The sequence below is a fragment of the Oncorhynchus kisutch genome, linkage group LG25 (assembly GCF_002021735.2).
Source record: "Oncorhynchus kisutch isolate 150728-3 linkage group LG25, Okis_V2, whole genome shotgun sequence".
Lineage (NCBI taxonomy): Eukaryota > Metazoa > Chordata > Actinopteri > Salmoniformes > Salmonidae > Oncorhynchus > Oncorhynchus kisutch.
The window spans coordinates 42,558,019-42,626,942 of record NC_034198.2 but is presented as its reverse complement, the minus strand read 5'-3'; the positions used below and the strand labels follow the sequence as shown (position 1 = coordinate 42,626,942).

At 44.8% G+C, this 68,924-nt stretch overlaps 1 protein-coding gene across 5 annotated transcripts; it reads left to right on the top strand.

Moving 5' to 3' along the window:
- The first annotated feature begins 9,836 nt into the window (after positions 1-9,836).
- LOC109893818 (nucleolar protein dao-5) lies at positions 9,837-44,529 on the top strand. Of its 5 annotated transcripts, XM_031804925.1 has the most exons (16): positions 9,838-9,992; positions 12,128-12,186; positions 12,428-12,582; positions 14,800-14,858; positions 15,047-15,275; positions 19,679-19,797; positions 20,479-20,611; positions 23,393-23,509; positions 24,144-24,233; positions 29,143-29,490; positions 29,861-30,094; positions 30,203-31,012; positions 33,859-34,053; positions 37,395-37,516; positions 38,411-38,491; positions 43,019-44,529. In XM_031804925.1, the coding sequence occupies exons 1-16, from the start codon at positions 9,882-9,884 to the stop codon at positions 43,175-43,177; spliced, it is 3,021 nt and encodes a 1,006-aa protein (XP_031660785.1). In that variant the 5' UTR covers positions 9,838-9,881; the 3' UTR covers positions 43,178-44,529. The 5 variants fall into 5 exon arrangements, with proteins under 5 accessions (XP_031660783.1, XP_031660785.1, XP_031660787.1 ...); XM_031804923.1 differs by having other exon boundaries at positions 9,837-9,992; positions 29,861-31,012; XM_031804927.1 differs by having other exon boundaries at positions 24,147-24,233; positions 29,861-31,012; positions 38,431-38,491.
- The last annotated feature ends 24,395 nt before the right edge of the window (positions 44,530-68,924 follow it).

Here is a 68,924-nt window from a genome sequence, read left to right as displayed (position 1 = left end):
GCTGCCTCCTTGCCACCAAACTAAACCTCACAGCCTGGTTACTGCTGCCTCCCGGCCACCAAACTAAACCTCACAGCCTCACAGCCTGGTTACTGCTGCCTCCTGGCCACCAAACTAAACCTCACAGCCTGGTTACTGCTGCCTCCCGGCTACCAAACTAAACCTCACAGCCTGGTTACTGCTGCCTCCTGGCCACCAAACTAAACCTCACAGCCTGGTTACTGCTGCCTCCTGGCCACCAAACTAAACCTCACAGCCTGGTTACTGCTGCCTCCCGACCACCAAACTAAACCTCACAGCCTGGTTACTGCTGCCTCCTGGCCACCAAACTAAACCTCACAGCCTGGTTACTGCTGCCTCCTGGCCACCAAACTAAACCTCACCAAACTAAACCTCACAGCCTGGTTACTGCTGCCTCCCGGCCACCAAACTAAACCTCACAGCCTGGTTACTGCTGCCTCCCGACCACCAAACTAAACCTCACAGCCTGGTTACTGCTGCCTCCCGACCACCAAACTAAACCTCACAGCCTGGTTACTGCTGCCTCCCGGCCACCAAACTAAACTTCACAGCCTGGTTACTGCTGCCTCCTGGCCACCAAACTAAACCTCCCAGCCTCACAGCCTGGTTACTGCTGCCTCCTTGCCACCAAACTAAACCTCACAGCCTGGTTACTGCTGCCTCCTGGCCACCAAACTAAACCTCCCAGCCTCACAGCCTGGTTACTGCTGCCTCCCGGCCACCAAACTAAACCTCACAGCCTGGTTACTGCTGCCTCCTGGCCACCAAACTAAACCTCACAGCCTGGTTACTGCTGCCTCCCGGCCACCAAACTAAACCTCACAGCCTGGTTACTGCTGCCTCCTGGCCACCAAACTAAACCTCCCAGCCTGGTTACTGCTGCCTCCCGGCCACCAAACTAAACCTCCCAGCCTGGTTACTGCTGCCTCCCGGCCACCAAACTAAACCTCACAGCCTGGTTACTGCTGCCTCCTGGCCACCAAACTAAACCTCCCAGCCTCACAGCCTGGTTACTGCTGCCTCCCGGCCACCAAACTAAACCTCCCAGCCTGGTTACTGCTGCCTCCCGGCCACCAAACTAAACCTCCCAGCCTGGTTACTGCTGCCTCCCGACCACCAAACTAAACCTCCCAGCCTGGTTACTGCTGCCTCCCGGCCACCAAACTAAACCTCACAGCCTGGTTACTGCTGCCTCCCGGCCACCAAACTAAACCTCACAGCCTGGTTACTGCTGCCTCCTGGCCACCAAACTAAACCTCACAGCCTGGTTACTGCTGCCTCCCGGCCACCAAACTAAACCTCACAGCCTCACAGCCTGGTTACTGCTGCCTCCCGGCCACCAAACTAAACCTCACAGCCTGGTTACTGCTGCCTCCCGGCCACCAAACTAAACCTCACAGCCTGGTTACTGCTGCCTCCCGGCCACCAAACTAAACCTCACAGCCTCACAGCCTGGTTACTGCTGCCTCCCGGCCACCAAACTAAACTTCACAGCCTGGTTACTGCTGCCTCCTGGCCACCAAACTAAACCTCCCAGCCTGGTTACTGCTGCCTCCTGGCCACCAAACTAAACCTCACAGCCTGGTTACTGCTGCCTCCCGGCCACCAAACTAAACCTCACAGCCTCACAGCCTGGTTACTGCTGCCTCCCGGCCACCAAACTAAACCTCACAGCCTCACAGCCTGGTTACTGCTGCCTCCTGGCCACCAAACTAAACCTCACAGCCTGGTTACTGCTGCCTCCTGGCCACCAAACTAAACCTCACAGCCTCACAGCCTGGTTACTGCTGCCTCCCGGCCACCAAACTAAACCTCACAGCCTCACAGCCTGGTTACTGCTGCCTCCCGACCACCAAACTAAACCTCACAGCCTGGTTACTGCTGCCTCCCAGCCACCAAACTAAACCTCACAGCCTGGTTACTGCTGCCTCCTGGCCACCAAACTACACCTCCCAGCCTGGTTACTGCTGCCTCCTGGCCACCAAACTAAACCTCCCAGCCTGGTTACTGCTGCCTCCTGGCCACCAAACTAAACCTCACAGCCTCACAGCCTGGTTACTGCTGCCTCCTTGCCACCAAACTAAACCTCACAGCCTGGTTACTGCTGCCTCCTGGCCACCAAACTAAACCTCCCAGCCTCACAGCCTGGTTACTGCTGCCTCCTGGCCACCAAACTAAACCTCCCAGCCTCACAGCCTGGTTACTGCTGCCTCCTGGCCACCAAACTAAACCTCCCAGCCTCACAGCCTGGTTACTGCTGCCTCCCGGCCACCAAACTAAACCTCACAGCCTCACAGCCTGGTTACTGCTGCCTCCTGGCCACCAAACTAAACCTCACCAAACTAAACCTCACAGCCTGGTTACTGCTGCCTCCTGGCCACCAAACTAAACCTCACAGCCTGGTTACTGCTGCCTCCTGGCCACCAAACTACACCTCACAGCCTGGTTACTGCTGCCTCCCGGCCACCAAACTAAACCTCACAGCCCGGTTACTGCTGCCTCCCGGCCACCAAACTAAACCTCCCAGCCTCACAGCCCGGTTACTGCTGCCTCCTGGCCACCAAACTAAACCTCACAGCCTCACAGCCTGGTTACTGCTGCCTCCTGGCCACCAAACTAAACCTCACAGCCTGGTTACTGCTGCCTCCCGGCCACCAAACTAAACCTCACAGCCTCACAGCCTGGTTACTGCTGCCTCCCGGCCACCAAACTAAACCTCACAGCCTGGTTACTGCTGCCTCCCGGCCACCAAACTAAACCTCACAGCCTGGTTACTGCTGCCTCCTGGCCACCAAACTAAACCTCACAGCCTGGTTACTGCTGCCTCCTGGCCACCAAACTAAACCTCACAGCCTGGTTACTGCTGCCTCCCGGCCACCAAACTAAACCTCACAGCCTGGTTACTGCTGCCTCCTGGCCACCAAACTAAACCTCACAGCCTCACAGCCTGGTTACTGCTGCCTCCCGACCACCAAACTAAACCTCACAGCCTCACAGCCTGGTTACTGCTGCCTCCTGGCCACCAAACTAAACCTCACAGCCTGGTTACTGCTGCCTCCCGGCCACCAAACTAAACGTCACAGCCTCACAGCCTGGTTACTGCTGCCTCCTGGCCACCAAACTAAACCTCACAGCCTGGTTACTGCTGCCTCCCGGCTACCAAACTAAACCTCACAGCCTGGTTACTGCTGCCTCCCGACCACCAAACTAAACCTCACAGCCTCACAGCCTGGTTACTGCTGCCTCCCGACCACCAAACTAAACCTCACAGACTCACAGCCTGGTTACTGCTGCCTCCTGGCCACCAAACTAAACCTCACAGCCTGGTTACTGCTGCCTCCTGGCCACCAAACTAAACCTCACAGCCTGGTTATTGCTGCCTCCCGGCCACCAAACTAAACCTCACAGCCTGGTTACTGCTGCCTTCCGACCACCAAACTAAACCTCACAGCCTCACAGCCTGGTTACTGCTGCCTCCCGGCCACCAAACTAAACCTCACAGCCTGGTTACTGCTGCCTCCTGGCCACCAAACTAAACCTCACCAAACTAAACCTCACAGCCTGGTTACTGCTGCCTCCCGGCCACCAAACTAAACCTCACAGCCTGGTTACTGCTGCCTCCCGGCCACCAAACTAAACCTCACAGCCTGGTTACTGCTGCCTCCTGGCCACCAAACTACACCTCACAGCCTGGTTACTGCTGCCTCCTGGCCACCAAACTAAACCTCACAGCCTGGTTACTGCTGCCTCCCGGCCACCAAACTAAACTTCACAGCCTGGTTACTGCTGCCTCCCGACCACCAAACTAAACCTCACAGCCTCACAGCCTGGTTACTGCTGCCTCCCGACCACCAAACTAAACCTCCCAGCCTCACAGCCTGGTTACTGCTGCCTCCTGGCCACCAAACTAAACCTCACAGCCTGGTTACTGCTGCCTCCCGGCCACCAAACTAAACCTCACAGACTCACAGCCTGGTTACTGCTGCCTCCCGGCCACCAAACTAAACCTCACAGACTCACAGCCTGGTTACTGCTGCCTCCTGGCCACCAAACTAAACCTCACAGCCTGGTTACTGCTGCCTCCTGGCCACCAAACTAAACCTCACAGCCTCACAGCCTGGTTACTGCTGCCTCCCGGCCACCAAACTAAACCTCACAGCCCGGTTACTGCTGCCTCCTGGCCACCAAACTAAACCTCACAGCCTCACAGCCCCACAGCTCTCCAAGCTGTCTGACTATCACCTTAATAAGATGAGTATTTATCAAGGTTTAGCCCCCCCCCATATCATAACAGTATGTCACCGTTCATATAATAAGACTACACTACCTGTTCCATTTTTGTATAGCTTGCTAACTCTCAAAATGCCTTCACCATCACACCTGTTCAAGCATGACGTCTTTGTTCATTGCCATCATGGGGGGGACGGACACTCTGACCTTTGCCCTTTCGTGCACTTTTTTTTTGTTTTCTTACTAGCACTGACTTTGCCCATAGCTGCTTTATTTATGAAAACTTGTCTTTTTAATTCTATGACTGTGATATGTGGTTTTTCTGGATAAGAACATCTGCTAAGTCAGAGTTTAATAAACTTGGTCCAAGGTACGTGTTTAGTTAGTTTAGTTGTTTTCTTTGGCCCTATCACGACACAGCTGATTCAATAATCAAAGCTTATTGGTTAGTTGAATCAGCTGTGTCGTGATTGGGCAAGAACCAAAAAGGGGAGGGGGGGGGGGGGCAGGACCAAGTTTGGGGAACCATTTTGTAAATGACTAAAACGTTAAGTGAGATGTGGAGGAACAGGAAAGTAGTATGACTTAAATGCAGACTAGGTGAACATGTAAGAGCCGTGGCAAAAACTGCACGAAGCACTTTATGAAGAAAAAAAATGAAACTATATATTTTTTCAAGTTTGTAATTTGGGAAAAAGTTATTTCATCAACATTTTTAAAGCAGATGGCACTGAAATAGTATTTAAGTTTAATGTATGGTACGAACGCTCTAGGGAATTGTACACCACCGTTCAAAAGTTTGGGGTCACTTAGAAATGTCCTTGTTTTTTAAAAGAAAAAACACTTTTTTGTCAACAGTTTCATTTATTTTATTATGAATTCGTCGTATCTCAAAATCATTGTCATGTGGTTAGTAAAAATGTATATCTTAATGAAAATTATGCAAATATATAAGTAACTTCTATTGCGATGCCAAGTCAAAATAGCCTGCAAAATAGCCTGCAAAATAGCCTGCAAAATAGCCTACAAAATAGCCTGCAAAATAGCCTGCAAAATAGCCTGCAAAATAGCCTGCAAAATAGCCTGCAAAATAGCCTGCAAAATAGCCTGCAAAATAGCCCGCAAAATAGCCTGCAAAATAGCCTGCAAAATAGCCTGCAAAATAGCCTACAAAATAGCCTGCAAAATAGCCTGCAAAATAGCCTACAAAATAGCCTGCAAAATAGCCTGCAAAATAGCCTGCAAAATAGCCCGCAAAATAGCCTGCAAAATAGCCTGCAAAATAGCCTGCAAAATAGCCTGCAAAATAGCCTGCAAAATAGCCTACAAAATAGCCTGCAAAATAGCCTGCAAATAGCCTGCAAAATAGCCTGCAAAATAGCCTACAAAATAGCCTGCAAAATAGCCTGCAAAATAGCCTGCAAAATAGCCTGCAAAATAGCCTGCAAAATAGCCTGCAAATAGCCTGCAAAATAGCCTGCAAATAGCCTACAAAATAGCCTGCAAAATAGCCTGCAAAATAGCCTGCAAAATAGCCTGCAAAATAGCCTACAAAATAGCCTGCAAAATAGCCTGCAAAATAGCCTGCAAAATAGCCTGCAAAATAGCCTGCAAAATAGCCTACAAAATAGCCTGCAAAATAGCCTGCAAAATAGCCTGCAAAATAGCCTGCAAAATAGCCTGCAAAATAGCCTGCAAAATAGCCTGCAAAATAGCCTACAAAATAGCCTGCAAAATAGCCTACAAAATAGCCTGCAAAATAGCCTGCAAAATAGCCTGCAAAATAGCCTGCAAAATAGCCTGCAAAATAGCCTGCAAAATAGCCTGCAAAATAGCCTACAAAATAGCCTGCAAAATAGCCTACAAAATAGCCTGCAAAATAGCCTACAAAATAGCCTGCAAAATAGCCTGCAAAATAGCCTGCAAAATAGCCTGCAAAATAGCCTGCAAAATAGCCTGCAAAATAGCCTGCAAAATAGCCTACAAAATAGCCTACAAAATAGCCTGCAAAATAGCCTGCAAAATAGCCTACAAAATAGCCTACAAAATAGCCTGCAAAATAGCCTGCAAAATAGCCTACAAAATAGCCTGCAAAATAGCCTGCAAAATAGCCTGCAAAATAGCCTGCAAAATAGCCTACAAAACAGCCTACAAAATAGCCTGCAAAATAGCCTACAAAATAGCCCTACAAAATAGCCTGCAAAATAGCCGGCAAAATAGCCTACAAAATAGCCTACAAAATAGCCTACAAAATAGCCTGCAAAATAGCCTACAAAATAGCCTACAAAATAGCCTACAAAATAGCCTACAAAATAGCCTGCAAAATAGCCTACAAAATAGCCTACAAAATAGCCTGCAAAATAGCCTACAAAATAGCCTGCAAAATAGCCTACAAAATAGTCTGCAAAATAGCCTACAAAATAGCCTACAAAATAGCCTGCAAAATAGCCTGCAAAATAGCCTGCAAAATAGCCTGCAAAATAGCCTACAAAATAGCCTGCAAAATAGCCTACAAAATAGCCTGCAAAATAGCCTGCAAAATAGCCTACAAAATAGCCTACAAAATAGCCTGCAAAATAGCCTGCAAAATAGCCTACAAAATAGCCTACAAAATAGCCTACAAAATAGCCTACAAAATAGCCTACAAAATAGCCTACAAAATAGCCTACAAAATAGCCTGCAAAATAGCCTACATAAAGCCAACACATAAAAACATTGTAGCCTGCAGGTGAAAGATATCCTGAATAACAATAAAGCACATTGGCTACACATGGCTTGTCTGCAAGGAACTTGAAACATTGTATCAACTGTCACCTTGGTCTATCCTGAAGCTTGCACTGACAAACTAATATCCTGGACCCTCAGAGTTTCCGGAGCCAGTGAGCTTCGGGCTGTAGGCTATTTGCACAAGGGACAAGAAGTAATCAGGTAGGACCTATTTTATGACGTTTCGACCGGTTCAGAGCATGACATTCCCCCCCCCCTTTCACACCTGAATGGTTATGGAAAGGGAGAGAGCTGGAAATATTTTTCTAATAGGATACGTTGGAGGAACTATTGTCATTCTCAATGGATGTAAAAACAGACTTTGTTTACTTGCTGTTTGAGGTGAAGACAAAGTTACTTTGAGAAGCTTTACAGCTCATTACTGGCGATGAGGTAAGACAATCAGAAATGCAATCACATCCTCAAATGGGCACATTTATAAGCCTACATCTGCGTGCAGACTGGGTAGTGTAAGCCTACATCTGCGTGCAGACTGGGTAGTGTAAGCCTACATCTGGGTGCAGACCGGGTAGTGTAAGCCTACATCTGCGTGCAGACTGGGTAGTGTAAGCCTACATCTGGGTGCAGACCGGGTAGTGTAAGCCTACATCTGGGTGCAGACCGGGTAGTGTAAGCCTACATCTGCGTGCAGACTGGGTAGTGTAAGCCTACATCTGGGTGCAGACCGGGTAGTGTAAGCCTACATCTGCGTGCAGACTGGGTAGTGTAAGCCTACATCTGCGTGCAGACTGGGTAGGGTAAGCCTACATCTGCGTGCAGACCGGGTAGTGTAAGCCTACATCTGGGTGCAGACTGGGTAGGGTAAGCCTACATCTGCGTGCAGACCGGGTAGTGTAAGCCTACATCTGGGTGCAGACTGGGTAGGGTAAGCCTACATCTGCGTGCAGACTGGGTAGTGTAAGCCTACATTTGCTGCAGACTGGGTAGTGTAAGCCTACATCTGCGTGCAGACTGGGTAGTGTGAGCCTACATCTGCGTGCAGACTGGGTAGGGTAAGCCTACATCTGGGTGCAGACCAGGTAGTGTAAGCCTACATCTGCGTGCAGACCGGGTAATCAGGTGCACGTCCTTACTCAACATTGACAGGAGCGCTCCAAACAAAACGCAATTAATATTGACCAGGAATGGTCTTGTTTTGATTCATTGTATTTCTGAAGAACAGAGGAAAAGAGAGCCTCAAAAGAACAGAAGTTTTCTGTTTTGAACTTTGGAGTAGAGCACCAGTCAAAGGGGTAGAGCACCAGTCAAAGGAGTAGAGCACCAGTCAAAGGAGTAGAGCACCAGTCAAAGGAGTAGAGCACCAGTCAAAGGAGTAGAGCACCAGTCAAAGGAGTAGAGCACCAGTCAAAGGGGTAGAGCACCAGTCAAAGGAGTAGAGCACCAGTCAAAGGAGTAGAGCACCAGTCAAAGGAGTAGAGCACCAGTCAAAGGAGTAGAGCACCAGTCAAAGGAGTAGAGCACCAGTCAAAGGAGTAGAGCACCAGTCAAAGGAGTAGAGCACCAGTCAAAGGAGTAGAGCACCAGTCAAAGGAGTAGAGCACCAGTCAAAGGGGTAGAGCACCAGTCAAAGGAGTAGAGCACCAGTCAAAGGAGTAGAGCACCAGTCAAAGGGGTAGAGCACCAGTCAAAGGAGTAGAGCACCAGTCAAAGGAGTAGAGCACCAGTCAAAGGGGTAGAGCACCAGTCAAAGGAGTAGAGCACCAGTCAAAGGAGTAGAGCACCAGTCAAAGGAGTAGAGCACCAGTCAAAGGAGTAGAGCACCAGTCAAAGGGGTAGAGCACCAGTCAAAGGAGTAGAGCACCAGTCAAAGGAGTAGAGCACCAGTCAAAGGAGTAGAGCACCAGTCAAAGGAGTAGAGCACCAGTCAAAGGAGTAGAGCACCAGTCAAAGGAGTAGAGCACCAGTCAAAGGAGTAGAGCACCAGTCAAAGGAGTAGAGCACCAGACGACAGATGTTCAGGTTGAATCCCTGACGAGAATTCCTGGTGTGATTAGTGCCCGGCGTCTGACCCGCTTGGTAAATGGAGAAAAAAGATAAATAGCAAATACCTACATATGTGAAGCTTGGTTGTGTAAGATACGCTGTAAGAGATTTCGTCCCCAAACTATTACAGTGTAAGGATTGTAAAGGATTTGGCCATGTAACAAGTGTGTGCAGACAGATGGAGTATATTGAAGAATGGTGTGTAGAAGGACGACAGTGTTGCAATTTTGGTGTGGATCATGATCCCGAGTTCCTGGAGTGCCCTGTAACAGTAAAGGAGATTGAGGTGGCAGAAGTTAGAGCGATGAATCAACTCTCCTATGTGGAGGCAATTAAAATAAATGAGAAAACAAGTGATGCTAGTGATGATATGGCAGTGGGCGCACAACAGCCTGTAGTAAATGTTTGCTGCCAGGCAAAAGATACCCTGTTGTGTTAAAAAGGTGGATTTTGTGGTGTTCATTTCCACAGTTATAAACTGTACGACACAAGTCTCTAGGGGATCGAAGAAACCGGACATTATTGTGGCCGTGGCAGAAAAGTTTTTGGGACTGAAGGATTTTACATCTGATGACTTGCAAGGGGTACTGGTGCCGGAAGACCCGCCCTCCCGGGTTCCCCTTGAGCTTGTTTACGGATCCGATCTGTTTTTATTTAATTTAATTTTTTTACATTATTCAAAAAAGTTTATTTTATTTATTTTTGGTAGATGTTTTTGGTATTTTGTTCGTTTTTTGGGGAATCCTGTTTCCATCCCGAACAGTAGGTGGCAGTACGCACATTAAATTGTGCGCTCGCTAACATACCATAGAAGAAGAAGACTTCCGCGTTTCTGTTCAGCACACAGGCGTGGTAAAAAAATGGCAGAACAAAATTCAGTGCCGAGTGATCTTTACAAGCATGTATATTCATTTCTACTAGAGAACAAGTTTACCAAGGCTGCTCAGCACTTCATCAAGCAAGCTAAAGTGGTAGGCGCCATATTCTGTATCTCTATTTAACAGTTGTTTTATTTACCGTTTAAGCTAGCTAGGTGAGCTAACGAGCCACGCAGGAGGAGGTGCACACCGTGGCGCTAACACGTGTGATACCAACCCACCAAGTTTGAATGAGAATGGACTTTTTTATATATTTGTAATGTTAGACGAGTGACGGGCGCATTTTTTTCTTTAAATGTTTGCTTTTTATCAATTGCCCTCGTTGAATTATTGGACCAACTACATAGTTAGTTAACGAACGTTGACACATTGAAATAAAATGTCTCTGGCTAGCCCGCAGGCTAAGAAATGCATTGATTCCTGCCCCGAAGAGCCTTGGTTTACAGACGAATTCTATAGCCTGGCGTCCTTGATCAACCAAATCTAAACTAGTCGTCTGTAAACTATGGCTCGTTGCAGGATGAAGCAAAGAAATGGTTTGTAGTGATGTGCAGGTTAACTCATAACCTGCGTGGGTTTAGGGTCATGACATCGTGTGTGGATTATGGGTGGGCATGCTATACACTACATTTTGAATTAGTCTTGCCTTATTTTTAGCCTGTATGGTATTAGTGCTGTAAACTTACATGCCTACACGCCAATCACTAAATACTTTGAGGAATTTGCAGAACAATTTAAGAACAATGTCCGAGTTTAATTCTATAACGGAAAAGCTGCGAAATGGAGAGTTGAAGAGAGACAGCAAAGTAATGTTTGGGAAAGATTTAGTTAAATGCTAAATGAGGACAATAGCCGTGAATGTTATGTGGTTCGACGGTCACGAGAGGGACTTCAAATCGGCTTATGTTCAGATGTTTTAAATGGAAATCTGGACACTGACTGTAGGTTTTTAATCTCTCTCCTTAATATTAACACCTGTAGAATTAAACATTTCTTGCAGTAAAATGATAAACCAAATGTAGGCAACATTTCAAATCAAATCCATTTAGACTCAGGAACAGGAGTGGAAAAAGTGATTTATTTAATCTTAAGAGAATGCACAGTTAGGGACCGTCTGTAAACGTGCTTTCTTTATCAGCATCATAAAAGCTGATAGTATTTAAATGTCATAAAATATGCATCCAAGCCAAACTGAAATCTTATCAGAAACATGTCTGGTCGTTTTTACAGCTTTCTATTTCCTAACAACTGTTCACACTGATGTTGTTTGGACATTTTGCACAGAACATCTTTACTGTTTTTAGTTATTGCATTTTCTCCCTAGTCCCTGAATGTCTTTGCTCCTTGAAAGAAGCAGAGATGACAGAACTTTACCGATGTCAAATAGATTGAAGCATTTGTTTCGTTCTATTCGATTTTTTACATTATTGTGAGGAAAAGAGGTTGATTTAGTCTTCTGGGACAACATATGACAGCATGTATCCAGTTTTTGACAAGTTGACTATCCAATAGCCTTCCAAAATGTCTGAAATTATAAGCAGAAAAATATCTAAATTGGCTCTCTCAAAAATCCTGCAACCCCTGTCATAAAATCCTTTTTCTACATCAAATCCAAATTTATTGGTCACACACATGGTTAGCAGATGTTAATGCGAGTGTAGTGAAATGTTTGTGCTTCTAGTTCCGACAAACAAGTAATCTAACAATTCTCCAACAACTACCTAATACACAGGAAACCTAAAGGGGAGAATGAGAATATGTACATGTAAATATATAGATGAGCGATGGCCGAGCGGCAAGATGCAATAGATGGTATGAAATACAGCATATGATATGTAAACATTATTAAAGTGGTGTTGTTAGCGGGTAATAGGATCGGATGGGTGCTTGAGATTTTCACCATCACATATAGCCAGGCGGTTGGGTTATTGGTAACTGGGTGAATAAACAATTAGTTTGTTGCTATCCAGATGAACTGAACGTGTCAGCCCTGGCATTGCTTGTTTTATGGGTAGATTTGGATTGTAGTTGGAACATTGATAACATTACTTAATGGAAAACTTGACTAGTTGCGTTATGCCGGTCAATATGTCTTCCATGCACGAGAAACTTGTTTGTAGCTAAAACATTGTTCAGCGTTTCTTCCCGTATCATGCAACACGATGGCTAGAAACCCGCAAAGAGAATAAACTGGCTGATTTTGTTAACGATTCTTCCTTTTACAACAGCCACCCCAGAATGAAAAACAAGATGCCGGTCTGCTTGACATATTCAACTTCTGGGTGAAGTAAGTAGTTAGTACACTCAATCTGATTTCATTTCTTTAATGTATTGTCCCCCACTTGGCGGGAATGACAACCTGTATATTACAATCCTCCATTTTCCCAGAGTTCCTGGGGGCTAAACCATGAACCTCACGTACCTTTGTGTAATTTAGTGTAAATGGATCAGAAGGTTTTCTTTGCAATCCTTTGTGGCTAGTTTTGAATGCCACTCACTGCTCTTGTTTGTGCCGTTCTCATTTTCAGGTCTCCTGAAGCTAAGAAACGGAAGGCGCTGCCCAACGATCCTGGAATAAGTGACAGGCCGTCTGCTAAGAAGGCGAAGACTGCGGAGAGCTCCAGTGAGGAGTCGAGCAGTGAGGAGGAGGAAGCTGCAGCACCTGCCAAGGCCACACCCACAGGTTTGCGCTCGTCCTTTAAGTATATCCCATTTAGCAGACACTTTTATCCAAAGCAACTTAGGGTAGTGCGTGTGTAAAGTGCATACGGTTTTTGGTATTATTGTCCGTAGCGACGTTTGCTAGTTAGGAAGCCAGCCCATTGAGAGAACATTGCATTGTGGGTTTTGTAGTCTTGAGCTGCACAAAGATAATCCATGTTGCTAACCAACCTTATTATAATAGCAAAATGAAACATTTCTTCACAAAAAAAACATTGTTCTCACATATTAGTGTTATTTAACACTGTAGATTAAAGGAATGAGTGGTTTTGTTAGTTCGATTTGCTTAACGGAAACAATCTGGCCAGGTTATGTTTTGAATAGGGTAACATGGCACAGGTTTGTCGTGATAATCGTAACACTATTGCACATGCAAATTATGTGACTTGTTAATAAGCACATTTGTACTCTACTTCTTTAGTCATAACAAAGGGGTTGAATACTTATTGACACAAGATATTTCATCTTTTCATTTAATTTTTTTAAAATTTATAATAATTTCTAGAAACATAATTCCATTTTGACATTATGGGGTGTTGTGTGTGTGTGTGGGCCAGTGACACAAAATCTACATTGAATCGATTTTAAATTCCGACTGTAACAAGAAAATGTTTTCGAAAAAACCAAAGGGGTGTGAATAGACCAGTGTTTCTCTAAATCATGTCCAAACAATTGAATTAGCCACAGGTGGATTCCAAGTTGGTGTTACATCTCAAGGATGATCAAAGAACTTGAATTATACCTGAGCTCAAGGTGGGGTGTTATAGCGAAGGGGTGTGGATATGGAAATGAGATATTTCTGTATATATTTGCAAGCATGTTCTAAAAAAACATGTGTTTTCACTTTTGTCGTTCGGGGTTATTGTGTGTAAGAGGAGAGGAGGAAAAATCATTTACTACATTTTGAGTTCAGGCTGTAACACAATGTGGAATAAGTAAAAAAAATTCTGAAGGCATATTTTTCAAATAAAGGCTTTAAAAAAAAAGGTTTTATTGGCCCACAAGTTGATTTAGCCACTTAGCAGATCACCATCTAGCAGGATTTTGGCAATGGGGCTCTTTTATCTACTTCCCCAGAGTCAGATGCACTCGTGGGTACCATTGTCATGTCTCGGTGGTCAGGATAAAGGAAGTTAGCGGTACTAGCGTTAGCACAATGACTGGAAGTCTATGGGTGTCTGCTAGCCTGCGTTAGCGCAGTGACTGGAAGTCTATGGGTGTCTGCTAGCCTGCGTTAGCGCAGTGACTGGAAGTCTATGGGTGCCTGCTAGCCTGCGTTAGCGCAGTGACTTGAAGTCTATGGGTGTCTGCTAGCCTGCGTTAGCGCAATGACTGGAAGTCTATGGGTGTCTGCTAGCCTGCGTTAGCGCAATGACTGGAAGTCTATGGGTGTCTGCTAGCCTGCGTTAGCGCAATGACTGGAAGTCTATGGGTGTCTGCTAGCCTGCGTTAGCGCAGTGACTGGAAGTCTATGGGTGTCTGCTAGCCTGCGTTAGCGCAGTGACTGGAAGTCTATGGGTGTCTGCTAGCCTGCGTTAGCGCAGTGACTGGAAGTCTATGGGTGTCTGCTAGCCTGCGTTAGCGCAGTGACTGGAAGTCTATGGGTGTCTGCTAGCCTGCGTTAGCGCAGTGACTGGAAGTCTATGGGTGTCTGCTAGCCTGCGTTAGCGCAGTGACTGGAAGTCTATGGGTGTCTGCTAGCCTGCGTTAGCGCAGTGACTGGAAGTCTATGGGTGTCTGCTAGCCTGCGTTAGCGCAGTGACTGGAAGTCTATGGGTGTCTGCTAGCCTGCGTTAGCGCAGTGACTGGAAGTCTATGGGTGTCTGCTAGCCTGCGTTAGCGCAGTGACTGGAAGTCTATGGGTGTCTGCTAGCCTGCGTTAGCGCAGTGACTGGAAGTCTATGGGTGTCTGCTAGCCTGCGTTAGCGCAGTGACTGGAAGTCTATGGGTGTCTGCTAGCCTGCGTTAGCGCAGTGACTGGAAGTCTATGGGTGTCTGCTATCTGAAAGTATATAAAAAGACCTCAAATCCTGAAGTAACTGGTTTACATTGACCTTTAAACCAATATCCTACCTTTTCTTGATTTTTCTATGTTGTCATGAACGCAGTGTGTCAGTGATGGGGGACAGAGTTGGCCTTTTTTGTTCTGTTCCATGATGAGGTTTTGTATCGTTACCAGCTACAGCGGCCGAGTCCAGCAGCAGCGACGATTCCAGCGACGAGGAGGCCGCAGCGAAGGTACAGGAGCGCTGTGATGTCTTACGACAACGTCACGTTTACATTTTTATTTTATTTTATCGTTAAAGGCCGTTGCTGTTTACAGAGCTGTAGGAGGACGAATGAACAAAATATTTGTGTGCCCCCTGATGAAGGCAGCTTGTTGGTGAAACATTAGTTTGAAATCTGCTCCTCTTCTCTGCTAACAGAAGCCTGCAGCAGCCAAAGCCTCAGTGAAGACCCCTGTCGCGGCAGCAGCCAAAGTCCCAGTGAAGACCCCTGTCGCGGCAGCAGCCAAAGCCTCAGTGAAGACCCCTGTCGCGGCAGCAGCCAAAGTCCCAGTGAAGACCCCTGTCGCTGCAGCAGTCAGGAAAAAGGACTCCAGCTCGAGCAGTGAGTCATCTGAAGATGAGGCTCCAGCTAAATCCCCTGTGGCTAGTGAGTACATTTAACCTAGCTAGCTAGTGAGTACATTTAACCTAGCTAGCTAGTGAGTACATTTAACCTAGCTAGCTAGTGAGTACATTTAACCTAGCTAGCTAGTGAGTACATTTAACCTAGCTAGCTAGTGAGTACATTTAACCTAGCTAGCTAGTGAGTACATTTAACCTAGCTAGCTAGTGAGTACATTTAACCTAGCTAGCTAGTGAGTACATTTAACCTAGCTAGCTAGTGAGTACATTTAACCTAGCTAGCTAGTGAGTACATTTAACCTAGCTAGCTAGTGAGTACATTTAACCTAGCTAGCTAGGGAGTACATTTAACCTAGCTAGCTAGGGAGTACATTTAACCTAGCTAGCTAGGGAGTACATCTAACCTAGCTAGCTAGGGAGTACATTTAACCTTTGTTTAACCATGAAGTCCACTTTTTTTGCCTTTTTATTTAACTAGGCATGTTGGTTAAAATTCAAATTCTTATTTACATTGACGGCCTACCCCGGCCAAACCCTAACCCTGATGAACCTGGGCCAATTGTGTGCCAACCTATGGGACTTTGGCCGGTTGTGCCTGGAATTGAACCAGGGTCTGTAGTGACTCCTCTAGCACTGAGATGCAGTGCCTTACACCACTGGGCCGCTCGGGAGCCTTACCAAGACCATATCTTTACGACAGGGTTTCTTAAACTTCTTCGGCCTGGGAGCCAAATGAGAAATTCAGTGTTTTCCTGGGACCCAAGCTCATGAAAACATAACCCCCTTTAGTGGGACATTAGTGAGACCACCTCTTGACGGAGGAGAGAATTTTTTTGTGTTTTATTAAAGTTAATTTCCTGAAAAGATAAACAACATGCTCGACTCCACCTAACAAACTTAAATTGGGTGCTGGTGTATATAATCCAAAAGAACAGAAGTAGCACAGCACTCCGGTAAATAAACTTAAATTGACATATTTTTATTGCCTCACGAACGTTTGGGGTGTGAGCCCTTCTTCAGCTAGGCCGTGGCAGTCAGTGTCACAACAACACACAGGTAGGCTTCATGATACATTCCCATTTAGTATTGGCACAATCAAGAGATCCCAGCAGTTTAATTTCCTACAATTCTACCCATTTTGCCACTGAGCGGAGAGAAAATGCTGCATTTTTTTTATACAGATAACTTCCTGCAAATTTTAAATATTTTGCCATGACTTAATGATATCTGAGTGAGAGTGATGAACAAAATAAATGGGGGTCCCAAGAGGATCAGGGCCCCTGGGCACAACCAAATTTCGAAATTGCAGCTTGTCTATTCTACTTTTCTAAAGCAACAGTAAATTGAGGCCATTTTCCCACTAGGAGAGGCGGAGTCTGAGGAGCAGCGTGGCGCAAGATTTCTACTTTTCAATTGACATTACAACTTGGATGGAAAATTACTATAGGATAGAGGATAACTAGAGGATAATAGTGGATTGTATTGCTGCTCCTATTTGGCATGTTTTCAATTTAAGCCCACTAGAAAGTGTTTGCCTTCAGGCTTGGAGGGAAGCAAATGTCATTCCGCTACCCAAGAATAGTTATAATAATAGCTCCCTTGACTGGCTCCAATATGCGATCAATCAGCCTGTTACCAACCCGTAGTAAACTTTTGAAAGAAATTGTTTGACCAGATACAATGTTATTCTACTGTTAGCAAAATGACAACAGACTTTCAGCATGCTTATAGGGAAGGACATTCAACAAGCACAGCACTTACACAAATGACTGATGATTGGCTGAGAGAAATAGTGTGGTTTGTTAGACTTTTGACATTATCAATCATAGTCTGATGCTGGAAAAATGGTTTTATACCCGCTGCGATATTGTGGATATACAGAGGGTTTTCTTTAATTTTCTTTAATGGAAGCCTCTCCAACATAATCCAGGTAGAATCTGGAATTCCCCAGGGCAGCTGTCTAGGTCCCTTACTATTTTCAATCTTTACTAATGACATGCCACTGGCCTTGAGTAAAGCCAGTGTCGCTATGTAAAGTTGAAGTCGGAAGTTTACATGCACTTAGGTTAAAACTCATTTTTCAACCACTCCACAAATTTCTTGTTAACTTCTTGGATATAGGGGGCGCTCTTTTAATTTATGGATAAAAAAACGTTCCCGTTTTAAGCGCAATATTTTGTCACGAAAAGATGCTCGACTATGTATATAATTGGCAGCTTTGGAAAGAAAACACTAAGGTTTCCAAAACTGCAAAGATATTATCTGTGAGTGCCACAGAACTCATGCTACAGGCGAAACCAAGATGAAACTTCAAACAGGAAATGAGCAGAATTTGAGGCTCTGTTTTCCATTGTCTCCTTATATGGCTGTGATTGCGCCAGGAATGAGCCTGCCCTTCCTATCGTTTCTCCAAGGTGTCTGCAGCATTGTGACGTATTTGTAGGCATATCATTGGAAGATTGGCCATAAGAGACTACATTTACCAGGGGTCCACCCGGTGTCCTTTGTCTAAATTGGTGCGTAATCTTCAACTGGAGGCATTTTCCCATGAGATTCAGAGGAGAACGCACACTTCCACGAACGATATCATCGAAGAGATATGTGAAAAACAACTTGAGGATTGATTCTAAACAACGTTTACCATGTTTCAGTCGATATTATGGAGTTAATTTGGAAAAAGTACAGCGTTTTGATGACTGAATTTTCGGGTTTTTTGGTAGCCAAACGTGACGCACCAAACGGAGCAATTTCTCCTAAACAAATAATATTTCAGGAAAAACTGAACATTTGCTATCTAACTGAGAGTCTCCTCATTGAAAACATCCGAAGTTCTTCAACGGTAAATGATTTATTTGAATGATTTTCTGGTTTTTGTGAAAATGTTGCCAGCTGAATGCTAGGCTTAATGCTATGCTAGCTATCAATACTGTTACACAAATGCTTGTTTTGCTATGGTTGAAAATCTGAGATGACAGTGTTGTTAACAAAAGGCTAAGCTTGAGAGCTAGCATATTTATTTCATTTCATTTGCGATTTTCATGAATAGTTAACGTTACGTTATGGTAATGAGCTTGAGGCTGTATTCACGATCCCGGATGGCTAGAATCAAGAGGTTAAGAAACTATATTTTTGGCAAGTCAGTTAGAACATCTACTCTGTGCATGACGCGTAATTTTTCCAACAATTGTTTACAGACAGATTATTTCACTATCCTAATTCCAGTGGGTCAGAAGTGTACATACACTACATACACTATGTTGACTCTGGCTTTAATAAACAGCTTGGAAAATTCTAGAAAATTATGACATGGCTTTAGAAGCTTCTGATGGGCTAATTGACATAATTTGAGTCAATTGGAGGTGTACCTGTGGATGTATTTCAAGGCCTACCTTCAAACTCAGTGCCCCTTTGCTTGACATCATGGGAAAATCAAAAGAAATCAGCCAAGACCTCAGAAAAAAAATTGTATAACCCCACAAGTCTGGTTCATCCTTGGGAGCAATTTCCAAATGCCTGAAGGTACCACGTTCATCTGTACAAACAATATAGTACGTAAGTATAAACACCATGGGACCACGCAGCTGTCATACCGCTCGGGAAGGAGACACGTTCTGTCTCCTAGAGATTAACGTACTTTGGTGCGAAAAGTGCAAATCAATCCCAGAACAAGAGCAAAGGACCTTGTGAAGATGCTGGAGGAAATGGGTACAAAAGTATCTATATCCACAGTAGAACGAGTCCTATATCGACAAACTGAAAGGCCGCTCAGTAAGGAAGAAGCCACTTCTCCAAAACCATCGTAAAAAAGCCAGACTACAATTTGCAACTGCATTTGGGGACAAAGATTGTACCTTTTGGAGAAATGTCCTCTGGTCTGATGAAACAAAAATAGAACTGTTTGGCCATAATGAGCATCGTTATGTTTGGAGGAGAAAGGGGGAGGCTTGCAAGCTCAAGATCACCATCCCAACCGCGAAGCACGGGGGTGGCATCGTCACGGTGCTTTGCTGCAAGAGGGACTGGTGCACGTCACAAAATAGATGGCATCACGAGGAAGGAAAATTCTGTGGATATATTGAAGCAACATCTCAAGACATCAGTCAGGAAGTTAAAGCTTGGTCGCAAATGGGGCTTCCACATGGACAATGACCCCAAGCATACTTCCAAAGTTGTGGCAAAATGGTGTCATCCAGAGTCCCATTTATTGTCTGTAGCACGCTATTTGACTTACAGCAGGTTTTTAAAGGACTGAAGAATTTGGTCTGCTTTGTTTTCATTTTTGCAATGGCAGAAAAAATGATATGACCTTACTTGGGTCCGTGACCCGTACTTTTTAAGAAATGCTGCTTTACGACAGGATCACATTTTTATAAGCATCTTTTCAATCAGCTTCTTACTGTCTTACTGACTGTTCTTCCTGCTCTGTAGAAGGAAAAGCTGCAGCCGCGACCCCTAAGGCAGGGACGACCGCCAAAGCAGTAGCTCAGAATAAGGCTGAGACCAGCAGCAGTGAGGACAGCTCCAGTGAAGACGAAGCGCCCGCTAAGGTACTGAAACTGATCCACAACACACCACCACCTCACCTGAGGTGTATTCATTAGTTACACACAGGAGTCTCTATTGGAGAAATTGATGTAGTCCCTGTTTCATTTAGTCTTCTGTTTGCTTCCTAGTGGATACACCCCAGCACGGCTTTCTGTTTGGTTGCGTATGCGTCCTAGTGTATACACCCCAGCACAGCTTTCTGTTTGGTTGTGTTTGCATCCTAGTGGATACACCCCAGGACAGGTGTTCAAGTTACCATGGGAGCTGTGTTGCCAGTTTCCATCCCTACTTGTGGCTCAGTATCTCCTTGATCTGTCAAACCAGCCTTGTGTGCCGTGGTCATACGATGCAGAAAGGGACTATATATATTGTGGAGTGAATGTTGAATATTTTGGGGGGAAGAAGGAAAACAACAACAACAACAACTAGAACTGACTTTAACGGTGAAACTCATAAAATTATGTACGTTGTAGATTTTATATGAAGATGTGTAATTACAATTTAAAAAAAACTTGCATATAACATCTTCATATTTGGTTTGAGTTAAAATTATTATTTTGGCATGTCCACAACGGCAATTAAAACCACACATTTACGCCTGTCGGCTGCTTTCCTCAGTGTCTTCAAAGTCACCAGATAAGGGAATGCTTTGCTTCCACTACTGACCCAGTCTCTCCTAACAGACCCCTCCTTCTAAGACCCCTGGTCCTGTCAAGACCCCTCCAGCTAAGACCCCTGCTAAGGCAGCCGAGTCTAGCAGCGATGACTCTTCTTCAGATGAAGAGGAGACTCCTCCCAGCAAGAAGGCCAAACCAGGTGTGTTTTCATGTCTAGTAGTATCAAACTGTGTTAATTATCTATCCGTATCTCTATATGCCTGATCACAGGTTATTAGGAGAGTGATTAGACTGAGGCTTATGACCAATAAGTAGGCTTGGGCGGTATACCGGGGTATTTTGACATACCGACAGTGATTTTGCGTTTTTTCCGCCACAAAAATGTAATTGAGACGTTCACATGTTTGTTTACTAAGAGTACGGCGCAAACAGAACTGACGTCCACAGTTGAACTTGAAATTCGCTATAATGTTAGCCAGCGATAGCACTCAAGTGATTTGCAGAGTTTGCGAAACAAATGCAAACTACAATCATCAATAAAATTCTGCCAGATCGGCATATGCTACTTTGTAGTTAACATTATAGTTGAGTAGGTTTTTTGGGGGAGCCTTTTCTCTCTGCCAGAGAACATCGCTAACGGCTACACAAAGGGAAGATTAAGGTACGCGCCCAACGCAGACAAATTAAATCACTGATGCGTTTTGTTCGTCTTTATGATTGATTTAACTTGGTGCAAATGTGGATAAGTTTAATACATTGAGTCGATTTTCTACAAATTTCTTTCTTAATGTCTGTATTCCGTGATTCCTTCTGCGTTAATCTTCATTGTAGATTTTATAGGGCCCTATATGTAATTATGAGCTTGGGTTGTCTTTCCTTGCATTTAGTTTGTTTGCTTACTTGCACCTGTTAGCATTTAGCTAGGGTCCGCTATGGACGTTTACTTGTACTTTTTTTTAGCGTTTGTTAGCATAGTTTGTGTGCCCCCTTGTGTGCAATTCCGGTGGTACCGTATACTCAAGGTATGGAGATCTGTATAACGCCCTGCCTTAATGACCAGTGATGTAGTGGAAGGTCAATTCCAACTCAATTTACCCACCTGGTTCTGCTGTGAAGCTGTGTGCCCGCCTGGTTCAGCTGTGTGCCCGCCTGGTTCAGCTGTGTGCCCGCCTGGTTCTGCTGTGTGCCCGCCTGGTTCTGCCGTGTGCCCGCCTGGTTCTGCCGTGTGCCCGCCTGGTTCTGCCGTGTGCCCGCCTGGTTCTGCCGTGTGCCCGCCTGGTTCTGCCGTGTGCCCGCCTGGTTCTGCCGTGTGCCCGCCTGGTTCTGCCGTGTGCCCGCCTGGTTCTGCCGTGTGCCCGCCTATAACACGGTGTTTTTTACAGTTGAACCACATTCAGAAAGTATTCAGACCCATCAGCTTTATTCTAAAATGGATTGAGAATGATTTATTTAATCTACATTTGCAAAAATGTTTGCAAATGTATTAATGAATAGAAATACCTTATTTACATAAGTATTCAGACCCTTTGCTATGAGACTCGAAATTGAGCTCAGGTGCATCCTGTTTCCATTGATCATCCTTGAGATGTTTCTACAACTTGATTGGAGTCCACCTGTGGTAAATTCAATTGATTGGACATGATCTGGAAAGAGACACCTGTCTATATAAGGTCCCACAGTTGACAGTGCAGGTCAGAGCGAAAACCAAGCCATGAGATCGAAGGAATTGTCCATAGAGCTCAGAGACAGGATTGAGCCGAGGCACCGATCTGGGGAGGCTACCAAACCATTCCTGCAGCATTGAAGGTCCCCAAGAACACAGGGGCCTCCATCATTCTTAAATGGAAGAAGTTTGGAACCACCAAGACTCTTCCTAGAGCTGGCCGCCTGGACTGAGCAATCTGGGGAGAAGGGCCTTGGTCAGGGAAGTGACCAAGAACCTGATGGTCACTCTGACAGAGTTCCTTTGTAGAGATTGGAGAAACTTCCAGAAGGACAACCATCTCTGCAGCACTCCACCAATCAGGCCTTTATGGTAGAGTGGCCAGACGGAAGCCACTCCTCAGTAAAATGCACATGACAGCCCGCTTGGAGTTTGCCAAAAAGGCACCGAAAGACCATAAACACGATTCTCTGGTCTGATGATACCAAGGTTGACAAGCATCACATCTGGAGGAAACCTGGCACCATCCCTACGTTGAGGCGTGGTGGCAGCATCACGCTGTGGGGATGTTTTTCAGAGGCAGGGACTGGGAGACTAGTCAGGATAGAGGGGAAAGATGAATGGAGCAAAGAACCTTGATGAAAACCTGCTCCAGAGCGCTCAGGACCTCAGACTGTGGTGAAGGTTCACCTTCCAACAGGACAACGACCCTAAAGCACACAGCCATGACAATGTAGCAGTAGCCCAGCCAGAGTGGCCCAGCCAGAGCCTGGACTTGAACCTGATCAAACATCTCTGAAGAGACCTGAAAATAGCTGAAAATAGCTGTGCAGCAACGCTCCCCATCCAACCTGACAGAGCTTGAGAGGATCTGCAGAGAAGCATGGGAGAAACTCCCCAAATACAGGTGTGCCAAGCTTGTAGCGTCATACCCAAGAAGACTCGAAGCTGTAATTACTATTTTTTTTATTTTTGTATATTTCCTAAAATTTCTAAACCTGTTTTTGCTTTGTCATTATGGGTTATTGTGATGTCATTATGGGTTATTGTGATGTCATTATGAGGTATTGTGATGTCATTATGTGTTATTGTGTGTAGATTGATGAGGGGGGAGACGATTTAATTCATTTTAGAACAAGGCTGCAATGTAACAAGGTGGATTAAGTCATGTGGTCTTCATACTTAAGGTACTGTATTTGTATAACACCAGTATTAACAGTATTTCCTGCATTCGAGTTGAACCACATGATTTACCAACAGCACACACACTATTTGTTTTTAGCGCTCTGTTCATGCTGATGCCTCGTGTGTTTGTAGGTGAATACAGTGCAGTTCCACCCCCTGGAGCTGCCGTAAAGAAGGCCTTGGCTCCTACAGTGGCCAGAAAGGCCAAAAAGGACCGCTCCTCAGACAGCAGGGAGGAGGAAGTGTCAGGTAACAACTACTGAACCCCTGGGACGTGTCAGAATACCCATACTTGCTTTTTGGGTATATACGAAAATAGTTTTTATAGTTTTGAAAATTATTTTTGACTTTTCATCGAGTAGAGTTCCTGGCGTACTGTTGAGGAAGAGAATTGTCTTTTCTCCCTTATGACAACAGCTGATAATCAGAATAAGGGAAGCTATACTTCCATACCGAGAAGGTGTCATCTACAGATGGATAGTATGCTGATATTTGTTGCTTATGCTTTTAGTAAACAGTGCATTCTATGTAGTACTATTAGTAGTAGTAGGTTTAGTAAGTGGTGGTGGTGGTTGTAGTGAGTTCCGGCTGTTTTAGTAGCAGGAGTCAAGACAGATTTTGGACAGTTCCCTCGTCTCCTTTTCTAAGTGGTGAACCCGTCTGAACATTTAGTTTTGTCTTTACTAATGCAAAGCGTAACATTAGACGGTTTTACATGTGATACATGACTGTCTACCTACTTTCCTTTAGTTGAAAGCACCGAATGCTAGTCTCTCTGGATTAGTGTCTTCTAAATGACTAGTGTCTTCTTTAATCATCAATAGCTAAAGCATCCCGTGTTTACAATGAGAGATCTCTGACACATTATTCTCCTCTGTTAAAGCAGTCCCTGTGAAGTCTACCCCAGCAAAGACTGTGACCCCTAAACCTGCTGCTGCTGCTAAGAAGGCCGAGTCCAGCACTGAGAGCTCAGGTAGGTTCTGGACGTAGATTCTAAAGGTACTAGACCTTGTTTTTAAAGGCTATAGATTCTAAAGGTTCTAGACCTAGGTTCTAAAGGCTATAGATTCTAAAGGTTCTAGACCTAGGTTCTAAAGGCTATAGATTCTAAAGGTTCTAGACCTTGGTTCTAAAGACTGTAGATTGGAATTGTTTGAGACCTTGGTTCTCTCTACGTGACACGTGTTCTTCGCATACACTTGACCAAAGACCTACTCACACGGGACCGGTATCGCTAGAGAACGTTGGTTATGTAATTTACTCCAGAATGTCCGTTATTCCGAAGGACGATTCCCGGCGGGATTACTTTTTCCCCTAGCTGCCCCCTGTAGTTATTAACCCCAGTACATGTACAGTTTTAAAGGAAGCCTGGAGGTTTTTACTCTTGGTGTGAAGATGCAGTACTTCCACATGTCCAGGTGATGGGGCCACACTGATAACTCCAGCTTGGTTCTCAAGTTTCTAAACCATACTAAACCATAATTCCTTCAGTGTCTCCATAATATTTGAATTGATGAAGTGTGGTCATAATCATTAGGATATTTTGGCGATCCGCAATAGATCCTAAATGCCATCAGATGGGAGCTCAACAGTAGATCTTAAATGCCATCAGGTGGGAGCTCAACAGTAGATCCTAAATGCCATCAGATGGGAGCTCAACAGTAGATCCTAAATGCCATCAGATGGGAGCTCAACAGTAGATCCTAAATGCCATCAGGTGGGAGCTCAACGGTAGATCCTAAATGCCATCAGGTGGGAGCTCAACGGTAGATCCTAAATGCCATCCGATGGGAGCTCAAACTCCCAAATTCAATGTCCCAAGAAGGAAGTCACTCTACCTTTCTAAAATAAGTCAAAAGTTACATGTTTATTTCATTCCTGAGAGACACCTTGCAACCGCAGTGCAATAGGAAGGGAACAGCGCCTGTTAAATATACCTCCCTTATGTCTGGCACAGCAACAGACGGAGAAACCTATACTAATCTGAGTAATTCATTTAAACAATAGTCTTCATATTAATTTGACTTTACAAACAAACAAGGGCTTAATTGAAGTCTATTTCTTCAGAGTCTTAAGGCCTATATAAAATAACAACTGGCTGAGGTAGGCGATGAAGATTAACAGCATATTTCACTATACAAATATATGGCCTAAATAGAAGTGATTTGTTTTTATTAGACCTACTTACAATTAACTGGCTAAAAATGTAGCATCCAACATAAAACAATAATTTAAAGGGGGAAAAAAGGCGATGTCTGAATATCTATTGCTGTTATCAACAGAATAAACAGAACATACTGTCTCCTTGAGACCTAAATATCCCTGGATAAACACTCACAATTATGTTAGTAAATACTAACTACAGTCGTATAGGAATATTAATGATTTCCCTGACCTATTCCTGACTACATCTCTGAGCACGAGCACTTAGAGGGACGTCTGTCCTATATGTTGTGATGAGGTCTGTTTAGATACTGGTTCTCATGTAACTTAGGGAGAATTTCTATGTTATGTATAGGCCACTAAGTGACTTACTCAATGGGGGAAGTTTAATTTCCCCTCAGACACGATCTTGTGGATGAGATTGGTTTGATTTCGATGCGCAGGCAGTCTGACTTACGTGAAAGCCAGTTGCTGTCGTGAGTTTATATTGCCTTCAGATGAAAATGAGGACTTGCAAAACATTGTTAGGACATAAGTCTATTTTCTTCATTGTACTGTATCCCTCTGGACATGTCACCCGAAACGCACACAGGAACTCGGCACTCCTGAGCGCATTCCTGATTTGTCTCAATGTCTGGAATTCAATCAACTCAGTTTGAATTGCGGCCTCGTCCAGCGAGGTTATCGTTTTCTTAGCAAAGGAGGAGTATTCTCCACCTGGGTCGGACTGTGAGAGGATCACGTACAAACGCAATGAAATCCTTGGGCTTGGTGTAAATCTTCAAATCTGGTGGAGAAGTTGAAATCTTCCATCGCCTCTGTGACAATGCTGCGGGCCTGATCCCTGTCTGCCTGTCATTTCTTCATTGTGCTGAAGGGGCAGTAGCCTTCCAGAGGTCAAGTCCAAATCGAACTACTCAAGCTTCCTAGTATAAAGGCCTCAAGTTTTTATTCCACAATGTCCACGACTGTTCCCCCCTTCCTTGTAACTGGAGATTTAACATGTTTTTAAGTGACTATCACCCCAAAAAGCTGTGGTTAACGCTCCAATGTTTCTGTGTCGGCCTTCTGTCTCTGGGCTGGAAGCCATTTTGAAAGTTCCATGGTTTATAATGACGTCTGACATGGAATTATTTCTAAACTGTTACATTTTCCTTGCAAATAAGACAAAGGCTTGGGAAAAGATGGTACATCTCTCTTCTTCCCTGACACTTTTATTTCCTTTGGTCAATTTTTTTTGAGAGCGACAGTTTTCTGTTGCTAAACGTTCTGAACGAATGTTGCCGTTGAAAAAGTAGTCTAGCCTACGTAGACCTGTTTCCCCCCTCCACCAATCAACGCGCAGAGAAATAGACCAAATTTGTAAACACGATTCAATGTCGATTCAAACAGGACTCTTATTATCAGAGGGGAAAAAACATGTAGGTTATTATGGCTGGAATTGTTACTGTCCTGCCATGTAAAAAATTTGTGCCATGGCAGATTCGAACGGGACTAAAATTACCGATGTGGTGTTTGGTGCTCGTGAGCATAATTACATTACCCGACCAAACAAATCCAGTTCGAATAGGGATCAGTAGGGCCTGACCGATAGCGTAACACAATCACATACCATTATAAAAAAAAAACTAACACATGCGACAGCAAAATAGATGCAGAGGACCTGACAAACTAACTTCAAACGGGGAATATTTACAGGTTGCTCAGGAGGTAAAGGGAATGTTTGTGTGGAAAGTAAAATAAGAAGTGCTGAGTGCATATAATGTGCTGTAGAGATTACAATATAATCTTTCTGACCATATGAAACAATGTAAACAACACCAAAATAAATGATAAGCATACCAGAAAATCTGTAATGTGACTAAAAACAATTCACATTAATTCGTGACGACCTGATTCACTGATTGAACATCTCTCATCAGAGACAACTTCTACATTGAAGAGAAACACATTGATTCAGAAGAACATAAAACATGTTTACTATAGTTACCAACGTGTCTGTATTACTTTCTAGCACGTCAAGCTAACTGGCAGAGTAGCTAGCGAGGTCTGTAGCCATTGTTTAGCTACATAGCTAGCTAGCTGATGAATGTTTTCCTTTTGAAACCAGGCCAGAGGAAAGGAAACATTCCACAAATGCTATTTACAGTGATATTCATACTAAATGAAGTACTTAACTACTTGCTTCGAGCCATCCCGGATCCGGGATCGTGAATACAGCCTCAAGCTCATTACCATAACGCAACGTTAACTATTCATGAAAAATCGCAAATGAAATGAAATGAATATGCTAGCTCTCAAGCTTAGCCTTTTTATTAACAACACTGTCATCTTAGATTTTCTAAATATGCTTCTCAACCATAGCAAAACAAGCATTTGTGTAACAGCTAGCGCAGCTAGCGTAGCATTTAGCATTAGCATCAGCAGGCAACATTTTCACAAAAACCAGAAAATCATTCAAATAAAATCATTACCTTTTGAATAACTTCAGATGTTTTCAATGAGGAGACTCTGTTAGATAGCAAATGCTCAGGTTTTCCTGAAAGATTATTTGTTTAGGAGAAATTGCTCCGTTTGGTGCGTCACGTTTGGCTACCAAAAAAACCTGAAAATTCAGTCTTCAAAACGCCAAACTTTTTTCCAAATTAACTCCATAATATCGACTGAAACATGGTAAACGTTGTTTAGAATCAATCCTCAAGGTGTTTTTCACATATCTCATGATATATCGTTCGTTGAAAGCCTCCTCTCATTACGCACCAATTTAGACAAAGGACACCGTGCGTACCCCTGGTAAATGCAGTCTCTTATGGCCAATCTTCCAATGATATGCCTACAAATACGTCACAATGCTGCAGACACCTTGGAGAAACGATAGAAAGGGCAGGCTCATTCCCGGCGCATTCACAGCCATATAAGGAGACAATGGAAAACAGAGCCTCAAATTCTGCTCATTTCCTGTTTGAAGTTTCATCTTGGTTTCGCCTGTAGCATGAGTTCTGTGGCACTCACAGATAATATCTTTGCAGTTTTGGAAACCTTAGTGTTTTCTTTCCAAAGCTGCCAATTATATGCATAGTCGAGCATCTTTTCGTAACAAAATATTGCGCTTAAAAGGGCACGTTTTTTTATCCATAAATTAAAAGAGCGCCCCCTATATCCAAGAAGATAAGGGACCTAATGGGCCTTAACTGTTTCACTTAATTGGGGGAAATTCACCATAAAATGTTTCATGCAACTGACCCAGTACCTCCGAGAGCCACCTCGGTACCCTCAATAGCACACATTTGTTGTCGTCCCGGACAAACGCACCTGATGCAACTCCATTGAGGGCTTCATGATTATTTGTTGAGTCAGGTGTGCATGTCTGCTGGTCTGCTGTTGGGGTTACACGGGTCGGGAAACTTTTAGAGAGCAACGGTAAACACTTAAATCGTCAGCCAGTTTTCCACATCTGGTTTGAATAACTAGACACAATCGTCAAGTTCGTTATACCTGGGGCGTATTCATTACACAGATTTATTTTTTGCTTCCATTTAAGAAAAGTTTTGCAAAAGGAATGAAACGGCAGGAACCTAGTTGAATTTGTCCAATATACATATACAAAAATATACAGTTCTGTTTGGACTATTACATCCCTGAGTTTGCATAACATTGGAGTTTTAATTTAAAGTTGAAGTTAACATCAGTCTAAATTCTTCTCTTGTTCCTCTCTTAAGACTCTAGCTCTGAAGATGAAGAAGCAAAAAAGGCTGCCCCGGCTAAGGCTGCCCCGGCTAAGGCTGCCCCGGCTAAGGCTGCCCCGGCTAAGGCTGCCCCGGCTAAGGCTGCCCCGGCTAAGGCTGCCCCGTCAGAAGATTCTTCCTCGGACTCGAGCTCAGAGGATGAAGAAGAGGTGACAGTGAAAGTGGCACCAGCTAAGGCGACTCCTACGGGGACCCCAGGCAAGGCTGCAGAATCCTCCTCTGACTCAAGCTCGGAAGATGAGAAAGAAGCTAAGAAGCCTGTTGCCAAGGCCACTCCTGCCAAGGCCGCCCCTGCTAAGAAAGCCGACTCGTCAAGCTCAGGTAAAATAGACTAAATAGGACTGAATCCTTTTTTTAGAACTGACCACTAGAGGAGACTGAGTTCCAGACTCTAACTCCTGTGTCATTGTCACGCCAATGAGTTGTGGCAAGACAACACAGAAAGATCTGGAACTCAAGCTGGGGAAGAACATGCTTGGCTTGTTTCAATATCAACAGGATTTATGTTACAAAAACGTTAAACAATGCAGTATGTTGCTAATCATACTCACCTTTTGGACCTCTGGACCTCCGCAGCTTCTCTGCGGTCTTGGCTTCTCTTAGAGAACCACAGTGAAGCTTTTATATTATTGAATTGTCTGTAATATCAGACCCACGGACTGATTCTGACATGTTCCCCTCGGTCCTGTAGACTCTGACAGCAGCTCTGAGGACGAGGCCCCAGCCAAACCTGCAGCAGCTACCAAGAAACCTGCAGCAGCTACCAAGAAACCTGCAGCAGCTACCAAGAAACCTGCAGCAGCTACCAAGAAACCTGCAGCAGCTACCAAGAAACCTGCAGCAGCTACCAAGAAACCTGCAGTGACCCCCAAGGTCCCAGCCAAGGCTGCTGCAGAAAGCAGCTCGGACTCCGACTCTTCTGAAGATGAGGCTCCAGCTAAGAAGGCTACCCCGGCCCCTGTTACTAAACCAGCCTCCCCAGTTGTTAAACCAGCTGCTGCAGAAAGCAGCTCGGACTCCGACTCTTCTGAAGATGAGGCTCCAGCTAAGAAGGCTACCCCGGCCCCTGTTACTAAACCAGCCTCCCCAGTTGTTAAACCAGCTGCTGCAGAAAGCAGCTCGGACTCCGACTCTTCTGAAGATGAGGCTCCAGCTAAGAAGGCTACCCCGGCCCCTGTTACTAAACCAGCCTCCCCAGTTGTTAAACCAGCTGCTGCAGAAAGCAGCTCTGACTCCGACTCTTCTGAAGATGAGGCTCCAGCTAAGAAGGCTACCCCGGCCCCTGTTACTAAACCAGCCTCCCCAGTTGTTAAACCAGCTGCTGCAGAAAGCAGCTCTGACTCCGACTCTTCTGAAGATGAGGCTCCAGCTAAGAAGGCTACCCCGGCCCCTGTTACAAAACCAGCCTCCAAACCAGCCTCCAAACCAGCCTCTAAACCAGCCTCCAAACCAGCCTCCAAACCAGCCTCCAAACCAGGCTCCAAACCAGCCACCCCCGTGGTGAATAAACTAGCCCCAACCAAGGCCGTAGCCGAGAGCAGCTCCGATTCTGACAGCTCGGAGGACGAGGTCGCTGCAGCCAAAAAGACCACCAAACCTACAGCCGTAGCCAAGACTCCTGCTTCAGCCAAGACTCCTGCTTCAGCCAAGACTCCTGCTTCAGCCAAGACTCCTGCTTCAGCCAAGACTCCTGCTTCAGCCAAGACTCCTGCTTCAGCCAAGACTCCTGCTTCAGCCAAGACTCCTGCTTCAGCCAAGACTCCTGCTTCAGCCAAGACTCCTGCTTCAGCCAAAGCTGCAGAGTCCAGCAGCAGTGACGACAGCTCTAGTGATGAGGAGGAGGGTAAAGGAGTTTACATACTTCCCATTCGAAACAGTTTGTTCGTATATTATGACATTTTGTGACGTTTTTGTCTTCGGCAAGTGTTTTTTTCTTTCTTTTTTTCTCAACATCTAGGCAAGCTGAAGTGGGTAGCCAAATTCTACGCTAGAGTCATTCACGGGTCCAAAAAGTTGATATACAGACCTGTTCTGAACAGACCCGAGGACAGCTAGATCCGTTCCGTACAGACCCGAGGACAGCTAGATCCGTTCCGTATAGACCTGGTCGGACAGACCCGAGGACAGCTAGATCCGTTCCGTAGAGACCCGAGGACAGCTAGATCCGTTCCGTAGAGACCCGAGGACAGCTAGATCCGTTCCGTACAGACCCGAGGACAGCTAGATCCGTTCCGTACAGACCCGAGGACAGCTAGATCCGTTCCGTACAGACCCGAGGACAGCTAGATCCGTTCCGTACAGACCCGAGGACAGCTAGATCCGTTCCGTACAGACCCGAGGACAGCTAGATCCGTTCCGTACAGACCCGAGGACAGCTAGATCCGTTCCGTACAGACCCGAGGACAGCTAGATCCGTTCCGTACAGACCCGAGGACAGCTAGATCCGTTCCGTACAGACCCGAGGACAGCTAGATCCGTTCCGTACAGACCCGAGGACAGCTAGATCCGTTCCGTACAGACCCGAGGACAGCTAGATCCGTTCCGTACAGACCCGAGGACAGCTAGATCCGTTCCGTACAGACCCGAGGACAGCTAGATCCGTTCCGTACAGACCCGAGGACAGCTAGATCCGTTCCGTACAGACCCGAGGACAGCTAGATCCGTTCCGTACAGACCCGAGGACAGCTAGATCCGTTCCGTACAGACCCGAGGACAGCTAGATCCGTTCCGTACAGACCCGAGGACAGCTAGATCCGTTCCGTACAGACCCGAGGACAGCTAGATCCGTTCCGTACAGACCCGAGGACAGCTAGATCCGTTCCGTACCGACCCGAGGACAGCTAGATCCGTTCCGTACCGACCCGAGGACAGCTAGATCCGTTCCGTACCGACCCGAGGACAGCTAGATCCGTTCCGTACCGACCCGAGGACAGCTAGATCCGTTCCGTACCGACCCGAGGACAGCTAGATCCGTTCCGTACCGACCCGAGGACAGCTAGATCCGTTCCGTACCGACCCGAGGACAGCTAGATCCGTTCCGTACCGACCCGAGGACAGCTAGATCCGTTCCGTACCGACCCGAGGACAGCTAGATCCGTTCCGTACCGACCCGAGGACAGCTAGATCCGTTCCGTACCGACCCGAGGACAGCTAGATCCGTTCCGTACCGACCCGAGGACAGCTAGATCCGTTCCGTACCGACCCGAGGACAGCTAGATCCGTTCCGTACCGACCCGAGGACAGCTAGATCCGTTCCGTACCGACCCGAGGACAGCTAGATCCGTTCCGTACCGACCCGAGGACAGCTAGATCCGTTCCGTACAGACCCGAGGACAGCTAGATCCGTTCCGTACAGACCCGAGGACAGCTAGATCCGTTCCGTACAGACCCGAGGACAGCTAGATCCGTTCCGTACCGACCCGAGGACAGCTAGATCCGTTCCGTACAGGCCCGAGGACAGCTAGATCCGTTCCGTACAGGCCCGAGGACAGCTAGATCCGTTCCGTACAGACCCGAGGACAGCTAGATCCGTTCCGTATAGTCGGTTTCATCCGAGAGAGGGACGCAGAAAAGTCGAAGCTACTTTATTAACCGGAGATGAGAAACCGTGAGGGAGCCTCTAGCTGACCACTGACGCAATGTTGTCGTTCAAAATAAAAGCCTGAAACTATATATTGTGACACTAGACACATTAGGGAAGCCATAGAAAAAGGAATCTGGTTGAGATCTCATTCACTGCTCAATAGGGACGCATAGGAACGCAGAGCTTTCTAATTAAGAGTCCCTTCCTGATTGGATTTTTCTTAGGCTTTCACCTGCAATATCAGTTCTGTTATACTCACAGCCAATATTTTTACACAGTGTTTTCTATCCTAAGCTGTCAATTATATGCATATTCTATTATCTGGTCCTGACAAAATAGCCTGTTTACTTTGGGAACGTTATTTTTCCAAAAATACTGCCCCCTAGTTTCAAGAGGTTAACCGGAGCTGAGAAACTGTGAGGGAGAGAAGGTAGAGAGGTGATGCTCTAGCAGGGGTCGTACTGTGTAGCCTAACTTTTGCCACACAGGCTTTTGAGGCTCTACGACTAGCCTATTGCTGATTTGATGACCATATAATTGGCCAACTACAACAAGCAACACGTGCTACTCAAGTCAGTTGAAATTACATATTGACATCAACCGTGATAATCATATCAGATCTGACTTAGACTTGTGATAGGATTTTGATTTCCGGATCTGCTCCGGTCCCGGATTTGGTTTTGGGGACAGGTGGCTCCGTGAAGAACTCTAGTCTACGCCCCTTCGTCGTTGATTAGTCAACAGTAGGGAATTCTTCATTTAACTGTTTGTCATCGAGAGACTACTCCTTTCTCAAAAACGTCAAACTTAATGATCGATTTCTTGTTCTTATTCATTCTGACTACTTTGAGGAAGTGTATACTGGCTACGGCGATATGGACAAGCGAAGGGTCTTATAAGCGAGCTAGACGCTGGCTGAACTGAAGCTGATGCTTTCAGAAGGCAGACTCTCTCATGGTGCCTCTTCACTGTGACCATGTATTTGATATATGTACTGTGTAGGCCTATTGTTTTGCGCATCATATTTTATATTTTGAGGTTGATTTGTTAGTAAGCATTTCATTGCATTTGTATGCGTATCATCAATTGAACCTTGAACCTTGCAGCAGCAACAGCCTCGACTAAGAAGGCAGCTACCCCAGCCTCGACTAAGAAGGCAGCTACACCTAAAGCCTCCTCCAACCCTGCTGCCAAGGCAACAACACTGGCTAAGGCTGTTGAGTCGTCATCGTCCCAGGACAGTAGCTCTGAGGAAGAGGAGGCGAAAGCACCGGCAGCAGTCACCACTCCCATCACTAACGGTGAGCTTTGAACTCTACAAGGTCCGGTCTGGAACCTGGGAATCTGGTCAATGGTCATTTCAATTCATGATATTTACCCATTGATTCTTAAAGAATATTACTTATCAATTAGTGATGGGGGGGGGGGGGTTCGTTACATATTGGGATATTATTTTTTATGTATCGTTTTGACATTGCAATATTGTTTTTGCCCTAGTTAGCCTGCAGCAAAACTCGTGTTAATTTCCCTTTCATAGCTTGTTCATTTAAAAAAAAAAAATGGGGAGCCAATTTGTTTCAACACTTATTTCCTAAACTTTATTTTCTCTCGTCTGCAGAAGATGTATTGTGAGCAAAATGTTTGGAACATCGAAACACAAAAAAATCACAGTATTGAATCCCAGTACCCAGTATAATGCACTGTACTGAACCTACAGTTGAAGTCGGAAGTTTACATTCACTTAGGTTGGAGTCATTAAAACCTGTTTTTCAACCAATCCACAAATGTCTTGTTAACAAACTATAGTTTTGGCAAGTCAGTTAGAACACCTACTTTGTGCATGACACAAGTAATTCTTTCCAACAATTGTTTACAGACAGATTATTTCACTTATATTTCACTGTATCACAATTCCAGTGGGTCAGAAGTTTACATACACTAAGTTGACTGAGCATTTAAGCAGCTTGGAAAATTTCAGGAAATTATGTCATGGCTTTAGAAGCTTCTGATAGGCTAATTGACATCATTTGAGTCAACTGGAGGTGTACCTGTGGATGTATTTCAGGGCCTACCTTCAAACTCAGTGCCTCTTTGCTTGGCATCATGGGAAAATCAAAAGAAATCAGCCCAAAAAATTGTAGACCTCCACAAGTCTGGTTCATCCTTGGGAGCAATTTCCAAACACCTGAAGGTACCACGTTCATCTGTACAAACAATAGTACGTAAGTATAAACACCATGGGACAACGCAGCCGTCATACCGCTCAGGAAGGAGACGCATTCTGTCTCCTAGAGATGAACGTACTTTGGTGCGAAAAGTGCAAATCAATCCCAGAACAACAGCAAAGGACCTTGTGAAGATGCTGGAGGAAACGGGTACAGAAGTATCTATATCCACATTAAAACAAGTCTTATATCAACATAACCTGAAAGGCCGCTCAGCAAGGAAGAAGCCACTGCGCCAAAACCGCCATAAACAAGCCAGACTACAGTTTGCAACTGCACATGGGGACAAAGATTGTACTTTTTGAAGAAATGTCCTCTGGTCTGATGAAGCAAAAATAGAACTGTTTTCCATAATGACCATCGTTATGTTTGGAGGAAAAAGGGGGAGCCTTGCAAGCCGAAGAACACCATCCCAACCGTGAAGCATGGGGGTGGCAGCATCATGTTGTGGGGGTGCTTTGCTGCAAGAGGGACTGGTGCACTTCACAAAATAGATGACATCGTGAGGGAGGAAAATTCTGTGCATATATTGAAGCAACATCTCAAGACATCAGTCAGGAAGTAACAGCTTGGTCGCAAATGGGTCTTCCAAATAGACAATGACCCCAAGCTTTTTGTTAATCCACCTGTCGTGTCAGATTTTGAAATGATGCTTTACAGCGAAAGCAATCCAAGCATTTGAGTAAGTTTATCAATCGCACGATAAAACATTAAGTACACCTAGCATCAGGTGGCTTGGTCACGAAAATCAGAAAAGCAATTAAATTAATCGTTTACCTTTGATGATCTTCGGATGTTTTCACTCACGAGACTCCCAGTTACACAACAAATGTTCCTTTTGTTCCATAAAGATTATTTTTTAGATCCAAAATACCTCTGTTTGTCGCGTTATGTTCAGAAATCCACAGGAAAGAGAGGTCACGACAACGCAGACAAATTCCAAATAGTTTCCATAATGTCCACAGAAACATGTCAAACATTTTTTATAATCAATCCTCAGGTTGTTTTTAAAATACATAATTGATAATATATCAGCCGCAAATGTCTTTCACAGTAGGAGAGGGAAAAGCAATACCTATCCACTCTGTTGCGCGAGCAAAACTCATGTTACCACTTGACCCGATGTTATCTGTCTGGCTCATTTTTCAAAATAAAAGCATGAAACTATGTCTGAAGACTGACACCTTGAGGAAGCGATTGGAAAAGGAATCTGGGTCATATCCCTTTAAATCCAACAAAAGGAGGCTATGGAACATGGAGTTTTCGAAATAGAATCCACTTCCTGCTTTGATTTTTTTCCTCCGGGTTTCACCTGCAATATCAGTTCTGTTATACTCAGACAATATTTTGACAGTTTTGAAAACTTTTGTGTTTTCTATCCAATACTAATATATATTAGCGACTGAGGAGCTGGCTGTTTTACAATGGGGACCTTTTCATCCAAGCTACTCCATACTGCCCCTGCAGCCATAAAAAGTTAAAGGCGATACTACCAAATACTACTTGAGTGTATGTAAACTTCTGACCCACTGGGAATGTGATGCTGAAATAAATAATTCTCTACTATTATTCTGACATTTCACATTCTTAAAATAAGTGGTGATCCCAACTGACCTAAAAAAGGACATTTTTACTAGGATTAAATGTCAGGAATTGTGAAACTGAGTTAAAATGTATTTGGCTAAGGTGTATGTAAACTTCTAACTTCAACTGTAGACTCCCAATACATATTGTATCAGCACCTCAGTATGATGGTGATGTCCTATTGTGAAGTCCCAGCCCGACTACCAATGTCTTGTGAGTTTTTAGTATAGTTGTCTGTGTTGCGTGTCAGTTTACAAGGTCAAGGGAAATATATATATATATATATATATTTTTTTTTTTTTGTCGCAGTAGCTCACCAGTGTCTTGGCTGGGCTGTAACCAGTGTCTTGGCTGGGCTGTAACCAGTGTCTTGGCTGGGCTGTAACCAGTGTCTTGGCTGGGCTGTAACCAGTGTCTTGGCTGGGCTGTAACCAGTGTCTTGGCTGGGCTGTAACCAGTGTCTTGGCTGGGCTGTAACCAGTGTCTTGGCTGGGCTGTAACCAGTGTCTTGGCTGGGCTGTAACCAGTGTCTTGGCTGGGCTGTAACCAGTGTCTTGGCTGGGCTGTAACCAGTGTCTTGGCTGGGCTGTAACCAGTGTCTTGGCTGGGCTGTAACCAGTGTCTTGGCTGGGCTGTAACCAGTGTCTTGGCTGGGCTGTAACCAGTGTCTTGGCTGGGCTGTAACCAGTGTCTTGGCTGGGCTGTAACCAGTGTCTTGGCTGGGCTGTTTAGTTCTCACTAAGGTTTGAATTATTTTCGAAACCAAGGTCGATTATTTACAAGGACAGTTTTCTCAATGTCCCCCCCCCCCCTTGTCTTCTCTCCCTTCCCAGGCAAGAGAAAGAGGGATGGAGAAGACTCGTCTTCTGAGAGCGAGGAGGAGGAGGAAGTAACGACGCCTAAAAACCAGAAAGTATTACCAGCACCACAGACTTACCCCAAAGTCTCTAAGAAGGTGAGACCCTGTCACACTGACTGGGTTCAGAGCTTGGATTGTTTGGCTGCTGACTGCTGACTTGACTGACTGGCTGGCTGACAGGCTGACTGCTTGACTGACTGACTGGCTGGCTGGCTGACTGCTTGACTGGCTGGCTGGCTGACTGCTTGACTGGCTGGCTGACTGCTTGGCTGGCTGGCTGGCTGCTGACTGGCTGCTGACTGGCTGCTGACCTGACTGGCTGCTGACTTGACTGGCTGCTGACTTGACTGGCTGCTGACTTGACTGGCTGCTGACTTGACTGGCTGCTGACTTGACTGGCTGCTGACTTGACTGGCTGCTGACTTGACTGGCTGCTGACTTGACTGGCTGCTGACTTGACTGGCTGCTGACTTGACTGGCTGCTGACTTGACTGGCTGCTGACTTGACTGGCTGCTGGCTTGACTGGCTGCTGACTTGACTGGCTGCTGACTTGACTGGCTGCTGGCTTGACTGGCTGCTGACTTGACTGGCTGCTGACTTGACTGACTTGGCTGGCTGTTTTTGGTTCAATGTATTTGTTATGATGGCGTAGTCTCAGTATTCAGAAATGGGCCCTGACCTTGATGATGGATCTGTAGCGCTACATGTTGGAGATGGATATATATATATATATATAGCCAACAACATCTATTCCTGCCAGAACTACCATGCCAGCAGAATCAATGTTTGGGCCCATTTCTGAATGAATATATATTCACACTCACACGTGTGTTTGTAAATAAATGCTTTGGGCTGTAGAACAGAGGTGCATTGTGGTACTAACCGGTGTGGGGCGTTGTCAGATGCGGACTGAACTAAACCCCTCATTCTCTCTGTGACTGTCTGTGTCTCACCGTCTGTGTCTCACCGTCTGTGTCCCTCCTCTAAAGATCAATGTACCTTTCCGTAGAATAGTAGAGGAGAACATTGAAGTGGACAACCGTCTGGCAGACAACTCCTTCGATGCCAAGGTGAGTTTATCTACACTCCTCTGTCCCTCTGCCGCGTCTGCGCCCCTCTGCCGCGTCTGCGCCCCTCTGCCGCGTCTGCGCCCCTCTGCCGCGTCTGCGCCCCTCTGCCGCGTCTGCGCCCCTCTGCCGCGTCTGCGCCCCTCTGCCGCGTCTGCGCCCCTCTGCCGCGTCTGCGCCCCTCTGCCGCGTCTGCGCCCCTCTGCCGCGTCTACGCCCCTCTGGCGCGTCTACGCCCCTCTGGCGCGTCTACGCCCCTCTGCCGCGTCTACGCCCCTCTGCCGCGTCTACGCCCCTCTGCCGCGTCTACGCCCCTCTGGCGTGTCGACATGAATCCACCTACTTGATTCAGTTGTAATTGTTATTTTCTTGTACAGGATGTTGTAACATGTTGCAGCTCTGTGTGCTAAGCCCCTCATCCGAACGCCCATTACAGCTCTGCGTGCTAAGCCCCTCATCCGAACGCCCATTACAGCTCTGCGTGCTAAGCCCCTCATCCGAACGCCCATTACAGCTCTGCGTGCTAAGCCCCTCATCCGAACGCCCATTACAGCTCTGCGTGCTAAGCCCCTCATCCGAACGCCCATTACAGCTCTGCGTGCTAAGCCCCTCATCCGAACGCCCATTACTGCTCTGCGTGCTAAGCCCCTCATCCGAACGCCCATTACAGCTCTGCGTGCTAAGCCCCTCATCCGAACGCCCATTACAGCTCTGCGTGCTAAGCCCCTCATCCGAACGCCCATTACAGCTCTGCCAAGCGATGAAACCTAGAAAGTTAACCATCTGTTTCTGTTTACGTTCTGTACGGTCAGGTATGTGGATCAGAGCCACACCTGTACTGGGGGAATCTCAATATAATAGGAGATGAGAAGCGGTTCGTTAAAAAAATATCACTTTTTTTTTTCGTGATATCCAATTGGTATTTAGTCTTGTCCCCATCGCTGCAACTCCCGTACAGACTTCGGAGAGGCAAAGGTCGAGAGCCGTGCGTCCTCCGAAACACGACCCAACCAAGCCGCACTGCTTCTTGACACAATGCCCACTTAACCCGGAAGCCAGCCGCACCAATGTGTCAGAGGAAACACTCCGTACACCTGGTGACCATGTGCCCGGCCCGCCAACAGTCGCCAGTGCGCCGTCCCATGGGTCTCCCGGTCGCGGCCGGCTGAGACGGAGCCTGGACTAGAACCCAGAATCAGCTAACACTGTGATGCAGTGTCTTAGACCACTGCTCTGCCTTGTGGGTTAGTTTTCTTTAACTGTCGCCATCTTGGTTGTTTGAACGATGGGCTAGATGGAGCTACTATAAAGTTGTATGTTAATGCAGAGGATCACTGAATGGCTGAAACATGGACATCTCTGTCGTTTCAGGGCTAGAAAGTATATTTGTGTCGCTTGATCTTTACGCGAGGATGTCGCACCGGACACACAGTTCTGGGAGTCGGTCAGAACCTGTCAGTCAAAGGGCACACTTATGAATATTTGTCTCTCTGCCCACTCAGCCCGCCCACTCAGCCTTACTGATAGAGAATTAGCATTTTCCCTCCCACTCCGCCTTACTGATAGAGAATTTGCATTTTCCCCGCCCACTCAGCCTTTCTGATAGTTAATTAGCATTTTACATAGGATATTTAGAGGTACTGCGATGTCATCCTTAGTAAAAGAGCTCAATATAAATGATGGGTATTGTGTTGAACCAGGGATGTGATCATGTCATTATGGGTATTGTGTTGAACCAGGGATGTGATCGTGTCATTATGGGTATTGTGTTGAACCAGGGATGTGATCATGTCATTATGGGTATTGTGTTGAACCAGGGATGTGATCATGTCATTATGGGTATTGTATTGATCCAGGGATGTCATTATGGGTATTGTGTTGATCCAGGGATGTCATTATGGGTATTGTGTTGAACCAGGGATGTGATCATGTCATTATGGGTATTGTGTTGAACCAGGGATGTGATCATGTCATTATGGGTATTGTGTTGAACCAGGGATGTGATCATGTCATTATGGGTATTGTGTTGAACCAGGGATGTGATCATGTCATTATGGGTATTGTGTTGAACCAGGGATGTGATCGTGTCATTATGGGTATTGTGTTGAACCAGGGATGTGATCATGTCATTATGGGTATTGTGTTGAACCAGGGATGTGATCATGTCATTATGGGTATTGTATTGATCCAGGGATGTCATTATGGGTATTGTGTTGATCCAGGGATGTCATTATGGGTATTGTGTTGAACCAGGGATGTGATCATGTCATTATGGGTATTGTGTTGAACCAGGGATGTGATCATGTCATTATGGGTATTGTGTTGAACCAGGGATGTGATCATGTCATTATGGGTATTGTGTTGAACCAGGGATGTGATCATGTCATTATGGGTATTGTGTTGAACCAGGGATGTGATCATGTCATTATGGGTATTGTGTTGAACCAGGGATGTGATCATGTCATTATGGGTATTGTATTGATCCAGGGATGTCATTATGGGTATTGTGTTGATCCAGGGATGTCATTATGGGTATTGTGTTGATCCAGGGATGTCATTATGGGTATTGTGTTGATCCAGGGATGTCATTATGGGTATTGTGTTGATCCAGGGATGTCATTATGGGTATTGTGTTGATCCAGGGATGTCATTATGGGTATTGTGTTGATCCAGGGATGTCATTATGGGTATTGTGTTGATCCAGGGATGTCATGGGTATTGTATTGATCCAGGGATGTCATTATGGGTATTGTATTGATCCAGGGATGTCATTATGGGTATTGTGTTGATCCAGGGATGTCATTATGGGTATTGTGTTGATCCAGGGATGTCATTATGGGTATTGTATTGATCCAGGGATGTCATTATGGGTTTTGTATTGATCCAGGGATGTCAATATGGGTATTGTGTTGAACCAGGGATGTCATTATGGGTATTGTGTTGAACCAGGGATGTCATTATGGGTATTGTATTGATCCAGGGATGTCATTATGGGTTTTGTATTGATCCAGGGATGTCATTATGGGTATTGTGTTGAACCAGGGATGTCATTATGGGTATTGTATTGATCCAGGGATGTCATTATGGGTTTTGTATTGATCCAGGGATGTCATTATGGGTATTGTGTTGATCCAGGGATGTCATTATGGGTATTGTGTTGATCCAGGGATGTCATTATGGGTATTGTGTTGATCCAGGGATGTCATTATGGGTATTGTGTTGATCCAGGGATGTCATTATGGGTATTGTGTTGATCCAGGGATGTCATTATGGGTATTGTGTTGATCCAGGGATGTCATTATGGGTATTGTGTTGATCCAGGGATGTCATTATGGGTATTGTGTTGATCCAGGGATGTCATTATGGGTATTGTGTTGATCCAGGGATGTCATTATGGGTATTGTGTTGATCCAGGGATGTCATTATGGGTATTGTGTTGATCCAGGGATGTCATTATGGGTATTGTGTTGATCCAGGGATGTCATTATGGGTATTGTGTTGATCCAGGGATGTCATTATGGGTATTGTGTTGATCCAGGGATGTCATTATGGGTATTGTGTTGATCCAGGGATGTCATTATGGGTATTGTGTTGATCCAGGGATGTCATTATGGGTATTGTGTTGATCCAGGGATGTCATTATGGGTATTGTGTTGATCCAGGGATGTCATTATGGGTATTGTGTTGATCCAGGGATGTCATTATGGGTATTGTGTTGATCCAGGGATGTCATTATGGGTATTGTGTTGATCCAGGGATGTCATTATGGGTATTGTGTTGATCCAGGGATGTCATTATGGGTATTGTGTTGATCCAGGGATGTCATTATGGGTATTGTGTTGATCCAGGGATGTCATTATGGGTATTGTGTTGATCCAGGGATGTCATTATGGGTATTGTGTTGATCCAGGGATGTCATTATGGGTATTGTGTTGATCCAGGGATGTCATTATGGGTATTGTGTTGATCCAGGGATGTCATTATGGGTATTGTGTTGATCCAGGGATGTCATTATGGGTATTGTGTTGATCCAGGGATGTCATTATGGGTATTGTGTTGATCCAGGGATGTCATTATGGGTATTGTGTTGATCCAGGGATGTCATTATGGGTATTGTGTTGATCCAGGGATGTCATTATGGGTATTGTGTTGATCCAGGGATGTCATTATGGGTATTGTGTTGATCCAGGGATGTCATTATGGGTATTGTGTTGATCCAGGGATGTCATTATGGGTATTGTGTTGATCCAGGGATGTCATTATGGGTATTGTGTTGATCCAGGGATGTCATTATGGGTATTGTGTTGATCCAGGGATGTCATTATGGGTATTGTGTTGATCCAGGGATGTCATTATGGGTATTGTGTTGATCCAGGGATGTCATTATGGGTATTGTGTTGATCCAGGGATGTCATTATGGGTATTGTGTTGATCCAGGGATGTCATGTCATTATGGGTATTGTGTTGAACCAGGGATGTGATCATGGTGCTGGATGTGTTTTGACTCTTGTCTCTCTCTGTTCACCTCAGCGTGGGTCGGATGGAGACTGGGGCCAGAGGGCCAATGACGTGCTCCGTTTCACCAAGGGGAAGTCCTTCCGTCACGAGAAGACCAAGAAGAAGAGGGGTAGCTACCGCGGAGGAGCCATCTCCCAGTCCGTCAACTCCATTAGGTTCGACAGCGACTGAGAACCTAGTCATCATCATCATCACCCCCCTCCAACCTGATTGAGCCGAAACATCAACTGAACTACCTACAGCTGTGTTGACAAGACGGTCACATTGACAGCTGGCTACCTATTGATTTTAGTTCATAAGTCTGTGTTAAATCTTTTTAAAGGCTTTTTTATGGGGTAGAAGACGACACAAGTGGTCCTGAAATGGCGCCTCATTTGCTTTATAGTGCAGTACTGTTGATCTGATCTAGAGCAGTGCACTACATAGGTAGTAGTGTGCTATTTAGGATGCTGTCTCATGGGTCAAGGCTGCAGGGGGATTGGTCTGTCTCTGTGCTTTAAACGTGGTACAGATTACTAAAGGGTCCTTAGGCTGCATTTACAACATGGCCACCGGGTGGCGGTAGTAAGCCACCAATTCTGTTAAATATCCATTTAAAAGTGTAAAATGTTTTTGGTCTCAGCCATTAATCTGTTGCTTGTTGTAATATTGTCAGCGCGGTATCTTCCCCCTTCTGTCCAGTGTCTTTTCAGTATCAACATTTTGAAATGCTCAGTTCTTGTTGTTTTATCGCGGTTTTTGAGGAGGGTTACTTGATTTTTAATGCAGACCAGGCCTTTTGAATGATGCCGTCCTCTACCAGATGTTGCCGTCCCCTACCAGATCTCACAACACCTGGATAAGTATTCAACCAACGGTCTGGAACGTGTCCGTCATTTAACATCCTCTGCAGTCTCACGGAGACCCATCACGGTTTAGATATGAAGGTTTTATGTACGTGTTTAACTTGTTGTAAGCCGGGGATCATCCAACTGTTGTTACGAGCTCTATAGTGTTGAAGTAACTCCCTGGGTCATGTTCGGTATGCAAAACGTTTGGAAACAGGAGAACACACTTGTTGTACAAGTCCATGCAGTACCTACCTTTTTCTCTCAGTTATAAAACATTCTTCCCCCCCCCCCCCTCTCTACTGAACAGGATCTGGGTGTATCTGAAATGGCACCCTAAAGTAGTGCACTATATTGGGAATAGGGTTCTATAGGGCCCTGGTCTAAAGTAGTGCAATATATAGGGTTGCATAGGGCCCTGATCTAAAGTAGTGCACTATATAGGGAATAGGGTGCCATTTTGGACGTCATCCTGGGGTTAATTCCTGCTGATGTGAGACTGCCCCCTGTCGGTCTGGTAGGTGGTTCATCATTGGCTGCTGAGGTACTTCTCTTGGCCCAGCAGCTTTGATTGACAGCCGGAACAGCTAACCTCGAGGTTATCATTTTGTGAATTTAAATTTCCTGTTTCTACTCGAATGTAACCCCTTATTGAGTCTTGTTTATTATTGGAATAAAATACGTTTGTCCCAATTTCCTTCCTCCCTGCACATTTAGCAGTCATTTCCTTTTGACTTGTGAAGTTGAGCAACTCTTTGGAGCTCAATGAAATTAAATACAAGAAGCTTGTTTAAAAAATACAACCAACATGTAAATAACCCTGAGAGTCTCTGCTCTCTGCCTGGTCCCTGCCTCAGTCTCTGCTCTCTGCCTGTTCCCTGCCTCTGCTCTCTGCCTGTTCCCTGCCTCTGCTCTCTGCCTGTTCCCTGCCTCTGCTCTCTGCCTGGTCCCTGCCTCAGTCTCTGCTCTCTGCTCTCTGCCTGTTCCCTGCCTCTGTTCTGTCTCTGCTCTCTGCCTGTTCCCTGCCTCTGTTCTCTGCCTGTTCCCTGCCTCTGTTCTCTATTCTCTGCCTGTTCCCTGCCTCTGTTCTCTGTCTCTGCCTGGTCCCTGCCTCAGTCTCTGCTCTCTGCCTGTTCCCTGCCTCTGCTCTCTGCCTGTTCCCTGCCTCTGCTCTCTGCCTGTTCCCTGCCTCTGCTCTCTGCCTGGTCCCTGCCTCTGCTCTCTGCCTGGTCCCTGCCTCAGTCTCTGCTCTCTGCTCTCTGCCTGTTCCCTGCCTCTGTTCTCTCTCTGCTCTCTGCCTGTTCCCTGCCTCTGTTCCCTGCCTCTGTTCTCTATTCTCTGTCTCTGCTCTCTGCCTGTTCCCTGTCTCTGCTCTCTGCCTGTTCCCTGCCTCTATTCTCTGTCTCTGCTCTCTGCCTGTTCCCTGCCTCTATTCTCTGTCTCTGCTCTCTGCCTGTTCCCTGCCTCTGCTCTCTGCCTGTTCCCTGCCTCTGTCCTCTGTCTGTTCCCTGCCTCTGTTCTCTGCTCTCTGCCTGTTCCCTGCCTCTGTTCTCTGTCTCTGCTCTCTGCCTGTTCCCTGCCTCTATTCTCTGTCTCTGCTCTCTGTCTGTTCTCTGTCTCTGCTCTCTGTCTGTTCCCTGCCTCTGTTCTCTGTCTCTGCCTGTTCCCTGCCTCTGTTCTCTGCTCTCTGCCTGTTCCCTGCCTCAGTCTCTATTCTCTGTCTCTGCTCTCTGCCTGTTCCCTGCCTCTGTTCTCTGCTCTCTGCCTGTTCCCTGCCTCTGTTCTCTATTCTCTCTGCCTCTGTTCTGTCTCTGTTCCCTGCACCTTGGTTGGAGAGCGAGGTAGCGGCAGTGAATCCATCCTTAACGTTTGACCAGGACCATAACTTGGGGACAAAAGTCCACTCTAAAATGGGCAGTTTTGTCAAACACAGATGTTTCGTGCAAAAAAAAAACACATCAAGAAGCTGATTCAACAGCATTACGCAGGTGCACCTTGTGCTGTGGACAAGTCCACTCTCAGAATGGGTAGTTTTGTCAAATGACACAATATCACAGATGTTTCGAGTTGAGGGAGCTGACTGCAGGGGTGCAGCTGCTTCCAACCTTTGTTTGAGAATATGTCACAACTGCAGCCCTCAGGTAACCAGGGTAACCCAGGACCTCCACATCTGGCTTCTTCACCTGCGGGATCATCTGAGACCAGATACCCGGACAGCTGAGGAAACTGGGTTTGCACAACCAAAGAATATCTGCACAAACTCAGAAACCGTCTGAGGGAAGCTCGTCTGCGTGCCCATCGTCCTCATCAGGGTCTTGACCTGACTGCAGTTTGGCGTCGTAACTGATTTTAGTGGGTAAATGCTCATCTATGGCCACTGACACGCTGGAGAAGTGTGCTCTAAACGGATGAATCCTGGTTTCAACTGTACCTGGCAGATGGCAGACCGCGTGTATGGCGTCGTGTGGGCGACCGGTTTGCTGATGTCAACGTTGTGAACATAGAGCCCCAAGGTGGTGGTGGGGTGGGCATAAGCTACAGACAATGAACACAATTGTATTTTATCAGTGGGAATTGGAATGCACAGAGATACCCGTGATGAGATCCTGAGGCCCATTGTCGTGCCATTCATCCTCCGCCATCACCTCATGTTTCAGCATTATAATGAACAGCCATGTCGCAAGGATCTGTGCACAATTCCTGGGAGCTGACAATGTCCCAGTTCTTCCATGGTCTGCATACTCACCAGACCTGTCACTAATTGAGCATGTTTGGAATGCTCTGGATCGATGTGTACGACAGCGTGTTCCAGTTCCCGCCAATATCCAGCAACTTCACACAGCCGTTGAAGAGGAGTGGGACAACATGCCACTTTTCTGATCCACATTTTTTTCTCTTTTTTTTTTCTCAAAAACATGTGGGGAGAAGCCACCCTCTTCTCCCCACATGCCCCTGAGAGAAATTAGTTCTGATTTGTATAACATTTCAAAATGCAATTGCAGCTTTGAAAGCTTCGTCCCTGTTGAGGAGAGGAGGGTCTCAGCTTTCTGTTGGTTTGCTTTCTGTTGCTTTGAGATATCGCGCGGCACACCGGCCGTTGTGATGCCATAGATTTCACTGGTAGTCGTCTTCAACTGCAATGTTTGTTTTTTTGTTGGACATTACAGTTGGATGAATTCTACTAGTCGTGGGTCGTATAGCTAGTTAATGTGTTTTGAGTTTCCACTTCCTGTTAAACCCCAAATTAATTGGCCTATGATATTAGTTAGTGCACATAAACATGTCATTTAATATTTGTTGGAACAAAACGAAAGAAACATCTGGAAATTCTAGAGTCCTATTTTGATAGTAAAATGCACCAACTATAGTCTTTTATAGTTGTCAACCCAAAAATTCATGACAATCACTAGATTAGTTTGAAAAAATATCTTGAGTCCTGCTTGGATGTGTAAGAAATTAAATTAAAAGAACTATTTTAGATCTTTTATAGATCTTAACAGAACACTTTCAGATGGTCACCGACCAAGTCATGGGCCACCAACTACAAGGCTTAAACAGACAGACTGACTGACTGACAGAGAAGCAGAGTTAAGGCCCAGCGATCATAGTTTTTATTGAAAAAGTACAACCTCTTTTGTCTACATGGCAGTTTATCAGATGTGTGGAAACGGAACATAGTGTAAAAAGCGATTTGGTTTGTCTGTGCAGGTCGATAGCCCGAGGTCTCAACCGTATAACTGTGTTTTGACACAGTTCACACTGTACTCCTTCCTGCAAGGTTCATACAGCTGACTTCCTGTAAACTCACGGGATGTCACACGCTGCAGTCGTACCTAAACAGATCTTAGCTGTACGCCCAGTCTTATGACAAAGTCACACCATGTCAAGTTTGTATCAGGTTAGAAATAAACACTAGCATATAAACAAGAGACTATTCTTTAAGCAGTTAAACACGGCATGACTAATTATGTCATTTTCCACCACTGTGAGGCAACTCAATGCTGCAGGACTGTTGAGAATTCTGATTGAAATATGTTTAAAGATTCATCCACCCAGGACTCATCCATCAACATTGAGGAATATACATCGTCAGTCAGAGTCTTCATCAGGAAATGTGTTGATGATGTTGTACCCACAATAACAATCCGGACATACCCTAACCAAAAACCCTGGATGAACGGAGACATCCTTACAATGCTGAGAGTCCGTACTGCAGCATTCAATGTCAGCAGAATTAACCCTGATGACCCTCATGGCCCACATCAAGTCCAGCATGCCAGGCACACTGGACCCACTACAATTAGCCTACCGCTTCAACAGATCCACAGAAGATGCCATTTCCATCGCTATTCACACGGCACCAACACGTCTGGATAAGAGAAACACCTATGTGAGAATGCTGTTCATTGACTACAGTTCAACATTCAACACTATTGTTCCCACCAAACTCAGATCCCTGGGTTTGGACAGCAGACACCATCCTGTGAAACTAGGTCATGGACTTCCTGACTAGATCCCTGACTCAACACAGGGGCCCCCCAGGGGTGTCCTCAGTCCTCTGCTGTACTCCCTTAGGGGCCCCCCAGGGGTGTGTCCTCAGTCCTCTGCTGTACTCCCTTAGGGGCCCCCCAGGGGTGTGTCCTCAGTCCTCTGCTGTACTCCCTTAGGGGCCCCCCAGGGGTGTGTCCTCTCCTCTGCTGTACTCCCTTAGGGGCCCCACAAGGGTGTGTCCTCAGTCCTCTGCTGTACTCCCTTAGGGGCCCCACAGGGGTGTGTCCTCAGTCCTCTGCTGTACTCTCTTAGGGGCCCCCCAGGGGTGTGTCCTCAGTCCTCTGCTGTACTCCCTGACTCCTCCCATGCCTGCGTGGCTTTGCACGACACCGACTATCAGGTTTGCTGACGACAACCCGATTGTAGGCCTGGTAACCATCAAGGACGAGTCGGGCCTATAGTTTAATACACAAAACGATCATCTTTCCATCATGGCGTTTCTTGTTTTTGTTTCACATGAAAAGAGGGAGGTTAATTTGGCCCCCGCAGACAATCGACTTAACGTTTCAGTCATGGGATTTTCTATTGCTTTAACCCCACAGCCACAGCCCTGAATTATGTTGAACTCATTAAAACTCGCTTAGATTATATCCCCATCACAAGCACCGGAGAACAACATAACTGCTGTGTTTTTGCAACAGATGAGAGATATTGCCAATAGTTTTTGTTGAGATCCTTTTCCAAATCTCTTTAGAAAATATATTTTTGTCCTGTCTGTTTTGTGATTTAGGAGTCTATGTAAGGTGGGGTGTCCTAGGAGTCAATGTAAGGTGGGGTGTCCTAGGAGTCTGTGTTAGGTGGGGTGTCCTAGGAGTCTGTGTTAGGTGGGGTGTCCTAGGAGTCTGTGTTAGGTGGGGTGTCATATATTAAGTCCTAGGAGTCAATGTAAGGTGGGATGTCCTAGGAGTCAATGTAAGGTGGGGTGTCCTAGGAGTCTGTGTTAGGTGGGGTGTCCTAGGAGTCTGTGTTAGGTGGGGTGTCATATATTAAGTCTTAGGAGTCAATGTAAGGTGGGATGTCCTAGGAGTCAATGTAAGGTGGGATGTCCCTAGGAGTCAATGTAAGGTGGGTTGTCCTAGGAGTCAATGTAAGGTGGGTTGTCATTATTAAGTCAACAATCACGTTTGCCATTTAGCCAAAGGAAGCAAATCAGGATAACTTAGCATTGGTTTCTTAAAGGTAGACTCAGCGGTCTGATGCAGACAGTAAACAGCATCGGGGGTCAATTTCCACTAAGAGCGTTTGGAAGTACGAGGCTCGACTTCTCTGCTATTTTGGTCCCGTGGCTCCTACCACATTGTCACAGCGTGAAGCACACCTGTGACCATGAGCACAGACATTGTGTGTGAAAGTGAATTATTGCATTGCGCTCATCGCAGTGCGGTGCGGCTCTTGGCAACATCATTTCGCGGAGTCTACCTTCAGCCAATTCAAACTAGTTGTTGAAATCGAGCAATGATGAGATGGGCTAAAATCATAGACCTGTAAAAAAATATATATATAAATATGTATGAAGCCATCCCCCCCTGTTGTTTCCTATGTGAAGTCCCAGTGGCTCATTTAAAGATCAGGAAGTGCTGTCTATGCGTGTCGTGACGTTGCAGGCTAGCTCAGTGCTGCCCTCTCATTGAGTAGCTCAAGTTGAAGGCCGACCGGGGTCCTGCAGGCTGCCATTAGAAACAACATTATCCTTATAAGGTAGTCTGTGTGTGTCAGGAGAATTCTATAGTCCTGTTCATTTACCAATTAAATGATGTTACCCTCAGTCTGTTATATCAGGATTTGTAAGATACTGATAGAAACGAAAAACAGACAGAGGCCCAGTCTACCAAAGTTAAATGTTTATCCACAGGAACGTTCTGACGTGTACAGTGCAGGACCTTCAATTTATAGCGACACACATACTTCCACACCAACCAGCAAATCCGCCCGGCAACAGAGCCTAGGGGAGTACGTGAGAATAGTGTCTTTCTCCCCTAAAATGGGGAGAGACCTGGGACTGGGAAGTTCTCCGTGTCCCAGCCAAGGTCTCCCCGGATCTGGCTCAGACAGACAGTCTGTTCTCAAAACACTAGACACACTGTTTCCAAAACGTTGATTCTGACTAAAACCACACACAGTATTATAATATAATCATCGAATGAGTCTAAACACTTACACACATGTATTATAATAATCTAATGATTCAAATTAGTGTGTTACTGCTTTGCTTTATCTTCTCAACCTGATAAAGGTTAAATAAAGGTGATCAATGTAATCGGTTCAGAAAGGTTCCCTCCACTTTTCCCACATCCCAACGTGGGATTAAAATTGATTTAATTGTCCATTTTCCTCAACAACTCCTGTGTTGTTGTCTGTGTCACACTGCTTTGTTGTATCTTCTAAACTGGCCTACCTGGTTAAATAAGAAAAATGATAAGGCAATAAATAGGCCATAGTAGCAAAGAAATGACAATTTAGCAGATTAACACTGAAGTGATAGATGAGCAGATGATGATGGTGTGTAAGTAGTGATACTGGTGTGTAAATAGTGATACTGGTGTGTAAATAGTGATACTGGTGTGTAAGTAGTGATACTGGTGTGTAAATAGTGATACTGGTGTGTAAATAGTGATACTGGTGTGTAAATAGTGATACTGGTGTGTAAATAGTGATACTGGTGTGTAAGTAGTGATACTGGTGTGTAAATAGTGATACTGGTGTGTAAATAGTGATACTGGTGTGTAAGTAGTGATACTGGTGTGTAAATAGTGATACTGGTGTGCAAATAGTGATACTGGTGTGTAAATAGTGATACTGGTGTGTAAATAGTGATACTGGTGTGCAAATAGTGATACTGGTGTGCAAATAGTGATACTGGTGTGCAAATAGTGATACTGGTGTGCAAATAGTGATACTGGTGTGCAAATAGTGATACTGGTGTGTAAATAGTGATACTGTTGTGTAAATAGTGATACTGGTGTGCAAATAGTGATACTGGTGTGCAAATAGTGATACTGGTGTGTAAATAGTGATACTGGTGTGTAAAGAAAGAGCAGCGAAAGTTTGTCCTGTGTTGCTGCATGCCTTTCTTTGTAATTCACACTTTTTTCAATAAACGTTAAGCAAATACAACCACTGACTGTTTGCTTGTTTCTGTTTCTCCAAGATGGCAACCAAACGACCTAGGCCTATATCATCGGAGATTAATTAGTGCGGAAATGTCATTTTTAGTTTTGAGGTTGCCAATTAAAATTTTTAAAAAACCATCAGTTAATTCTCAGGGGAGAAATCACTCAAGCTGTCTAAAGCTGGTACACCAGAGGCTTCATGGTGAGAAACTGTATGTGTGGGAGATGATTGGTTGGTAGATTAAGCAGATTAGCCTATTGCGACGTTAGATTCTCCCCTTCTTTCTATTTGCTAACGGAGGCCAAGTTTGACCTAAAAAAAAATAGCTTTCCAACTAGTTTTAGTCTTGAGGTAAGAAAACAATGAACTTCCTGCAATCCGATACCATTTATTTACGTAATGTCATCACTTTTGTGCTTACTTGTGATGTTAAACAAATTAGTGAATGTTTTGGAGTATTGTCTGCACTTCCAATCCCCCAGATACAGTGGGGCAAAAAAGTATTTAGTCAGCCACCAATTGTGCAAGTTCTCCCACTTAAAAAGATGAGAGAGGCCTGTAATTTTCATCATAGGTACACTTCAACTATGACAGACAAAATGAGAAGAAAAAAATCCAGAAAATCACATTGTAGGATTTTTAATGAATTTATTTGCAAATTATGGTGATAAATATACATTTGGTCAATAACAAAAGTTTATCTCAATACTTTGTTATATACCCTTTGTTGGCAATGACAGAGGTCAAATGTTTTCTTTAAGTCTTCACAAGGTTTTCACACACTGTATATATACACTGCTCAAAAAATAAAGGGAACAGTTAAACAACACAATGTAACTCCAAGTCAATCACACTTCTGTGAAATCAAACTGTCCACTTAGGAAGCAACACTGATTGACAATACATTTCACATGCTGTTGTGCAAATGGAATAGACAACAGGTGGAAATTATAGGCAATTAGCAAGACACCCCCAATAAAGGAGTGGTTCTGCAGGTGGTGACCACAGACCACTTCTCAGTTCCTATGCTTCCTGGCAGATGTTTTGGTCACTTTTGAATGCTGGCGGTGCTTTCACTCTAGTGGTAGCATGCCACACAAGTGGCTCAGGTAGTGCAGCTCATCCAGGATGGCACATCAATGCGAGCTGTGGCAAGAAGGTTTGCTGTGTCAGTCAGTGTAGTGTCCAGAGCATGGAGGCGCTACCAGGAGACAGGCCAGTACATCAGGAGACGTGGAGGAGGCCGCAGGAAGGCAACAACCCAGCAGCAGGACCGCTACCTCCGCCTTTGTGTAAGGAGGAGCAGGAGGAGCACTGCCAGAGCCCTGCAAAATGACCTCCAGCAGGCCACAAATGTGCATGTGTCTGCTCAAACGGTCAGAAACAGACTCCATGAAGGTGGTATGAGGGCCCGACGTCCACAGGTGGGGGTTGTGCTTACAGCTCAACACCGTGCAGGACGTTTGGCATTTGCCAGAGAACACCAAGATTGGCAAATTCGCCACTGGCGCCCTGAGCTCTTCACAGATGAAAGCAGGTTCACACTGAGCACATGTGACAGACGTGACAGAGTCTGGAGACGCCGTGGAGAATGTTCTGCTGCCTGCAACATCCTCCAGCATGACCGGTTTGGCGGTGGGTCAGCCATGGTGTGGGGTGGCATTTCTTTGGGGGGCCGCACAGACCTCCATGTGCTCGCCAGAGGTAGCCTGACTGCCATTAGGTACCGAGATGAGATCCTCAGACCCCTTGTGAGACCATATGCTGGTGCGGCTGGCCCTGGGTTCCTCCTAATGCAAGACAATGCTAGACCTCATGTGGCTGGAGTGTGTCAGCAGTTCCTGCAAGAGGAAGGCATTGATGCTATGGACTGGCCCGCCCGTTCCCCAGACCTGAATCCAATTGAGCTCATCTGGGACATCATGTCTCGCTCCATCCACCAATGCCACCTTGCACCAAAGACTGTCCAGGAGTTGACGGATGCTTTAGTCCAGGTCTGGGAGGAGATCCCTCAGGAGACCATCCGCCACCTCATCAGGAGCATGCCCAGGCATTGTAGAGAAGGTCATACAGGCACGTGGAGGCCACATACACTACTGAGCCGAATTTTGACTGGTTTTAAGGACATTACATCAAAGTTGGATCAGCATGTAGTGTGGTTTTCCACTTTAATTTTTTGTGTGACTCCAAATCCAGACCTCCATGGGTTGATACATTTGATTTCCATTGATAATTTTTGTGTGATTTTGTTGTCAGCACATTCAACTATGTAAAGAAAAAAGTATTTAATAAGAATATTTCATTCATTCAGATCTAGAATGTGTTATTTTAGTGTTCCCCTAATTTTTTTTGAGAAGTGTATATGATACATGCATATTATGAACCATTAATCTATGAAACTTTACCCATTTTATATCAATATATTATGATCCATTAATCATTTAAATCAATTTTATAGCTATTAAAGCGTTATTTTGTTTGTGATCCTTCAGAATTTACACTGATCCATTTTGGAGTCCAAGACTGGTAGAACACTGATGGTATGCAGGTAAATTAGCATAACCTTGTTGATGATGACATGTAGGTAAATTAGCATAACCTTGTTGATGATGACATGTAGGCAAATTAGCATAACCTTGTTGACAATTTACATGCAGGTAAATTAGCATAACCTTGTTGATGATGACATGTAGGTAAATTAGCATAACCTTGTTGACAATTTACATGCAGGTAAATTAGCATAACCTTGTTGATGATGACATGTAGGCAAATTAGCATAACCTTGTTGACAATTTACATGCAGGTAAATTAGCATAACCTTGTTGATGATGACATGTAGGCAAATTAGCATAACCTTGTTGACAATTTACATGCAGGTAAATTAGCATAACCTTGTTGACGATGACTTGTAGGTAAATTAGCATAACCTTGTTGATGATGACATGTAGGTAAATTAGCATAACCTTGTTGATGATGACATGTAGGTAAATTAGCATAACCTTGTTGATGATGACATGCATGTAAATTTAGCATAACCTTGTTGACGATGACATGTAGGTAAATTAGCATAACCTGGTTGACGATGACTTGTAGGTAAATTAGCATAATCTTGTTGACGATGACTTGTAGGTAAATTAGCATAACCTTATTGGTGATGACATGCAGTTTATGACATGCAGGCAAATTAGCATAACCTTATTGGTGATGACATGCAGGCAGATTAGCATAAACTTGTTGACAATAAATGTGAACATTGTCAGGGCTCAAGAAGGACTAACACTTTGTTGGCATTTTGTTTTATCATATCAGTGTTATTCCTGATGGTGGATCACTAAAGATGTCTCTAACTTCTGACTCCAACTTCACAGATTCCTGACATGCTGGAGACTGAGCTCAAAGACAACAAATACTTTGGCCAATTTCTGTCTATGAAGAATCCAGCATCAATCCAGCATAGATGAGAAACTCTATTGTGAGGTCCTATTACTAAGTGTCTCTTGGGGCTAGATTTAATCCGTATTCGTGGAAAATCGTTTTTTTTGTTTTTTAAGGCATTTTTTAAAGCTAGACTCCTTAGTTGCTAGATGCATTTTTTGACTTAGAAATTATTTATATATGCCCATTGATTCTTGAAAAATAAAACGTAGTTCAACCGTTGTTCCCCATCAGCAGAACCCAACATATAAGCTTGTTTTACTCCAACGTTTGTAAACAAAGTAAATGTAAACAAAACAAACAAACAAACACTGTATAACTATATTGTTGATATCATCAAGTCCTTGAACCCGTTTTTATCAGAATAGAAACACCATAATATTAATCTAATTAATTAAGCCAAATTTCTTAAATTCAATACCATATACTATGTTATTGCAAAAAAGTTTTTACATTCTCTGGTAATGCCAATACGGAAGACTATCAAATGCTTCTCAAAGATGCCCTCTGGTGGTCAAACTAGAAATAACTTGCAGTAAAAAAAAAATGGCTGACAATAACGTGCCACAGAATGCTGCAGCAGCACGCAGGGTGTACCGCAGTATGACACAACTCTGTATATAGCCTCCACATTGACTCTGTACCGGTACCCCCTGTATATAGCCTCCACATTGACTCTGTACCGGTACCCCCTGTATAGAGCCTCCACATTGACTCTGTACCGGTACCCCCTGTATATAGCCTCCACATTGACGCTGTACCGGTACCCCCTGTATATAGCCTCCACATTGACTCTGTACCGGTACTCCCTGTATATAGCCTCCACATTGACTCTGTACCGGTACCCCCTGTATATAGCCTCCACATTGACTCTGTACCGGTACCCCCTGTATATAGCCTCCACATTGACTCTGTACCGGTAACCCCTGTATATAGCCTCCACATTGACTCTGTACCGGTACCCCCTGTATATAGCCTCCACATTGACTCTGTACCGTAACACCCTGTATATAGCCTCCACATTGACTCTGTACCGTAACACCCTGTATATAGCCTCCACATTGACTCTGTACTGGTACCCCCTGTATATAGTATCAGACCACTGCAAATCTACCAAGACCTGGCCGTCCCTCTAAACTTTCAGCTCATACAAGGAGAAGACTAATCAGAGATGCAGCCAAGAGGCCCATGATCACTCTGGATGAACTGCAGAGATCTACAGCTGAGGTGGGAGACTCTGTCCATAGGACAACAATCAGTCGTATATTGCACAAATCTGCCCTTTATGGAAGAGTGGCAAGAAGAAAGCCATTTCTTAAAGATATCCATAAAAAGTGTCGTTTAAAGTTTGCCACAAGCCACCTGGGAGACACACCAAACATGTGGAAGAAGGTGCTCTGGTCAGATGAAACCAAAATTGAACTTTTTGGCAACAATGCAAAACGTCATGTTTGGCGTAAAAGCAACACAGCTCATCATCCTGAACACACCATCCCCACTGTCAAACATGGTGGTGGCAGCATCATGGTTTGGGCCTGCTTTTCTTCAGCAGGGACAGGGAAGATGGTTAAAATTGATGGGAAGATGGATGGAGCCAAATACAGGACCATTCTGGAAGAAAACCTGATGGAGTCTGCAAAAGACCTGAGACTGGGACGGAGATTTGTCTTCCAACAAGACAATGTTCCAAAACATAAAGCAAAATCTACAATGGAATGGTTCAAAAATAAACATATCCAGGTGTTAGAATGGCCAAGTCAAAGTCCAGACCTGAATCCAATCGAGAATCTGTGGGAAGAACTGAAAACTGCTGTTCACAAATGCTCTCCATCCAACCTCACTGAGCTCGAGCTGTTTTGCAAGGAGGAATGGGAAAAAATTTCAGTCTCTCGATGTGCAAAACTGATAGAGACATACCGCAAGCGACTTACAGCTGTAATCGCAGCAAAAGGTGGCGCTACAAAGTATTACCTTAAGGGGGCTGAATAATTTTGCACGCCCAATTTCTCAGTTTTTGATTTGTTAAAAAAGTTTGAAATATCCAATAAATGTCGTTCCACTTCATGATTGTGTCCCACTTGTTGTTGATTCTTCACAAAAAAATACAGTTTTATATCTTTATGTTTGAAGCCTGAAATGTGGCAAAAGGTCGCAAAGTTCAAGGGGGCCGAATACTTTCGCAAGGCACTGTAGCCTCCACATTGACTCTGTACCGTAACACCCTGTATATAGCCTCCACATTGACTCTGTACCGGTACCCCCTGTATATAGCCTCCACATTGACTCTGTACCGGTACCCCCTGTATATAGCCTCCACATTGACTCTGTACCGTAATACCCTGTATATAACCTCCACATTGACTCTGTACCATAATACCCTGTATATAGCCTCCACATTGACTCTGTACCGGTACCCCCTGTATATAGCTTCCACATTGACTCTGTACTGATACCCCCTGTATATAGCCTCCACATTGACTCTGTACTGGTACCCCCTGTATATAGCCTCCACATTGACTCTGTACCGGTACCCCCTGTATATAGCCTCCACATTGACTCTGTACCGTAACACCCTGTATATAGCCTCCACATTGACTCTGTACCGTAACACCCTGTATATAATCTCCACATTGACTCTGTACCGGTACCCCCTGTATATAGCCTCCACATTGACTCTGTACTGGTACCCCCTGTATATAGCCTCCACATTGACTCTGTACCGTAATACCCTGTATATAGCCTCCACATTGACTCTGTACCGGTACCCCCCTGTATATAGCCTCCACATTGACTCTGTACCGTAATACCCCCTGTATATAGCCTCCACATTGACTCTGTACCGTAATACCCCCTGTATATAGCCTCCACATTGACTCTGTACCGTAATACCCCCTGTATATAGCCTCCACATTGACTCTGTACCGTAATACCCCCTGTATATAGCCTCCACATTGACTCTGTACCGTAATACCCCCTGTATATAGCCTCCACATTGACTCTGTACCGTAATACCCCCTGTATATAGCCTCCACATTGACTCTGTACCGTAATACCCCCTGTATATAGCCTCCACATTGACTCTGTACCGTAATACCCCCTGTATATAGCCTCCACATTGACTCTGTACCGTAATACCCCCTGTATATAGCCTCCACATTGACTCTGTACCGTAATACCCCCTGTATATAGCCTCCACATTGACTCTGTACCGTAATACCCCCTGTATATAGCCTCCACATTGACTCTGTACCGTAATACCCCCTGTATATAGCCTCCACATTGACTCTGTACCGTAATACCCCCTGTATATAGCCTCCACATTGACTCTGTACCGGTACCCCCTGTATATAGCCTCCACATTGACTCTGTACCGGTATCCCCTGTATATAGCCTCCACATTGACTCTGTACCGGTACCCCCTGTATATAGCCTCCACATTGACTCTGTACCGGTACCCCCTGTATATAGCCTCCACATTGACTCTGTACCGGTACCCCCTGTATATAGCCTCCACATTGACTCTGTACCGGTACCCCCTGTATATAGCCTCCACATTGACTCTGTACCGGTACCCCCTGTATATAGCCTCCACATTGACTCTGTACCGGTACCCCCTGTATATAGCCTCCACATTGACTCTGTACCGGTACCCCCTGTATATAGCCTCCACATTGACTCTGTACTGATACCCCCTGTATATAGCCTCCACAGTATTTTACTGCTCTTGAATGATTTAATTTATTTTCTTTTTTTTTTGTATTTTCTTAACTACATTGTTGGTTTGGTTTTGTATTCAGCATTTCACTGTAAGGTCTACTATACCTGTTGTATTCAGCATTTCACTGTAAGGTCTACTACACCTGTTGTATTCAGCATTTCACTGTAAGGTCTACTACACCTGTTGTATTCAGCATTTCACTGTAAGGTCTACTACACCTGTTGTATTCAGCATTTCACTGTGAGGTCTACTACACCTGTTGTATTCAGCATTTCACTGTAAGGTCTACTACACCTGTTGTATTCAGCATTTCACTGTGAGGTCTACTACACCTGTTGTATTCAGCATTTCACTGTAAGGTCTACTACACCTGTTGTATTCAGCATTTCACTGTGAGGTCTACTACACCTTTTGTATTCAGCATTTCACTGTAAGGTCTACTACACCTGTTGTATTCAGCATTTCACTGTAAGGTCTACTACACCTGTTGTATTCAGCATTTCACTGTAAGGTCTACTACACCTGTTGTATTCAGCATTTCACTGTAAGGTCTACTACACCTGTTGTATTCAACATTTCACTGTGAGGTCTACTACACCTGTTGTATTCAGCATTTCACTGTAAGGTCTACTACACCTGTTGTATTCAGCATTTCACTGTAAGGTCTACTACACCTGTTGTATTCAGCATTTCACTGTAAGGTCTACTACACCTGTTGTATTCAGTATTTCACTGTGAGGTCTACTACACCTGTTGTATTCAGCATTTCACTGTAAGGTCTACTACACCTGTTGTATTCAGCATTTCACTGTGAGGTCTACTACACCTGTTGTATTCAGCATTTCACTGTAAGGTCTACTACACCTGTTGTATTCAGCATTTCACTGTAAGGTCTACTACACCTGTTGTATTCAGCATTTCACTGTAAGGTCTACTACACCTGTTGTATTCAGCATTTCACGGTAAGGTCTACTACACCTGTTGTATTCAGCATTTCACTGTCAGGTCTACTACACCTGTTGTATTCAGCATTTCACTGTGAGGTCTACTACAACCTGTTGTATTCAGCATTTCACTGTGAGGTCTACTACACCTGTTGTATTCAGCATTTCACTGTGAGGTCTACTACACCTGTTGTATTCAGCATTTCACTGTCAGGTCTACTACACCTGTTGTATTCAGCATTTCACTGTAAGGTCTACTACACCTGTTGTATTCAGCATTTCACTGTCAGGTCTACTACACCTGTTGTATTCAGCATTTCACTGTAAGGTCTACTACACCTGTTGTATTCAGCATTTCACTGTAAGGTCTACTACACCTGTTGTATTCAGCATTTCACGGTAAGGTCTACTACACCTGTTGTATTCAGCATTTCACTGTCAGGTCTACTACACCTGTTGTATTCAGCATTTCACGGTAAGGTCTACTACACCTGTTGTATTCAGCATTTCACTGTAAGGTCTACTACACCTGTTGTATTCAGCATTTCACTGTGAGGTCTACTACACCTGTTGTATTCAGCATTTCACTGTAAGGTCTACTACACCTGTTGTATTCAGCATTTCACTGTAAGGTCTACTACACCTGTTGTATTCAGCATTTCACTGTAAGGTCTACTACACCTGTTGTATTCAGCATTTCACTGTAAGGTCTACTACACCTGTTGTATTCAGCATTTCACTGTGAGGTCTACTACACCTGTTGTATTCAGCATTTCACTGTAAGGTCTACTACACCTGTTGTATTCAGCATTTCACTGTGAGGTCTACTACACCTGTTGTATTCAGCATTTCACTGTAAGGTCTACTACACCTGTTGTATTCAGCATTTCACGGTAAGGTCTACTACACCTGTTGTATTCAGCATTTCACTGTAAGGTCTACTACACCTGTTGTATTCAGCATTTCACTGTGAGGTCTACTACACCTGTTGTATTCAGCATTTCACTGTAAGGTCTACTACACCTGTTGTATTCAGCATTTCACTGTAAGGTCTACTACACCTGTTGTATTCAGCATTTCACTGTAAGGTCTACTACACCTGTTGTATTCAGCATTTCACTGTAAGGTCTACTACACCTGTTGTATTCAGCATTTCACTGTGAGGTCTACTACACCTGTTGTATTCAGCATTTCACTGTAAGGTCTACTACACCTGTTGTATTCAGCATTTCACGGTAAGGTCTACTACACCTGTTGTATTCAGCATTTCACTGTGAGGTTCTACTACACCTGTTGTATTCAGCATTTCACTGTAAGGTCTACTACACCTGTTGTATTCAGCATTTCACTGTGAGGTCTACTACACCTGTTGTATTCAGCATTTCACTGTAAGGTCTACTACACCTGTTGTATTCAGCATTTCACTGTAAGGTCTACTACACCTGTTGTATTCAGCATTTCACTGTGAGGTCTACTACACCTGTTGTATTCAGCATTTCACTGTGAGGTCTACTACACCTGTTGTATTCAGCATTTCACTGTGAGGTCTACTACACCTGTTGTATTCAGCATTTCACTGTAAGGTCTACTACACCTGTTGTATTCAGCATTTCACTGTAAGGTCTACTACACCTGTTGTATTCAGCATTTCACTGTAAGGTCTACTACACCTGTTGTATTCAGCATTTCACTGTAAGGTCTACTACACCTGTTGTATTCAGCATTTCACTGTAAGGTCTACTACACCTGTTGTATTCAGCATTTCACTGTGAGGTCTACTACACCTGTTGTATTCAGCATTTCACTGTAAGGTCTACTACACCTGTTGTATTCAGCATTTCACGGTAAGGTCTACTACACCTGTTGTATTCAGCATTTCACTGTGAGGTCTACTACACCTGTTGTATTCAGCATTTCACTGTAAGGTCTACCTACACCTGTTGTATTCAGCATTTCACTGTAAGGTCTACTACACCTGTTGTATTCAGCATTTCACTGTAAGGTCTACTACACCTGTTGTATTCAGCATTTCACTGTGAGGTCTACTACACCTGTTGTATTCAGCATTTCACTGTAAGGTCTACTACACCTGTTGTATTCAGCATTTCACTGTGAGGTCTACTACACCTGTTGTATTCAGCATTTCACTGTAAGGTCTACTACACCTGTTGTATTCAGCATTTCACTGTAAGGTCTACTACACCTGTTGTATTCAGCATTTCACTGTGAGGTCTACTACACCTGTTGTATTCAGCATTTCACTGTGAGGTCTACTACACCTGTTGTATTCAGCATTTCACTGTGAGGTCTACTACACCTGTTGTATTCAGCATTTCACTGTAAGGTCTACTACACCTGTTGTATTCAGCATTTCACTGTAAGGTCTACTACACCTGTTGTATTCAGCATTTCACTGTAAGGTCTACTACACCTGTTGTATTCAGCATTTCACTGTAAGGTCTACTACACCTGTTGTATTCAGCATTTCACTGTAAGGTCTACTACACCTGTTGTATTCAGCATTTCACTGTGAGGTCTACTACACCTGTTGTATTCAGCATTTCACTGTAAGGTCTACTACACCTGTTGTATTCAGCATTTCACTGTGAGGTCTACTACACCTGTTGTATTCAGCATTTCACTGTAAGGTCTACTACACCTGTTGTATTCAGCATTTCACTGTTAAGGTCTACTACACCTGTTTGTATTCAGCATTTCACTGTAAGGTCTACTACACCTGTTGTATTCAGCATTTCACTGTAAGGTCTACTACACCTGTTGTATTTCAGCATTTCACTGTAAGGTCTACTACACCTGTTGTATTCAGCATTTCACTGTGAGGTCTACTACACCTGTTGTATTCAGCATTTCACTGTAAGGTCTACTACACCTGTTGTATTCAGCATTTCACTGTGAGGTCTACTACACCTTTTGTATTCAGCATTTCACTGTAAGGTCTACTAAACCTGTTGTATTCAGCATTTCACTGTAAGGTCTACTACACCTGTTGTATTCAGCATTTCACTGTGAGGTCTACTACACCTGTTGTATTCAGCATTTCACTGTAAGGTCTACTACACCTGTTGTATTCAGCATTTCACTGTCAGGTCTACTACACCTGTTGTTTTCAGCATTTCACGGTAAGGTCTACTACACCTGTTGTATTCAGCATTTCACTGTCAGGTCTACTACACCTGTTGTATTCAGCATTTCACTGTCAGGTCTACTACACCTGTTGTATTCAGCATTTCACTGTCAGGTCTACTACACCTGTTGTATTCAGCATTTCACTGTAAGGTCTACTACACCTGTTGTATTCAGCATTTCACTGTAAGGTCTACTACACCTGTTGTATTCAGCATTTCACTGTAAGGTCTACTACACCTGTTGTATTCAGCATTTCACTGTAAGGTCTACTACACCTGTTGTATTCAGCATTTCACTGTAAGGTCTACTACACCTGTTGTATCAGCATTTCACTGTAAGGTCTACTACACCTGTTGTATTCAGCATTTCACTGTAAGGTCTACTACACCTGTTGTATTCAGCATTTCACTGTGAGGTCTACTACACCTGTTGTATTCAGCATTTCACTGTAAGGTCTACTACACCTGTTGTATTCAGCATTTCACTGTGAGGTCTACTACACCTTTTGTATTCAGCATTTCACTGTAAGGTCTACTACACCTGTTGTATTCAGCATTTCACTGTAAGGTCTACTACACCTGTTGTATTCAGCATTTCACTGTAAGGTCTACTACACCTGTTGTATTCAGCATTTCACTGTAAGGTCTATACACCTGTTGTATTCAACATTTCACTGTGAGGTCTACAACACTTGTTTGTATTCAGCATTTCACTGTAAGGTCTACTACACCTGTTGTATTCAGCATTTCACTGTAAGGTCTACTACACCTGTTGTATTCAGCATTTCACTGTAAGGTCTACTACACCTGTTTGATTCAGTATTTCACTGTGAGGTCTACTACACCTGTTGTATTCAGCATTTCACTGTAAGGTCTACTACACCTGTTGTATTCAGCATTTCACTGTGAGGTCTACTACACCCTGTTGTATTCAGCATTCACTGTAAGGTTCTACTACACCTGTTGTATTCAGCATTTCACTGTAAGGTCTACTACACCTGTTGTATTCAGCATTTCACTGTAAGGTTTTCTACTACACCTGTTGTATTCAGCATTCACGGTAAGGTCTACTACACCTGTTGTATTCAGCATTTCACTGTCAGGTCTACTACACCTGGTTGTATTCAGCATTTCACTGTCAGGTCTACTACACTGTTGTATTCAGCATTTCACTGTCAGGTCTACTACACCTGTTGTATTCAGCATTTCACTGTCAGGTCTACTACACCTGTTGTATTCAGCATTTCACTGTCAGGTCTACTACAACCTGTTGTATTCAGCATTTCACTGTCAGGTCTACTACACCTGTTGTATTCAGCATTTCACTGTCAGGTCTACTACACCTGTTGTATTCAGCATTTCACTGTAAGGTCTACTACACCTGTTGTATTCAGCATTTCACTGTAAGGTCTACTACACCTGTTGTATTCAGCATTTCACGGTAAGGTCTACTACACCTGTTGTATTCCAGCATTTCACTGTCAGGTCTACTACACCTGTTGTATTCAGCATTTCACTGTAAGGTCTACTACACCTGTTGTATTCAGCATTTCACGGTAAGGTCTACTACACCTGTTGTATTCAGCATTTCACTGTCAGGTCTACTACACCTGTTGTATTCAGCATTTCACTGTCAGGTCTACTACACCTGTTTGTATTCAGCATTTCACTGTCAGGTCTACTACACCTGTTGTATTCAGCATTTCACTTTAAGGTCTACTACACCTGTTGTATTCAGCATTTCACTGTCAGGTCTACTACCACCTGTTGTATTCAGCATTTCACTGTCAGGTCTACTACACCTGTTGTATTCAGCATTTCACTGTCAGGTCTACTACACCTGTTGTATTCAGCATTTCACTGTCAGGTCTACTACACCTGTTGTATTCAGCATTTCACTGTCAGGTCTACTACACCTGTTGTATTCAGCATTTCACTGTCAGGTCTACTACACCTGTTGTATTCAGCATTTCACTGTAAGGTCTACTACACCTGTTGTATTCAGCATTTCACTGTAAGGTCTACTACACCTGTTGTATTCAGCATTTCACTGTCAGGTCTACTACACCTGTTGTATTCAGCATTTCACTCTAAGGTCTACTACACCTGTTGTATTCAGCATTTCACTGTAAGGTCTACTACACCTGTTGTATTCAGCATTTCACTGTAAGGTCTACTACACCTGTTGTATTCAGCATTTCACGGTAAGGTCTACTACACCTGTTGTATTCAGCATTTCACTGTCAGGTCTACTACACCTGTTGTATTCAGCATTTCACTGTCAGGTCTACTACACCTGTTGTATTCAGCATTTCACTGTCAGGTCTACTACACCTGTTGTATTCAGCATTTCACTTAAGGTCTACTACACCTGTTGTTTTCAGCATTTCACTGTCAGGTCTACTACACCTGTTGTATTCAGCATTTCACTGTCAGGTCTACTACACCTGTTGTATTCAGCATTTCACTGTCAGGTCTACTACACCTGTTGTATTCAGCATTTCACTGTCAGGTCTACTACACCTGTTGTATTCGGCGCATGTGACAAATACAATTTAATTTAATCATGCAAAACACATTTCTATTTTATAGTGGGATTGGAATCTATAACCTCCTGTTCTGTTCCATGGAATTAAGGCTTCCCAGTCCAACACATTTCCCAGATATTATTACATCATTTTTGTCAGTTTTTTTTGTTTGTTTTTGGTGTTCAGCAGGTATTATCCCCCCCCCCCCCCCCCGTCTGTCTCCTGAGGCAAGTCGAAGTTCTGACGATATTTACGTTTGACAGGTTTTATATTAAAATCAGGTTAATGGATATTAGCTTGCCCCAGTTTCTGACATCCTTTATACACAAGTCATATTTGGTTCTTAGCTTAGCAAGATTATTTGGATTCATTCTCCCTGACCCATTTCTGAGTTTGAGTTTGATGCGGTGGCAGGAAGACTAAGGATGACAAATAGTGAAGAGTAAACACTTCAAACTAATCCCATCCCCAGGCCAACAATCACCCCTGAGGAGCCACTGTGTTTTTGGGTGCTGCAGTGTGTGTGTGTGTGTGTGTGTGTGTGTGTGTGTGTGTGTGTGTGTGTGTGTTTTAGGGTGCTTCAGTGTGTGTGTGTGTGTGTGTGTGTGTGTGTGTGTGTGTTTTAGGGTGCTTCAGTGTGTGTGTGTGTGTGTGTGTGTGTGTGTGTGTGTTTTAGGGTGCTTCAGTGTGTGTGTGTGTGTGTGTGTGTGTGTGTGTGTGTGTGTGTGTTTTAGGGTGCTTCAGTGTGTGACTGATTTAGAACAATATTGGAATGAGACAGAACAATCCATTTCTTTAGAACTAAGTGCTGACTACTACTGCCCTCTGTCTTAACACACACAGCCTCTGTCTAGCACACACAGCCTCTGTCTTAGCACACACAGCCTCTTATTTTGGATAAATTAAACACCTCAGGAGGAAGAGAGAGAGGGGGTGGGGCTACAGAGAGGAAGAGAGAGAGGGGGTGGGGCTATAGAGAGGAAGAGAGAGAGGGGGTTGGCTACAGAGAGGAATGGGGGAGAGAGGGTGGGGCTACAGAGGAGGAGAGAGTGAGGGGTGTGGCTACAGAGAGGAGAACCATGTCAGTCAGTGTGTTTTCTAATAATAGAGACTCTTTAATCTTATAAAGTCCTTCAGTCATAATAATAATAACTCTGAAATAAAACACCACGATAACAGGATGGTAGCAGCAGAGTGGATAACAGGATGGTAGCAGCAGAGTGGATAACAGGATGGTAGCAGCAGAGTGGATAACAGGATGGTAGCAGCAGAGTGGATAACCCCATGATAACAGGTTGGTAGCAAGCAGAGTGGATAACAGGATGGTAGCAGCAGAGTGGATAACAGGATGGTAGCAGCAGAGTGGATAACAGGATGGTAGCAGCAGAGTGGATAACAGGATGGTAGCAGCAGAGTGGATAACAGGATGGTAGCAGCAGAGTGGATAACAGGATGGTAGCAGCAGAGTGGATAACAGGTTGGTAGCAGCAGAGTGGATAACAGGTTGGTAGCAGCAGAGTGGATAACAGGATGGTAGCAGCAGAGTGGATAACAGGTTGGTAGCAGCAGAGTGGATAACAGGTTGGTAGCAGCAGAGTGGATAACAGGATGGTAGCAGCAGAGTGGATAACAGGATGGTAGCAGCAGAGTGGATAACAGGATGGTAGCAGCAGAGTGGATAACAGGATGGTAGCAGCAGAGTGGATAACAGGATGGTAGCAGCAGAGTGGATAACAGGATGGTAGCAGCAGAGTGGATAACAGGATGGTAGCAGCAGAGTGGATAACAGGATGGTAGCAGCAGAGTGGATAACCCATGATAACAGGATGGTAGCAGCAGAGTGGATAACAGGATGGTAGCAGCAGAGTGGATAACCCATGATAACAGGATGGTAACAGCAGAATTGGATAACAGGATGGTAGCAGCAGAGTGGATAACCCATGATAACAGGATGGTAGCAGCAGAGTGGATAACCCATGATAACAGGTTGGTAGCAGCAGAGTGGATAACAGGATGGTAGCAGCAGAGTGGATAACAGGATGGTAGCAGCAGAGTGGATAACAGGATGGTAGCAGAAGAGTGGATAACAGGATGGTAGCAGCAGAGTGGATAACAGGATGGTAGCAGCAGAGTGGATAACAGGATGGTAGCAGCAGAGTGGATAACAGGATGGTAGCAGCAGAGTGGATAACCCATGATAACAGGATGGTAGCAGCAGAGTGGATAACAGGATGGTAGCAGCAGAGTGGATAACCCATGATAACAGGATGGTAGCAGCAGAGTGGATAACCCATGATAACAGGATGGTAGCAGCAGAGTGGATAACAGGATGGTAGCAGCAGAGTGGATAACAGGATGGTAGCAGCAGAGTGGATAACAGGATGGTAGCAGCAGAGTGGATAACAGGATGGTAGCAGCAGAGTGGATAACAGGATGGTAGCAGCAGAGTGGATAACAGGATGGAAGCAGCAGAGTGGATAACAGGATGGTAGCAGCAGAGTGGATAACCCATGATAACAGGTTGGTAGCAGCAGAGTGGATAACAGGATGGTAGCAGCAGAGTGGATAACAGGATGGTAGCAGCAGAGTGGATACAGGATGGTAGCAGCAGAGTGGATAACCCATGATAACAGGTTGGTAGCAGCAGAGTGGATAACAGGATGGTAGCAGCAGAGTGGATAACAGGATGGTAGCAGCAGAGTGGATAACAGGATGGTAGCAGCAGAGTGGATAACAGGATGGTAGCAGCAGAGTGGATAACAGGATGGTAGCAGCAGAGTGGATAACAGGATGGTAACAGCAGAATGGATAACCCATGATATCAGGATGGTAACAGCAGAATGGATAACCCATGATATCAGGATGGTAACAGCAGAATGGATAACCCATGATATCAGGATGGTAACAGCAGAATGGATAACCCATGATATCAGGATGGTAACAGCAGAATGGATAACCCATGATAACAGCACCTGGACATATATAACAATATCCTAATGAATACTGTTCTTTGGGACATAATTCGTGCCTTATATGATTATATTCCTTTGTGTTTATCAGTCAACGATCAACCATCGAGATCAGGCCTCCAGTCCTCGGGGGCATGATTGGTGTCACACTTTTGACCCAGCTCATACACTTGACTCCAGTAATCAACTAATCATGATCTTCAGTTGAAATCAGCTGTGTTTGCTAGGGATGTGGGGAAGAGCGTGACCCCCGAGGACTGGAATTGCCCAGGACTGATAAACTATACCGGAGGTTATAAAGGTGCTGTTTAACTTGGGAAAAGGTTGAGATTGTTTATTCACAGGCATTCTCCCAGACAGCATCAGTTTATTCACAGGCATTCCCAAAGACAGCATCAGTTTATTCACAGGCATTCCCAAAGACAGCATCAGTTATTCACAGGCATTCCCAAAGACAGCATCATTGCGGCAAAACAATAAATATACAAGACTACCAAACCTCGCCCCCAATAATACTCACAATGCCTAAGTTTCGTGACAGCAGCCTACGAAAAGCCCCTAAAGACAAATTGTGCTGTATCATTTCAGATCAGCATACTAGATGACACCTAATTTGAATATGTAGTGCACTATGTTTGACCAGGGCCTCATAAGAAGACCCATAGGGCTCTGGTCAATAGTAGTGCACT

Coding starts and splice junctions, on each gene's coding strand:
- LOC109893818 (XM_031804923.1), top strand. CDS start 9,882: ATGGCAGAACAAAATTCAGTGCCGAGTGATCTTTACAAGCATGTATAT. Junction 29,491..29,860: donor AGCCGACTCGTCAAGCTCAG/GTAAAATAGACT, acceptor TCGGTCCTGTAG/ACTCTGACAGCAGCTCTGAG. Junction 38,492..43,018: donor ACAACTCCTTCGATGCCAAG/GTGAGTTTATCT, acceptor TGTTCACCTCAG/CGTGGGTCGGATGGAGACTG.